The sequence below is a fragment of the Papaver somniferum genome, chromosome 6, assembly GCF_003573695.1.
Source record: "Papaver somniferum cultivar HN1 chromosome 6, ASM357369v1, whole genome shotgun sequence".
NCBI lineage: Eukaryota > Viridiplantae > Streptophyta > Magnoliopsida > Ranunculales > Papaveraceae > Papaver > Papaver somniferum.
In genome coordinates, this window is record NC_039363.1 from 133982515 (window position 1) to 134054603 (window position 72089).

Sequence of the window (72089 nt, forward strand, 5' to 3'; positions counted from 1 at the left end):
GGATATGCAAGTATTCAAGTCCATTAACACACTAGAGATGCCAAAAATGCCTGGAATTTATGCTGCATTGTGATTCTAAATATGAAGGCAGTAGCAGTCTAGAGGAATTCGGAATACATGAGGGTACAAAACAAAACATTTCCATCACAAGAGGAAATTAACGAATAAAAAAACTAGTGCGAGCCGTTTTTTTGTGAGAATATGTTGTGAGAGCTAGTTGGCGAGTAAATGCAATTGCCATCACTTGCTCATGACCGGCTTTGTTCATTCTTTCCCTTATAGGTAGCTAGATTCCTTTTAATCGATAAAATTGGCAATTTATTTTTAAGAAAATAATATCTTAACACTGCCTTATATTCATTAGTCTTGTGACAACCATACTTGAGAGTGCCTATCCTTTGTATCCCAACTCAATAGGAGATGGTGCATTAGCTTCAGTTGAGGCTGATAAATATGCCATTTCGGTTTTTACATTTCAAAATTCAAAAGATCGTGTAGGAGAGAGAGTAAGTGAATCTCAAACGTTCAAAAATCCCACACGTGTCAGTTTGGGTTTTTTGAATTCGGAGTCGAGCGCCTTTTGTATCCCCAATCCCATTCAATTCATTTCATTAATGCCTCCTCCTCTTCTTCTATTTCATCCTCATTTCTATTAGGGCTTTCTTTATTTCTCCCGTTACCACCGCCACCATCACGACGACATCAAACACCCCTCCTCTAGGACCAGAAAAACTTAACAAAAAAACCCTAAATTCGCTGTACAACTCATTTACCTCCATCATTCGACTCTTCGTCTAATCTCTTTCCCTCTCTCTCTCTCTAGGTAATCTCAGATCTGTAGTTTAATTTAATCCTTTTTTGTTTCTTTTTTCTTTGAATTTTTCTTTTTAAAATTTGAAAATAAGATTTTAGGTTTTCGGTATGAAATCATAGTAGCTGATTTCACCGTTAAATCTGTATTTTCCTCATGATTTGTTGTGTTTAAGGTTCAGATCTTTGTTCTGTTTATACTCAATCGTCTATTTTGTTCTTATTTTGTGTTCTTATAGAGATTTTGACATTTTGTCTGTTTGAATCTGATGTTAGGGTTTATGAGTATTTGACAAATGGAGAGTGCAGAATGCGTAAGAGTTGCTGTCAATGTTAGGCCTTTGATTAATACAGAGGTCTTATTAGGTTGTACGGATTGTGTTACTTTTATTCCTGGAGAACCTCAGGTACAATTTCTGTTGAATTTTCTAGGCTTTGTGTTGAGAAAACATTTATTTTATGAAATTTCTTAATAACAATATTATGTGTTGTTTAATTATAGGTTCAAATTGGAACACATTCTTTTACGTTCGATTATGTTTATGGAAACAAGGCTTCGACCTCGAGTTCGATTTTTGGTGATTGTGTGGCTCCACTTGTTGATGCCCTCTTTCATGGCTATAATGCAACAGTTTTGGCCTATGGACAAGTATGATTTCCTTTTTCTATATAATCCTGGTCTTAAATTTCTAGTGGTGTTCTTTATCTGATCACTAATGCATGATTTTGTGATTGTGTATTGATATAGACTGGATCTGGGAAGACGTATACCATGGGAACCAATTACACCGGAGATGGAAGTACCGGTGGTATTATCCCACAGGTGATGAATTCCATTTTTTCTAAGATTGAGGAAAAGAAAGAAGCCACAGAATTTCTAATAAGAGTTTCTTTTATCGAGGTTAGCTTTTTAATTTACATAAGTGATTGGAATGTTTATCGTTTGAATATGACCGTATGTGAATATGTTTTAATTGAGTTGTTTTTATTATTACACAGATATTTAAAGAAGAAGTTTTCGATCTGTTAGACCCAAATTCATCAATTTCTTCTAAAGCTGAAGCGGCTGCTGCAAAGTTAGCTGCACCTGCAAGAAATCCCATACAAATTCGAGAAACAGCAAATGGAGGGATCACTCTTGCTGGTGTTACAGAGCCAGAAGTCAGGACGAAACAGGAGATGGCATCATTTTTATCCCGAGGTTCATTAGCACGTGCTACTGGAAGTACAAATATGAACAGTCAATCCAGGTATTGATTTATATATGTTCATGGAGTATAAGCTTTGATGTTTTCATTGGTGTAGCTAACAGTTGTACATTTACGGTTACTCTTGAATCTTGTCTCTGAAAGGTTCACTAAGCTTTTACTGCATTTCTATGTGTGTAATTTTTAGCCGCTCACATGCCATCTTTACAATCTCAATGGAACAAAAGAGAAGCACGCGTATCCCAGGTGACGATGTTGGTGATGATATCTTGAGTGCGAAGCTACATTTGGTGGACCTTGCAGGTTCTGAACGTGCGAAAAGAACTGGAGCAGATGGGTCGCGCCTGAAAGAGGGTAGTTAAAGTTTTTTAATTTATACCTCAAATACTCAAGGCAGCAGTATCTAGTTTTCTTAGATGTCTGCTCACTAAGTCTATGTTGTTATAGGCATTCACATCAATAGAGGACTACTGGCTCTTGGAAATGTGATTAGTGCTTTAGGCGATGAGAAGAAGAGGAAGGAAGGAGGCCACGTTCCTTACCGTGACAGCAAGTTAACACGGTTATTGCAGGCAGGAGGATTAATTTCTTGGTCTTTTTTTTACACCATATTTTAGCTTTTCTTTTTTATGTGGTTGTTAAAATGAAGTTTATCCCTTTAACTTGGCGCCTGGTTTGTAGGACTCTCTTGGTGGAAATAGCAAGACAGTGATGATTGGTAAGTTCTGGTCTTGAGTTATGCTTGTTTGGGTCATGAGTGATTCAACGCTTTTGATTCTTATTATTATGTATTTTGATTACAGCTTGCGTGAGTCCGGCTGATTCAAATGCGGAAGAAACACTGAATACTTTGAAATATGCGAATCGTGCTCGAAACATTCAAAATAAGGCAATTGTAAGGACTATAAACCTAAGCACAATATTTTGGTTTCTTTTAATATATTTTTATTGCTTTTAAAAATGCTCTTCTTGATGCAGATAAACCGCGACCCAATGACAGCTCAGATGCAAATGATGCGAAGCCAACTTGAGCAGATGCAGGCTGAGTTGCTTTTTTTTCGTGGTGAAGGCGGTACTACTTACGATGAGCTTCAGGTATTTAACTTACGACGTTTTAATCATTGCTGTTAGACATTCAAACAAATATAACTCAGTTCAAATACTCGTTCCCGTCAGATTCTTAGGCAGAAAATTTCAGTTCTCGAAGCAAGTAATGCTGAACTACATCGCGAGCTTCATGAGCGTCAAGTAGCATGGAAACACTTGGAACAACGTGCTGTTGATGCTCAGGTTTATGTTATCATTTTGGATGAAACTTTTATTTGTTTAAACTTGTTTGGATTATACTAATACAGGCTGCTATCTCAGGTTGAAAAAGATAAATTGATTATTCAAATTGAATTATCAAAAAAGGGAAAGTCATGGGCGGAGATTGAGGGTAGTTCTGATGTTAAAAAGGTGTGTTCAAGTCACATGTGCTTCTAATTTTAGTCTGTTGGTAATGATGGAAGAAACTGATTACTAATTAAGTTTAACAATATTCTTTCCAGGATAATGATTTATTGAGTACTTACGTATCCAAAAATATATCCCTGGAAGCAGAGTTAATGAGGTTGCAGAGTTTAAATGATTCTCGTGGTGATTTAGACGTTTGCCTTGATTCGGAGGATGATGCAAGTCGTTCAAGGAATCTTTTTCTTCCAACAGTCCGCGTCTTTCCATCTGATAGTGATGATAAAGAAGTTGCTTCTGGTAAGCCATTGAAGCTTCTGAAATTACAGCACTGAGACAAAAGTATGCTTTCTTCTTATTTCATTATTCTCTTAATGATCAAAATTGTCGGTTAATTTCGTAGTTGAAGCTGAACAAGTGGAAAAAGAAATGGAACATTCTTCTCTGCAAGACCAATTGGACAAGGAACTCCAGGAACTGGACAAGCGACTGGAGGAGAAGGAGGTTGATTTCTTGATATGATATATTTCTTTGCAATCTCTCCTTTTCGTTTATTTTAAAAGGTTCAGATGATTTTAAGCTGCACTTGTAAGTAGCTAATACCTCCAAGTTCCTAGTGAATGCGACCACTCAAAATTCTCATTCCAGATTGCCATGAAATCACCAAAATCATGTACTCTGTTTTCTTGTCTTTTAAAGAATCACATGTAAGCAGTTCTTGCATGCATTGCTGGCATATACTTCTATTTTGAAACCACCAAATAGAACATCAATCCGCTCCGCGCTAAGAGTGCTTTTAATTCTTTTATTATGCTTTCAAGGAAAGGTGCATGCTCGTAAGTGCTTGTCAATCTTTTGTGTATCTTCCTTACTGCAGGCTGAAATGAAACAATTTGGAGGAGTTCATACATCAGTGCTCAAACAACATTATGAAAAAAAAATTCAGGACTTAGAGCATGAGAAGAAATCTCTAGAGGTGAAATATATATATGTATCTTTGTATTTAATTTGTCATCAGTAGGTTTTTGCTCATAAAAAATTCTAATCTTATTAAGTTTAACAGAAGGAGATCGAGGATATAAAAAACAAACATGCAAATATATCTGAATCAAAAATGAAAGAAGAATATCATCAGAAACTGAGTCTTCTTGAGTCACAGGTACAGATCATCATTTATTATCTCAACTTTGTACTTGTAAATTCTGGAGTATGTTTTATGATCTTTCTATTCTTCGCAGGTGGCCGTGTTAAAGAAGAAGCAAGATGCACAATATCAACTGTTGAAGCAAAAACAGAAAAGTGATGAAGCAGCCAAACGACTGCAGGATGAAATTCATAGAATCAAGACACAAAAGGTGTTTATTTCTGCTACCAATGATGTGACAATGGATGAGGCTTCTTCCAGATTCTCACATTCACTTTTATTTTACATAATTCAGGTCCAACTACAACAAAAGATAAAACAAGAATCTGAGCAGTTTAGGTTATGGAAAGCTTCCCGGGAGAAGGAGGTGTTGCAGGTAAAATCACAGAGCCTCACACTTTTGCATATGCTAGTGGCGATATCCTTTAGAACTACCTTCCAGAAAAAAAAAAAAAAAAAAAAATCATCACTTGCAATATATTGAATTTGCATCACAACTTAGCTGTTCAATATAATTAACTTATGAGTTCTATTTTTAACTGACATTTCTTTTTTCCTGCTGAAGCTCAAGAAGGAAGGAAGGAGGAATGAGTATGAGATGCACAAGTTATTGGCTCTGAACCAGCGTCAAAAGATGGTAAACTCGTCTTCTATTATTTGTTAGACACCCCAGCTGTAATTTTTTTTAAAAAAAAACCGTAAGTAATTATCTTTGTTCATGTTAGGTGTTGCAAAGAAAGACGGAAGAAGCTACGATGGCTACCAAACGACTAAAGGAGCTACTGGAAGCTAGGAAGAATTCATCACGTGAGAATCAAATAAGAAAACTTTTGCACTTAGTTTATCAGTTCTTTATTCTTTCTATAGCATGATTTAACAGTTGATGTTCACGGTTTCACACAGGTGCTGGAAATGTAAATGGAAATGGTTCTGTTAAGGTCTGAAAATTGGAGCTATAAAACCATTTGTTTTTTATTTTTGCTTTTGCTCTCGTGGATGGAGATCACACTTGATTATACTTACTAATATTTTTATCTTCTTCAACTGTTAGGCATTAATGAATGCACTTGAACATGAACTTGAAGTTATGGTACGGGTGCACGAAGTCCGTTCAGAATATGACAGACAAAAGGAAGCGTATGTTCTCACTTCTTTCTGCACTGAGATTCATTTAGTGTATTGACAGAGTTTTAGCAATTGAACTTTTATAACGTTTAGGAGGGTTGCCATGGCAAATGAGCTTGCAAAGCTAAAAGAAGAATCTGAAATTCTAAGGCAGAAAAAGATTAGGTAAATTGAATTATTAACCTTGTCTTTGAATATGACTCAGTTGTGTTACTTTTTTACTACTCCCATGCTTTGTTCCTATCAGTGGTAAAAATGCTTATCTAATCTAATTCAATGGCAACTTATCCAGTGACAGTCCCCAGATAATGTCTCCTGGTGCGAGAAACTCGAGGATATTTGCACTTGAAAATATGTTAGCTACCACATCTGGCAGCCTCGTAGCTATGGCATCCCAATTATCAGAAGCAGAGGAGCGTGAACGTGTTTACGCTGGCAAGGGACGTTGGGCTCAAGTTAGAACCATTGCTGATGCAAAAGAAGTGATGACTCATCTTTTCAGTTTAGCATCCTCTTCAAGGTACTTGGAAAACTGAATGCGGTTTTGATTGTAGTCACAGATAACGTCTATTCTTAATAACTGAAATTACGTTGGACTTTCAATTTGTCGCTGCGCTTCTAACATCTAATGTTTAACAGGTGTGATTTAAGAGACAAAGAAGATGAGTGTAAAGAGAAGGATTCGGTATCAAAGGATCTGAAGGAAAAGGTTGTGAAACTCAATAATTTGGTTCGCCAATTGGAAATGAAAAACGAAGAACTTATTCAACGAGAGAAATTGCAGGTTACCTCTGTCTATAAATTTATTTTATTTTCTGTAATTACATTCACAATTGGACATGGAGCATAAATTGACAGCAAGTAATTGTTCTGATTTTTGAGTGCTAAGCTGAACCTAAATCTTATTTCTGCCGTGTATTAATTCCGTAAACAGAGACTAGCTAATCCAAGAGGCTCCACAGATATAGACGTGGATATTGGTTTAGGACGCATATACGACCTTCGTAAGGTACTAAAGGTTACATTTTTGGGTGACACCGATGTGAGAAAATGATTGAGGTGTTCTAAATTGTTTTACATATACGCAGGGTCCTAGGATTTCCACTATTTTCAACCAAGGTGGATACAGCAACACTGGGCTCTTTGATGATATGGACACTTCTGATTCCAAATCTGATTGTGATTCTGAGACTCTTGATGTTGATTGGGGGCAATCGGGGAAGGTTACGAAAAAGAAAAAGGGATCAAGAAACGGATCTTCTCTTGGAGGGGTGTCAAATCCCATTGATCTCACAACTTCAGTAGGTCTGTTCCCGAATTCCACAGTTGAGGATAGCGAGGCGCGAAGTGTCTGCTGCTCTTGTAGTAAGAGCAGCAGATGTAAAACTAACAAATGCCAGTGCCGAGATGCTGGAGGTGCATGTGGGGCTTCATGTGGATGTGTGCCCTCTAAGTGTGAAAACAGAGAGGCTAGCAAAATGAGGGTGGATCTGCACGATTCAGCTAATTCAGATGAGATTGAAGAGGGTGGAAGTTGTAGTGTCAATGTTGATGGTGAACAGAATAGATCTCTTGCCATTCATGGTGCAATGCTATTACAAAGTGCATTAGCTGACAAACCTCCTATTGATGCAAAGAATGTCAAACGCGAGAATGGAAGGAAGCCGTTATCAGACATTGGGAATACTGTGGTAAGCCTCTCTCTCTCTCTCTGAACACATACTTTCAACCCTTCTACAAATAGTACTTTTGATATTGATGAAGGCTGATGATAGTCCCTTGGTATCAGTATCTCTTCTCACCTGATCAGTGAGACTGCTACTGATATGACTACTAACTGAAAATATTTAAAACAAACCAAAACAAAAGAGATGTGATTTAGTGAGTTGTTAGTAGTATACGTTTGACGCAATTATTGATCGTCTCATACTAGTCGTACATTGAGCAGTCAGCCACACATTTTAGCTAGGAAGGAGTATTGAAATTAATGGGATATGCATCAGTACTGCGCCGTTTCATTTTCATTTTTGACTTGGTGCTTAAAGCTTAACTTTGTAAACCATTAGAAAGTACTACTGTGTCCCTATCTCCGTCTTATCATTTTCGTTTATGACATGGTGTAAAGCTTAATTTTGTAAACCATTCTACCGTGTCCTGCTTTCTTCATTACTGCAACTATATATTGTGCATATTGTGTAACTTTAATGCTGAAACAGAAGAAGATTTTGCTCTCTATATGATAGGACTTATATTCAATGCAACTTAAAATAAGGGTGCCAATTTTTGATGATGGGAAGTAGTGTAGTTCATGCTTGAATATCTTTCCAACTGCTAATTCTCCTTAGCGCTTGTGTCTTCATTGCTTGACTCTTTTGATCTAAACGTGCAGGGGAAAGCAAATGCTTCAAGGCAGATGCAGAGAAAAAAATGGAAAAAGAAACTTGTTCAGCTTGTTCCCACAACACCATCTTCTGCTCAGCAGGATAGCATTGAAGACACTGCGAAGCCAGAGAACACGGTTGAGCAAGAAATTCCTTCAAAACTACCACGTGCAATGCGGTCTACCACAGGAAACACCGATCCATTTAAAGAGAGGAATTCCGAACAGGCGGAAGAATTGTTTGAGAATAGGGAGGTTGGTTTATCTACTCCTAGAAATCCTGCTTGGCAAACTAGGGATTCAGAAGAGAAAGAGAATCATGGCATCTAGGTTTATCATAAGTCAAGGTTTCTGCGGATGTTAACTGATCAACTAGATGAAAATATGTTTCTGTTTTGTAAGCATTTTAAAGATGCAGCCTTGTTGGCAGTTTCTTCTTTTTCTCGCTGCTAGCAAGATAAGTAAACAACACTATCAGATCCTTGTGTAATTTAATGTTCGAGGACATTATTGATGTCCTCAAAAGAGTTAGTTGCTTGATTGGACACACTTGTACTTACTGAATATCGTGTCTTAGGATGTCATGCTTTGTTTACTTTTATTAGTTCGAACTCACAAAGTTCAGAATTATGCAACTATGATGCTAGATAAGAAGAGACAATGAATGGGAGTACGTAATAGAAAAGGAAAAAGTTGGTAAGTTGGTGTTAGATTGTCTTGGTCATATATAAAATACATCCTGTGGAAAAAAGAAAGAAAGGGTGTTTAAGGACATCTTAATTCTGCTATAATTGGCGAAACTAAAATAGCACTTGTAATTCGTAGATCATATAGATTGTTATTTATGTTGATAATGAGCAAGTATTTACAAAGAAGAAAAACTGTTCCTCCCTTACTGTTGAAAACACCACCTCAACCTAATCAATAATAAGCACGAAAGACTGAGCAAAAAAAGTCCCGAACAGGCAAACACCAGCTTGAGCAACCGAAGTGTACGTTCCAGCTGCTTGATTTTTATAAGTTAATGCCTCATGGGCTATCCATAAGTAGCAATGCCTCGAGTTCCTCTCTACGACGCTCCATTTCCTGCATTCACACATTCGAGAAGTGCTCAGTATCTATACACGCAACCAAACATTCCCCCCTAAGCTTCACTTAACACTCTCAAGAAATGTAATGTTCTAACCAATCTTAAAAACTCAGCTATTGACTTTGTACGACGAGAAATCGAGGGACATAAACTATGCTTCAGTAGAAGGATGTCTCATTTTAACATCCAATTTGGGAAGGCCTTAAAAGTACTGAACTATTGCAAAGTGATGCCGAATACTGGCTAGTTGAAAAAGGGACCTCAATTAACTAGAATTCTAGAATCTGAACATTCATCTCAAACTTCTATTCGTATGATAAATTACCTCCAAATCCTTAATTGCTTGTTCTCTTGTAGTTTCTTTTCGTTGGCGTTCACGTTTCAAAGACCCAATGCAGAGTAAACCCTGCACATTCAACCAAGTCAGAAAATCAGTAGGATCAAACTACATCCTTGAACCCCATCATCACCAATGGAATATCAAGTTCATACATGGCCGGAAAAATCATAAGTGTATATCATAGATGTATAAAATGTCAAGACCATGAAGCAGGTTCTGCGAGTACACCCCTCTTAAAAATAAAAAGAATTCAAGGCAACCCAATGAAACAAACGATTTTCCCTTTGCAATCTTACCGAGATAACATAGGTTGCACCGCAAGCAAGAAGTAGATAACTTGATATATCATGAAGAAGTACTAATTCTTTCCTCTTCCCAGTGACATCAGGAAAGGCTCTTGTCATCACAGCAACACTAATATCAAAAACAAAAATAATTTCAACTCAAAAATCCCAAAGAACAATTACTCCTTCAATCTCAAAATCAAATAACCAACCAGAAATGTAAAATACCAACAGTAATTAACACCTACAATATTTGTAGCATTCCTCTACCAGCCCAAAACTCCAATACCTGAAACATCCAAATTAGAAGCAATTGGTAAAATAAAAATAATCAGAATTGCAAGACTTGCAATGGTTAAACTACAATTTGCAAATTGTGCAATCTAAGAAAAAAAAACTTACTCTCCAGTACTTGAAAAACCAACCCCATTCAGTCTCAGCAAGTACAACAAAAACAGTAATCCCAACAGCATAACAACGAAATATCCCATCAAATATCTGTAAACCATAACCCAAATTTCAAAATTCCAAACAAAATTTCAAGAAATTAAACATAGACTCAAGAGTATGTTATGTTGATTATTACTTACAGATCCATCCTTGAAAGATGTGATAGCAGAAAGAACATTGACCAAGATACAAAGAATAGCAGTTAAAGCTGTAATAAAACTGAAACAATTACAAACAATCAAAACAGGATCTGCACTTGATCTAAGTTTCTTTAATGTTGAATCACTCGGACGTTGAGACTGTATTATATTCATCTCCTCTTCATCTCTAATTTCGCTCGCCATTTCTAATGTTGTTAGTATTTTTTCAGGGTTCAATAACGTTGTATTTAAAACCCTAGAGTTACAGCAAATTGAGCTTTCCTAAGGTTCCACCACCTGTTCTGCGTATTCATTGTTTTTTACTACTTTTTATCATTAAGCTTTCAGTTAAGGAATCCAAAATGAGGAAATATTTTCTATTGTTGATGACTCGAAGTTGTGTAGGGGAAGAAGAGGATATCCCTTAAAACAACGGCCTCCCTCAACCTACTCTTCAAACAACGAATCATTTTCCAACTAACAAACAAAAGTGAGATATGTTTAGCAAGGGTATTTTGTTTACTCTTAAATTAAAGTGGGTGAACATACCAGTAATACCGACATGTACCTCTAAGCATGTGAAAGGCAACGTCGGATTACTAAGCGAATTTATGAGATAGGGACGTGTGGCGCCTATGCATACACCCTACATCTCGTTTTTGAGCCAATCTTGATTTTGTGCACAATTTCTCGTGAAGAATTCATTGGATGAGGAGAAATGGTGCTTTCGACTAAGGATGCACAGGAACCGAGCCGGACCGACGGACCGTCCCGGAACCGGTGGAACCGTATCTAGTTTTGTACCGAACCGAGGAACGGGATACAGATACCGGTCCTAAAAATAGGAACCGAGGCTAGGGAGGTATAGGTACACGACCCTGGCCTAGTCCCGTGCCGAACCGTACCGTCTGTACCGATTAGTTGTAGCCGTCAGATTTAGGGGATGATAGATCAATAATAACCGTTGGATTAAGTGGTGGTATATAAGCAAACATCATAGGGCTAGGGTTTCTATTTTCAATTTTATTTCTTTTTTTCTTTCCGTCTCTCCTCTGTCTCTGAGAAGGAGAATAAGTGAAGAACTCTGTTGGAACTTGGATTACTCCTCTGTCTCGTTGATTGATATGAGTTTATGTCTCAGTTCTTACTAAGAGGTAATCAGATGTTGCGGATTTTGATTTTTTTTTTTCAATTTAGGTTAACGTTTCTTCTAATCTGCATCTTCTTATCTGTGTACCTCTCTTTCATTATAATCATGTTTTCGTTGATGATTCGTGAAAAATCAAGACAAAGCTTCGATGTGTAATCATTACTTTTGTGAAGTTTTGAATCTTTTGATCTTGAAAGCTATGTCTGATTATATTAGGGTTTCACTTTCACAGGGTAAGACAAAGGGAAAAGAAAGGAACTGAACTGGATTAAGTATCAATCAGATTATCTAAGGGAGTGGAGAAAGAGAAGGAAAAGATTAGCGATTTGTTGTTGTTTTGGATTATGTTGTTCCTAATTCACTGTCTAGTGTCTAGTGCTAATCTTTGAATGGTAATGGTGCTGTTTTAGTAATTTGAGTACTTCTTTTTCTTTTTGTTAATGAAATTAGGGTGTTAGTAATTGTTCTGATTTCTAATTTACATGATTGCTAGAAGTAGGTAGATAATTAGTTAGTTACTCAATCTTTTTGGTGTTGTCAAAGTGCATTTACTTGCAGTGATGCTCCAATTCTGTGGTTTTGTAACTTTTGTTTATAAAGTTAATATGGGTTAGGTGTTCCTACTAGTTACAATTAGCAATCTGGGATTACGATTTGGTTCATTATACTGCTGTTAGACTTTGTTGATGATGCTATATAAGTACCAAGTAGTTAACTGCAATTACATGTTAGAGCAGGTTAAGAATGACAAGTAGTTAGTTCTTATGTTTCATGAATCTTCTTATGTTTCATCACCTCCATGTTTGTCTAAATAAAATGGATTTTATTGAAATGAAGAATCAATAGGTACTGAGAAGTTATCTGACTTGATCAAGTGTATGATTAGGTGCTGAAGTGCAGATTTAAGTTCTTGGAGTGGAGTGGGTTTTCTGAATTGGGTTTATTAAATGTTGTTGAAATCTAATTTATTTGTTTTTCTTGTGCTTTTGATTAGGTGTTGAAGTGCAGATTTAAGTTCTTGGAGTTCACTAATTCAGTAATTCTAGAGGGTTGATGATACTGCACATTCAAGGTTTGTCATTTGGTATTTGTGCATTCAAGGGATATGTAAATGTGAATGTATGGTGGCTGAATTACAAGATTCAAGTTGCTAATTAGGTTCCCTTCGTGGATAGGAATTTATCTATGAGATTAGGATAGAGATGGTAACACTTGTTGATATTCTAAAAATGGTCTATGTTGTCCATATGTAATTTATCTATGAGATTAGGATAGAGTCTTAAGTCCTTGTAGAAGCTCTTTATCTACAAGGACAGTTGAGCATTGCTTTGCACACAAAGATGGCTAAGGAAGCCAATACAACTTGATCTTCTATCTGATTACATACCAGATGATGATGTTGAAGTTGAAGAAGGTAACATATTACATTATTACTTGTGTTTGGAAGTAATAGATATAGTCTAATAGTTACTAACTGCTATTTGTTTTTGCAGCGTTACTTGGTCCTATCAACAGTGATGACACCACAAGTGCTGCTGACATGGATTAGAAGATCAAGATTCAAGATTACAGAAGCACTAGCTGCACTGCTAGTTGAGTAGTTGTTCTTTTTTCAGATTTTCTCATTTTCAAGACTTAGTGTGTGTGTCTGTGGCTACTGCTACTTTTTTTTCCATATTTTCAAGACATTGTTTGTTTGGTTTGTTAGTAATATTGCTACTTATTAGTTGTTGCTTTGAATGAGAATTTGTTCTATAGAAAAAACAGGTAAAAAACAGGTAAAAGAAAAGGCAGTCATTTTTGTGCTGAAAAGGTACTGACTGGTACCGGAACCGTGCCGGAACCGCACCGGAACCGAATGGTACCGGAACCGAGGTACACGGTACCGGTCCAAAATCTTCGTCCCGATCCTAGGGAGGTACAGGTACTCGGCCTCGGCAAGAACCGAGCCGAACCGTACCGTGTGCACCCTTACTTTCGACTGGTCGTGAGCTTTAAAATTGACATGTCAGAGGTTTTTAATAGGATCGAAGGAGATTTCATAATGCAAGTTAGGTGAAAACCGATATTTTCCACTAAATGGTGGAGCTTAATATGCAGTGTATATCTACAACAAACGTAGCCACTTTTCTAAACGGTTTTCCTTGTACTTTCTTCTCTGCAATCGGAGGATTGAGATAAAGAAATTCACTGTCTCCATATCTCTTATCATATACATGGAAATGTTCTTTGGGATCCTAATAAATATTGAGGTTAAAATACTCATTCATGTTTGTTTGTTTATTTGTTTTTTACTAAAAGAACTCTTTTAGTGAGCCATTTGTTGTTTTCGGATGATTCCCTTGCATTCTGTAAAACAACTGAGAGAGAAACACATAACACGTATCACTCTGCTTAGTATGATCTCCGGTCAAATGATAGGTAATTGGGAACCCCGTTGTTCCCTAACAAGTCTAAGTTCATTTGTTTTCATCCTTTATTTCAGAAACTAAAGAACAAATACAATGAGTGGAAAGGCAAAAACCTCAATATTGATACTGTAGTGCCAATTTCATACTCGTTTCAGTTAGATTTATTGCAATTTATGTTGAATTACTTTAGTTTTCTATTTTATTTGTTCTTTGGGAGAATCACCGGATATCAACGGAAATTGTGTTGAAAAGAGCAAAAAAGAAGTAAAAAGTTCATTCTGGTATATGATGAAGAAGTTAGAGGGGAGAAATGAGCTTTAAAGACTTCGTATCTAGTGTGTAACAAAGTCTACAGAGAGATGTACAGACAGGAAGAGTTCCAAATTTCTAGCTGAACCTAAAAGTGAGTTTTAAACAAGAGATACAAGAGTTTACATTCGAATATTCGTCTAAGAATAGTTCTGAGAACCTAGCCAAACGTCAGAGCGAAATTTTTATCGAAAAATGCAAAATATACAGTGTAAACCTCGGCTGATTCGTGGTATAAGAAACCTAGCCTAACATGACAATACCAGGTGAAAACAATTTGTGAAATTGTTATAAATAGTGAAGTTTGTCATTATTACAAACTTATCCAGGAACATACTGAACTAATCGTTTGTGTGTGAAGCCCATTAGCAATATTCTCGTAATACTCATTGGAGAGGAGAGTGTTCTAATTAGGTGAAATCCCTTACTTACGCTTTGTTTAACGATTATGAAAAGAAGAGGGTACCCAAATACACCAAAATCTTTTATTTTATCAACCTATAAGTCCTCTATTGAATGTGATCGTCTATGGACAGAGTCGAGATAATAAGACAATTCAGTTCATATTTCGTGTTATCGTCCATGGATACGAGATCGAGAAAATACAACAACAAGATCACTCGTGCGATTGACTATGGATATAAGATCGAGACGATATCACAACAAAGTATGTACTTGATAATAAGTTTGGTAATAACCGAAACTCTATAAGATCAATATCAAGTATCACGGAGTTAACGTACTTGTGTATTTTACTTAATTATAAACAATTATAATGCGGAAAAAAAATTAAAAGACACAGTAAGATTTTGTTAACGAGGAAACCGCAAATGCAAAAAAAACCCCGGCACCTAGTCCAGTTTTGAGTACTCTCAGAATTAAGCCGCTATACAAAATTTAATACCAACTTCGTATGGTTGAGACCAAGCAGACTACCCCTAGATACTTAGTTCCCTCAGTATCATGCATATGGATAGCAAGTCTATTAGAGAATTGCTCGGTCAACCTCGCATGCGTTGCTATCTCAAGCATGTTTGTCAATGTTAGTGATCAAAACTATAAGTTTTGATTTCTAGTCTATTATAGCTAAGTCTCGGACTAGGATAGAAAGTGTAGTTGAGCTCAAGGACTTCATGGCGATTCATCATACAAGAAGATAACTACTCAAGGAACCGGTGGAACTTCTCGACATAAAGGTATGTGAAGACTTGAACTTATATATCACTCAAAAGTCTATCTACTCTATCTCCTACTATTTGAGACAGAAGTCGTATGATATATATATAGACTTGGATTATACAAATTTGGTATTTCGAGCCGAGTATACCTCGCCTATCTATATCTCGAAATAAATGTTGGTAAGCTTTTCGCTTCGATCAAGTTTATCTTTACCTAGTGACGAAAGTCATGATATGTTTGAATCACTTTGAAAATCGCTTTGACGAGAAATGGTGTAACAACTATATAACGTCCTCTAAGAATGTTTCAATGATTGAAATGAGAGTTTGGATTACATAACCAATGATGGGCATAAGCACTGTTGTGGAAACACATTTATGTATAAGTCCCATTCCTTGAACCAAAGTTTGCGAACTTTGTTGATCAAGAGAAACCGGAAGAATGGCTTGTTGCCAAGTCCGCGAACTGCCGAACTTCTCATCCCGAGAAATTCTGCTGGAGTTGAAAAACTAGTTGAGCGAACCCCGTACGCGAACCGGCGGAAGGTCTTTTGCCGAGATTTTCTGCTGGAGTTTGTAAACTCTGCCCGGTTGCTTAAGTCCGCGAACCTAGTCTGCGAACTTAAGAAGGTTATATATATGAAGATGATTTCTGAACTTAAAAAAACTAAGGAATGCAGTTTTCAAACCGTGGCTATAAAATTTCATGGACCGATTCAAGTGAATCAAATCATCTTTGCTTCAATTGTGTCTTGTGTGGTACATAAGATTTCCTTACAATTGAACAACTCTCTAACTAGTTCATTCGAAGTCATTTGAACTAGTTATGGTGAAGAAGAACATGGTTTATATGAGATGCTCATATGGCTAACCTTTTGGTTAACTATTGTTGAACCAACAAGTGCATACGTTTGGGTACGGTTAACAAACCTAGAAGTGTGCATTGTCAAGTGTGTGTAACAAGCTAAGTTTTTGATCTAACGGTTGAGAAATATTAGCTTGAATCTAAATCAAGTTTTCATCTAACGGTGAATATTGAATGCTTTGTTACTAAGCTAACATTGATTGCAAACTCTGATTTGAAAGACTATATAAAGGAGACATCTAATATTGTGCAAAACTAATCCCCACACCTTACGTGTGATACTAGTTTGCATACTAGATTCGATTCTCCTTTAACCTCTGGTTTTCTTTTCTCAAACCGGGTTAACGACTTAAAGACTTCATTGGGATTGTGAAGCCAGACCGATACTACTTTTATCATAGTTGTGTGATCTGATCTTGCATCTTCTATCGCACGAGTACAATCAGATTGATTGGCTTGGGATTGATATCTCTGATAGGCAAGATATAAAAAGTAAACACAAACATCTTCGTCTCATCGTTTGTAATTCCGCAACATCTTTTTCGCTACCATACGTTTAAGATTATTGTCAGGTGATTGATAACTCTAGGTTGTTCTTCGGGAATATAAGACCGGATCATCAACTGGTTCCCCTTCACCTTGATTATTATCAAAAGACGGAACAAAACCTTTATGGTTTATCTGTGGGAGACAGATTGATCCTTTTATAGACTTATCTGTGTGAGACAGATTTGTTTATTGTCAAATCCTGCGATTTTGGATCGTAGCAACTCTTAGTTGTGGGTGAGATCATCTAAGGGAATCAAGTGCGCAGTATCCTGCTGGGATCAGAGGCGTAGGAGCATAACTGTACCTTGGATCAATGGGAGATTGATTTGGGTTCAACTACAGTCTAGTCCGAAGTTAGTTTTGAGTAGGCTAGTGTCTGTAGCGGCTTAATACAGTGTGTGTTCAATCTGGACTAGGTCCCGGGGTTTTTCTGCATTTGCGGTTTTCTCGTTAACAAAATTTCTGGTGTCTGTGTTATTTCAATTTCCGCATTTTGTTGTTTTATCTTTATAATTGAAACAATACAGGTTGTGCGTTAGATCATCAATTAGAGTAATCCAACCTTTGGTTGTTGATTATCATTGATTGATCCTTGGATATTGGTCTTTGGTACCATCCAAGTTATTCCTTGTATTTGATTAGAACTCGCAGTTCTTGCTTGAGTAAATCAAATCAAGAGAGAAATATAAACTCGTTGATATACTTTTAATTGATTGAGTCTGGTTGATTCTCTTAAAAGTATATTCGAGTTTGTCCATACAGATTGCTAAGCGAAATATTTGGAGGTGTTGTTAGACCCCCGCTTTTGCAATTGGTATCAGAGCAGGAAAACACATTAAGACCTTACAAGTCTGTGTTTGTAGAAATATGACTCTATGGACAAAAGTACTATCTCTGATAAATGTTTTACCAGAAATAAAATTTCAATCTCGTCTAACTCTATTAAAGAGAAGGATTCTACAATCTCGAATATAAATGAACCTTCTGTACTGACGAGACAGACTAACACTGACATGTGTACGTGCGATTACCCTTCAAATGTGAGCCTCTCCATTAATGAACGAGATTAAGATGAAGAGAGTGAATTGACTCTAAATCTTGTTAGAATCCAAGCTGATAGATTCAATCGGTTAAAACACCATATCAATGTTCTACTTGGTGTAATGAGAGATTGCAAACCCAAAGGTAATACTGAAGTTCATTCTTCGTGTACGTCTCTTGAAGCTAGCCTCAGAAGATATGCCTTGGAAATTGAACATCGCTTAAGTAAGCTCTCTATTCAAGGATGATCAAAGCAATATGATATGCCAAGTACTTCTAACACAACTAAAGATGGTTCATGCTCAGAAGTAAAAACGGAAGCCCCTTCTAGTAAAATGGATGTTCCTGAAGTTACCATCACTCAAGGATGTTGCACATCAAATGGAGGGAAGAAATATTCTAACGATGATATTAAGACTGTACTATCTAATCATTTTGATGATCAGAAAGTATGTCTTGTCTGTGAGACAAAGAGTTCTGTTAAACGAAAGAGAACCTCTAGGTTGAAGAAAAACTCCTTGGTTCAACTTCAACACACCTTAGATTTAATTAAAGGTGTAACTGACATTCGTATGACTAAACCAACTGGTTTTCGTACCTACCCTGTGTATGTTACCAGGAAAGTCAGTTCAATGAGTTCCTCGAACACTCAAGAACAAAACAGATGTTGGATAATGTAAATCAACAACCAAAGGTTGGATATTCTAATTGATTGATCTTAACACACAACCTATGATATTTCAATTATACAACAAAATATAATGCGAAAAAGAAATAACACAGACATCATAATTTTGTTAATGAGGAAACCGCAAATGCAGAAAAACCCCGGGACCTAGTCCAGATTGAACACACACTGTATTAAGCTGCTACAAACACTAGCCTACTACAAACTAACTTCGTTCTGGACTGTAGTTGAATACCAATCAATCTCACACTGATCCGAGGTACAGTTGCGCTCGTTACGTCTATGATCCCAGCAGGATACTACGCACTTGATTCCCTTAGATGATCTCACCTACAACTAAGAGTTGCTATGACCCAAAGTCGAAGACTTTAATAAACAAATATGTATCACACAGAAAAGTCCACGATAATAGATAAATTTGTCTCCCACAGAAATACTTACAATTTTTTTTCCGTCTTTTGATAAATCAAGGTGAACATGAACCAATTGATAACCCGGACTTATATTTCCGAAGAACAGCCTAGTATTATCAATCACCTCACAATAATCTTAATCGACGCAGCGAAAGAAGATATTGTGGAATCACAAACTATGAGACAAATATGTTTGTGACTACTTTTATAACTTGCCTATCGGAGATAACAATCTCAAGCCAATCGTTACGACTGTACTCAACATGATAGAATCAACAATATCAGATCACACAACTACAAGAAAGTAGTATCGGTCTGGATCCACAATCCCAATGAAGTCTTCAAGTCGTTAACCTACAGGCTCTCGAGAAGAAACCTAAGGTTAAAGTATAATCGACTCTAGCTTATACAACTAGTATCACACAGGAGGTGTGGTGTGACGGACCGGAAAATTACGCCTTTGGCGCGTTGCCCCGCAGAATGTAATCTCCCCGATGCGCCATGATGAAGCTACAATCCGGGCCTTAAAGCTAGGAAAATGCACGTTAATTTTCACTTGCAAGCATGCTTGACTAGAATGATGTAGCTAACTTAGCTTACACACCATTCCAAACTTACCCTGTCCGTAAAAGGGTGTAAGGCCATAAGTCCAAGGCCAATGCATTTTGTATGCATCACTGGATTTGGCTCTACGTAGGAATTTCATTACTGAATTTCCTATCGAGCTGAGCAACTGTTAAACTACCGAGTCTTGTCCAGGCATAGGGCATATGCCTTGGACTTACGCATAGGCCATTGCTGGCCTCATAACGTACTTCCTTAGGCTTATGCAAGCTCCGCTAACTTGCATATCGATGTAGCTCACTTTCGAGGCCATGCCCAATGCGCCATTGGTACACGCCTAAGCCGAACTCCTTGATAGGAAGTATGAGCATTCAAGGAATGGAATACAACTTGCCTCATCAAGTTTGTCCACAATCATCTTTTGCATCGCAATACCGATCCAGATGATATGAGAGGCCAGAATGTCGCAATCATCTCATAATTTAGATGATATGAGCGACAAAGTGCTGGACCGGCAATGTTGCAACTCATTGCGGATGGATACGTACCCTTCCCTACTCTAAAGGTATCAAGCACATATCGTACTTCATCACTGAAAATAAGCTTAAGCCAACTCGTTTGCATGGCCGTGACCAAGAAATAATGGTAATGGCCTAGTCCGTATAGGACGTTCCGTCAAAATGCATCCAAGTGTTGAATACTTGGTCTGTGGCATGGCATAGTGATGCTCATGCTTAACACGCTCCATTAGTAAGGCTACGCATCTATAAATGAGGCCCAAGCATCATTTATACTCTTTCGACTAAGCTACGAAGCTTATTTGGTACATGGTCCGCATATGTACCTTCAACAAACTACCCCTCCCTATATATGTTAACTTGACATTTTTACAAGAAGAATTTGGGGAGGAAACATCATTCATCAACTTCCCAGGCCGTGATGGCTGCACCTTACCACCCTAGCCAACTGCGATGTATGACCGTCATGGCTGCACATTCAATTCTGGATCACAGGCCAGTTCTAATGTCTGGCCATGACGACTGAATATTTCCTGAACCAGGTCCTGTGAACGACCATGATGGCTGTACTTCCGGATTTGGCCCATAGGCCACTCCAATGTCCAGCCGTGATGGTTGTACATCTCTAAGGCTATCTCACTTGGTGCATGGTCCATATATGCACCTTCAATCAAGTACCCCTCCCTATATATGTCTTAATGGAATTTCTACAAGTATAGAAAGGGGATCTTGCTTCACTATTCATGGCCGTTGCCATGAATTTCTGAATTACCAGCCAAGATGGCTGTTCACTGCCAATGCCATCTCCGATGTCCAGCCATGTTGGCTGTCCACTGCCAACTCGATGTCCAGCCATGTTGGTTGTCAGTTGTCAGCTCGGTGTCCAACCATGTTGGCTGTACATTACCAGGGCCATCTACCCAACTGACCTAATGCACCATTTGATGCGGGATTGGCTCTTGCCAATGAAACTTCTAACTATTACCATATTGGCCTTATCCAATATGCCTACGCGATGTGCCTTACTTGGCACCAAATATGCCCCATGTCCAAATGCATCTTACGATGCAAAGGAATCTTTGGATGAAGCTTCATCTCGGTCCATGACGCATCCTTTAGCATGTGCCATGCTAAAAACACAGGGTGTTACAATATTCACCCCTTTAAAGAATTTCGTCCCCGAAATTCAAAAAAAGAACTATTGTGGACAAGTGCTTCGGTTTGGATTTCTTGAGCAAAAGCTCCATACCAAATGCTCAGAAATCACGGGTTTCTTCAAGTTTCCATGAACAATAATTTAGAACTTCTGAGTAACCGTTGCATACCGCCTTCCCAGGAATCCGAAAGTGCCCACAACAATACCAAGAATCGCAATTGGCCAGTTCCAAGAGGATATCTCGACCAGGTATCCTAAATGTGCATCCCATACTACACACTTAGGGGTACCTAAAGTTCACAAAATTGGTGCCAACAATTTGTGGTACTGTGTGGAACAGCTTCCAGTTGCCCACCATCCCTGACGGTCATCCAGGTTGCCACTCATAAGTGGGATGCTAGCCGGGCCTGACAATGCACACCCTTGGCCAGTTTCCAACATGTGGGGATGATCAGTCTCATTGTATACCCACCATCCCTGACGGTCTTCCGGATATCCACTCGTAAGTGGAGTGACACTTAGGCCAGGCAAACTCACAGTACTTAAACAAGCTCAACTCGATTCGCATAGTAAATGGGATAGCAGTTACAAACTCCTTTCCGCGAAAAAGTTTTCATACTCTCCAAATTTAAGTTTCCATTAAGGAAAATACACACTTGAGGGGTCCATTACTCATAGTCCCTAGAGTTTTCTCAGAACTTGCTCTGATACCGACTATGGCGGATCGGAAAATTACGCCTTTGGCGCGTTGCCCCGCAAGCCGTAATCTCCCCGATGCGTCATGATGAAGCTACTATCCGGGCCTTAAATCTAGGAAAATGCACGTTCATTTTCCCCTGCAAGCATGCTCGACTATCATGATGCAACTAACTTATCTTCCGCACCATTCCAAACTTACCCTTGTCCGTAAAAGGGTATAAGGCCATAAGGCCAAGGCCAATGCATTTTGTATGCATCACTGGATTTGACTCTACGTAGGAATTTCATTACTGAATTTCCTATCTAGCTGAGCGACTATTAAACTACCGAATCTTGTCCAGGCATAAGGAGTATACCTTGGACTTACGTATAAGCCATTGTTGGCCTCATAACGTACTTTCCTTAGGATTATGCAAGCTCCGCTAACTTGCATATCTATGTAGCTCACTTTTGAGGCCATGCCCAATGCACCATTGGTACATGCCTAAGCCGAACACCTTGATAGGAAGTATGAGCATTCAAGGAATGGAATGCAACTTGCCTTATCAAGTTTGGCCACAATCATCTCTTGCATCACATAAGTTTGACCACAATCATCTCTTGCATCACATAAGTTTGGCCAGAATGTCACAATCATCTCATAATTTAGATGATATGAGCGACAAAGTGCTGGAGCGACAATGCTGAAACTCATTACGGTTGCCTACGTACCCTTACCTACTCTAAAGGGATCAAGCACTGACCGTATTTCATCAACGAAGGGACAGAAGCTTAAGCCAACTCATGTGCATGGCCGTGGCCAAGCAATCATGGTAATGGCCTAGTACGTATAGGCCGTTCCGTCAAAATGCATCCAAGTGTTGAATACTTGGTCCAGGGCATGGAATAGTGATGCTCATGCTTAACACGCTCCATTGGTAAGGCTACACATCTATAAATGAGGCCTAAGCATCATTTATACTCTTTAGACTAATCCATGAAGCTTATTTGGTACATGGTCCGCATATGTACCTTCAACAAACTACCCCTCCCTATATATATTAACTTGACATTTTTACAAGAAGAATTGGGGGAGAAAAAATCATTCATCAACTCCCCAGGACGTGATGGCTGCACCTTACCACCCCAACCAACTGCGATATACGGCCGTGATGTCTGCGCATTCAATTCTGGATCACAAGCCAGTTCTAATGTCCGGCCATGACGGCTGGACATTTTCTGAGCCAGGTCCTGTGAACGACCGTGATGGATGTACTTACGGATTTGGCCCACAGACCACTCCAATGTACAGCCGTGATGGCTGTACATCTCTAAGGCTATCTCACTTGGTGCATGGTCCGTATATGCACCTTCAATCAAGTACTCCTCCCTATATATGTCTTAATGGAAGTTCTACAAGTATAGAAAGGGGAGCTTGCTTCACTATTTATGGCCGTTGCCATGAATTTCTGAATGACCGACCAAGATGGCTACTCACTTCCAATGCCATCTCTGATGTCCAGCCATGTTGGCAGTCCACTGCCAACTCGATGTCCATCCATGTTGGTTGTCCGTTGTCAGCTCGGTGTCCAACCATGTTAGCTGTACATTACCAGGGCCATCTACCCAATTGACCTAATGCACCATTTGATGCGGGATTGGCTCTTGGCCAATGTAACTTCCAACTATTGCCATATTGGACTTATCCAATATGCCTATGCGATGTGCCTTACTTGGTACCAAATATGCCCCCTGTCCAAATACATCTTACTATGCAAATGAAGCTTTGGATGAAGCTTCATCTCGGTCCATGGAGCATCCTTTAGCATGTGCCATGTTAAAAACACAGGGTGTTACAATATTCACCCCTTTAAAGAATTTCGTCCCGGAAATTCAAAACAAGAACTATTATGGACAAGTGCTTCGGTTTGGATTTCCTGAGCAAAATCCCCATACCAAATTCTCAGAAATCAAGGGTTTCTTCAAGTTGTCATGAACAACAATTTAGACCTTCTGAGCAACTGTTGCATACCGCCTTCCCAGGAATCCAAAAGTGCCCATAACAATACCAAGAATCGCAATTGGCCAGTTGATGAGTGCTAAAAAGTGCATATTTCTATATCTTTTTGTTGGCATTTAACTCATCTTTTGTGCTCTAATTCTCCATTTTATCCCATATTCTGTATTTTCATTGTTTTCAAGAATAAATACTTTTCTTAATTAATTTTGTATTTTTAGGTTCTAAATAAAGTTTGGATGGAATTACGGAGCGAAAAGAGCAGAAAAGTGGTGGAAGCCGATAGGAATCACGCAAGGAAGCCGCGAGGAATGTTGTGCACAAGACCAAAAGGCTAGAAATGGGCTTAACAAGGAAGAATTGTTCTTAAAGAAGATATGGGCTTGGCATACCCAAGGCCCAAAACCCTTACCCAAACCCATTTCCAATATCCATAGCCCACTTCTCCTGTAGCCGTCAGATTGGATCATCTCAGCATCCTACGGTCGCCTCATCGTCGTGCATCAAAATCTGAAGATCCTGCTTCACACTACAGCACCTAACTCTAATCTGCGCCGTTAATTTTGATGTATTATACATCCAACGGTCGCTACAAGCTCCCTTCTATCTCGCCGCCAGATTGATCTATCAATTCCACATCCAACGGCTCAGCTTCGCGAATCATCGAGACTTGATGCAACCACCCAAACACCTAACACCTATACCCGCAGAACCAAACACACCCATATCCCTAATTCCGTCGACTCCACCTCCATCTTCTCCACTTCGTCTGCAACATCCTCACCTTCACCACCAACTCCGCCAACTCCACTGCCTCAACCACTCCACAACCAAACCAACTACAACCCATCTCCTTTACCATCATTTCCCTACCTCTCTACCTATCTATTTCATCAATCTCCCTTCTTTTCTTTCTCTGAAACCCTAGGAGAGAAATTGATGAATTAGGTCGAGTTAGAAAAGCAATTGGAAGGCATGGAGAGGAGCAAGAGAGTCATAAGAAGAATGGGTCGACGCATGGAGTAGTTATCATTCCATCAAATTAGGTAAATCAGTAACCCTAATTTCTCTGATTTGGGGGAAAATTATTGTAACCCTAATTGAGTGCTTGTAACTATAAATAGATGTTGTAGGTGTGTGTAAAAGATATGCATGGGCTAGCCAGTGCTTCACCCAAGAGGACTAGAATAGCCAGTGCCTCAAGGGTTAGTTCTTAATTTAAAATTATTTTGTAAATTTCAATTGTATTTGTTCACCATGTCTAGTATGTTCTAATTTACTTGCTAGGGCTTAGATGAAACTCTTGATTGCATGCTAGGATAGTTAGTATACATGTTATTGTTCTTGTGATGTTTAAACTGAAGTAAGACTGATAATTAGCCATTTGAGCTAATTCACCTGTGATCAGCTGTGCTGTAAGAAGACAGCTGATGCTAGGGGTGAAGTTAGTGATAATGGTTAAGAATTCAGTCCATTTGAAGGGCTGTGCTTAATTGCCTTAGAATTGATAGTTAACTGGTTGAGAAAACAAGCCTGTGATCAGTTGTGCTGTAAGAAGACAGTTGATGCTAGGGGTAAGTCAGTGAGATTAGTTAGTAAATCACTCATTGTAGTCTTCCATGAAAGAACAAGACATAGCTTGCATAAGAACTTCCTTAGTTTAGGATCAAGATGTGGATTCAAAACCTAGTGTTTCCTTGTTTCACATTGTATCTGTAGCTGTAATCTTTGCTCATTGCCCTTGGCTCACTTCCTTGGTTTGTTTGTCTTTGTTTCACTGTTTCTTTGTTTCTTTTGCCACTGTTACTCACTGCTTCACTTTGTTCACTGCTACCTTCACATTGCCATTGTTTTAGTCCATTTTCACTATTTTGCATTTAGATAACTAGCTTAAAAACTTCAACTATACACCCTAGTCCCTGTGGAGATGACCTGTTCTTACACATACACACTACAATGACAACTGTGCACTTGCAGTTTAACATGTAGGCCTTTTTGTCTCCCCTTATCCTTTGCTTTTGTTTCTTATACAATCCCTGACCTACCAAGTTTTTGGCGCCGTTGCCGGGGACTGGTGCTGTGTAGTTGAGGGAAAAAAAAAATTGTGCTCTTGCTTTTCTGTTTTCAAACTTAGCTGTAACCTTAGCTGTAACCTTAACTTAGTATAACTGTTTTAGCTCTTTTAGTGTTTTTAGCTTTTTAGCTGCAACTTTAACTTGGCCTTAGTGTCTCTAACTTAGCCTTAGTGTCTCTAACTTAACCTTAGTGTCTTTAGCTGCATCTTTAACTTAGCTGTAAGCATATTGCATCATTGCATCACTGCATCTGCATTCCATTCACTGCATCTGCATCATTCATTGCATCTGCATCCCCATCTGCATCTGTAGCTGCATATTATCTGTCAAGCATCTTGGCCTTGCCAACTACAGCTGCAAACTGCACTGCTTTATGCAGTTTTCCTTTTTTTCCATGCCTTTTCTGTGTACTGATCACACACAATGAGTGTCAGGTAGTTGGTGCTGCTGCGGTTTGTCTTATGTTGCTGTGGAGTTGCTGCTGCTGGTGCTCTTGCTGTTGTTGCTGCAGCTGTGCTGCTACTCTTTCTTCTTCTTCCTGTTGCTGCTGCACTGAACTACTTGCTGCTGGTGCTACTTGCTGTTGTGTTGTGGCTGAACTGATGCTGCTGCTGCTGTCAACTCCTGCTTTTGCTACAGCCAGCCTCTGGTGCTGCTGCTGTTTTCTGTGTTGCTGCTGCTTCTGTCTTGCTGCCTCCTACTACTGCTGCTTCTTCTTCTTCTTGCTGTTGCTGATGAGCCTCTGGTGCTCTTGCTGAAGTTGCTGTTGCTGTGAACCAAGCCCAACTGGGCTGTGCAACTGCAATTACTGAGCATCTGCGCTGTGCTAACTAGTAAGCCTAAACCCATCAGTAAACCCAATTTTTGGGCTTGTAATTTTAAGACTGAATGCTGGGATTGTAGTTTAACTAAACTGTGGGCCTGTATTTAAGCTGAACCGTGGGCTTATTTTGTTTCTGAACTGTGGGTTTCAACCCTGAAATTTGAATTTCTGAACTCTGGGCTTGACCCAAATTAAAATTGGATAAACAATTTTTAAGCCCAACTGGGCCTCGAATTTTGGCTATTCTGTTAGCCCAAAACCAAACTGAAACTGAACTTCTGGGCTCCTGAACCCAAACAGTTGGACCTCTTCTTTTTCAAAACCTTTTGCTGGGCTCAATTCAAACTAATTCGTTGGGCTTCACTTCACACAAGTTGTGGGATGTTTTCAAATTTTTAGTGGGCTGTGCATTCTTTCACCAATGTGGGCTTGCTCCCGATTTTAAAACCAAAATTTTCTTTTCAAAACCCATTAAAAACCAAAATTTTTCTTTTTCCCATAAAAACCAAATGTTTTTCATTCCCGATAAAACCAAATGTTTCCCATCAAAACCAAATGTACGGTAGAATTTTCTTGTATATATCCAGTAGATAAAATTATTAAATCCTATGCTTCTTTTGTACATATTTTGCTAATCCAATATAATCTCGGCTGAAATATGTTGGATTTTTGCCTTGAATAACGAGTTCTAATCTTGCTTTCGCCGTCAAATTGGGTAATCTCTTTCCTTTTTCTCTACTCAGCATGATCCTCTTCGTATGTTGTATTACAATTTTGTTCATCTTTTGAAACATTGAGGAAAATGTTTAGTTTAGGTTTGGGGGTAAAGAGTATATACCACGATAGCATGCAATAATTGAAAACATAACTCTTTCTTTTTGAAAAAAAAAATCATAAAAATGGAGCTCATTTACCTTGAAATGTTGACTCTTGTGCATGTATGTAAATATAAGGATTCTTAGTCTAGATATTTAGGCACCCTGATTCTAGCACAATTCACATGTGATAAGAAACTTGCACACGCACAATCTACCAATACATGTATAGCCTCGATCTTCAAGGTGTTTGATAGGAAGTTAGATTGCCAATCACTTTAGAATATTGAATGAGACTTGACTAGCTTGTTCTTTGGTTGGATGGGATAGAAGTTGGAGGATACGTTAAGAAAAGCAACCATAGAATTTGACCGGATGCATTCGATAAGGGCCACCTCTTGCTAAGAGTCATGTAATTATGTTTTTCTTTTTGTTCATGTATCAAAAGTGTCACTATGTTGTAAAGATCAAAGTTATTTCTTCAAAAAAAAAATAAAAAAAAATCAGAAAAATTCAGAAAAATCAAAAAAATATTAAAAAAAAAAATCAAGTATTTATTTATTCCATGTTTTGTCATGTTAAAGACAATAGTTCTCTCTTGTTCCAAAAATAAAAGAGAGTAATCAATGTAAATAAGAGTCATGTAAAGAGTCATCTTTTTGTTATAAATAGTCTTGTAATAAGCAAGGAGGGTGCAGCCATCGATGTATAACGCGGGTAAACTGAAATATCGCCAACTCATTGGGTGAACATTCACAATTCTCGTAAAGCCGGACAATTAGCTTGGCTTAGAATTCGGTTCTTAGCCTAAAAACTATCTCTTGGTGATTAGTAGTCATAACTTCAGGTCATTCTAGAAACATGCGTAGATACACTTTACACTCTTATCACGTGTCTTTAGTTGTTATCAGTGCTAGGATTGTGCCTTTGATAGCTAGATTGACATCTCCATTTTGCTGTGAGCTTCTACTGTCTTGCACATGTCATATTTCATGGAATCTGAGCTTATATTTTGTCCTAGAATTTTGTAGGTACGTTCTAAGTAAACCTTCACGAGACTTCAACTAGTCCACTAGGGACACTTAGTGGTTTAAAAGGCTTAGTGCATACGCTAAATGCATTCGAGAGACCAGCGACAGTGGTATAGGTAGGATTTCCTTAGTTTTGTTTTACTTGAGGACAAGTAAAATTCAGGTTTGGGGGTATTTGATGAGTGCTAAAAAGTGCATATTTCTTTATCTTTTTGTTGGCAATTAACTCATCTTTTGTGCTCTAATTCTCCATTTTATCCTATATTCTGTATTTTCATTGTTTTCAAGAATAAATACTTTTCTTAATTAATTTTGTATTTTTAGGTTCTAAATAAAGTTTGGATGGAATTACGGAGCGAAAAGAGCAGAAAAGTGGTGGAAGCCGATAGGAATCACGCAAGGAAGCCGCGAGGAATGTTGTGCACAAGACCAAAAGGGTAGAAATGGGCTTAACAAGGAAGAATTGTTCTTAAAGAAGATATGGGCTTGGCATACCCAAGGCCCAAAACCCTTACCCAAACCCATTTTCAATATCCATAGCCCACTTCTCCTGTAGCCGTCAGATTGGATCATCTCAGCATCCTACGGTCGCCTCATCGTCGTGCATCAAAATCTGAAGATCCTGCTTCACACTACAGCACCTAACTCTAATCTGCGCTGTTAATTTTGATGTATTATACATCCAACGGTCGCTACAAGCTCCCTTCTATCTCGCCGTCAGATTGATCTATCAATTCCACATCCAACGGCTCAGCTTCGCGAATCATCGAGACTTGATGCAACCACCCAAACACCTAACACCTATACCCGCAGAACCAAACACACCCCTATCCCTAATTCCATCGACTCCACCTCCATCTTCTCCACTCCGTCTGCAACAGCCTCACCTTCACCACCAACTCCGCCAACTCCACTGCCTCAACCACTCCACAACCAAACCAACTACAACCCATCTCCTTTCCCGTTATTTCCCTACCTCTCTACCTATCTATTTCATCAATCTCTCTTCTTTTCTTTCTCTGAAACCCTAGGAGAGAAATTGATGAATTAGGTCGAGTTAGAAAAGCAATTGGAAGGCATGGAGAGGAGAAGGAGAGTCAGAAGAAGAATGGGTCGACGCATGGAGTAGTTATCATTCCATCAAATTAGGTAAATCAGTAACCCTAATTTCTCTGATTTGGGGGAAAATTATTGTAACCCTAATTGAGTGCTTGTAACTATAAATAGATGTTGTAGGTGTGTGTAAAAGATATGCCTGGGCTAGCCAGTGCTTCACCCAAGAGGACTGGAATAGCCAGTGCCTCAAGGGTTAGTTCTTAACTTAAATTATTTTGTAAATTTCAATTGTATTTGTTCACCATGTCTAGTATGTTCTAATTTACTTGCTAGGGCTTAGATGAAACTCTTGATTGCATGCTAGGATAGTTAGTATACATGTTATTGTTCTTGTGATGTTTAAACTGAAGTAGGACTGATAATTAGCCGTTTGAGCTAATTCACCTGTGATCAGCTGTGCTGTAAGAAGACAGATGATGCTAGGGGTGAAGTTAGTGATAGTGGTTAAGAATTCAGTCCATTTGAAGGGCTTTGCTTAATTGCCTTAGAATTGATAGTTAACTGGTTGAGCAAACAAGCATGTGATCAGCTGTGCTGTAAGAAGACAGTTGATGCTAGGGGTAAGTCAGTGAGATTAGTTAGTAAATCACTCATTGTAGTCTTCCATGAAATAACAAGACATAGGTTGCATAAGAACTTCCTTAGTTTAGGATCAAGATGTGGATTCAAAACCTAGTGTTTCCTTGTTTCACATTGTATCTGTAGCTGTAATCTTTGCTCATTTCCCTTGGCTCACTGCCTTGGTTTGTTTGTCTTTGTTTCACTGTTTCTTTGTTTCTTTTGCCACTGTTACTCACTGCTTCACTTTGTTCACTGCCACCTTCACATTGCCATTGTTTTAGTCCATTTTCACTATTTTGCATTTAGATAACTAGCTTAAAAACTTCAACTATACACCCTAGTCCCTGTGGAGATGACCTGTTCTTGCACATACACACTACAATGACAACTGTGCACTTGCAGTTTAACATGTAGGCCTTTCTGTCACCCCTTATCCTTTGCTCTTGTTTGTTATACAATCCCTGGCCTACCACCAGTGTCAAGAGGATATCTCGACCAGGCATCCTAAATGTGCATCCCATACTACACACTCAAGAGTCCCTAAAGTTCACAAAGTTGGTGCCAACAATTTTTGGTACTGTGTGGAACAACTTCCAGATGTCCACCATCCCTGACGGTCATCCAGGTTGCCACTCATAAGTGGGATGCTAGCTGGGCCTGACAATGCACACCCTTGGCCAGTTGCCTACGTGTGGGGATGATAAATCCCATTGTCTACCCACCGTCCCTGACGGTCTTCCGGATATCCACTCTTAAGTGAAGTGACACTTAGGCCAGACAAACTCACAGTACTTAAACAAGCTCAACTCGATTCGCATAGTAACTGGGATAGCAGTTACAAACTCCTTTTCGCGAAAAAGTTGTCCTACTCTCCAACTTTAAGTTTCCATTAAGGAAAATATACACTTGAGGAGTCCATTACTCACAGTCCCTAGAGTTTTCTCGGAACTTGCTCTGATACTGACTGTGACGGATCGAAAAATTACGCCTTTGGTGCATTGGATCGCAAGACGTAATCTCCCCGATGCGCCATGATGAAGTTACGAACCGGGCCTTAAATCTAGGCAAATGCACGTTCATTTGCCCCTGCAAGTATGCTCGACTAGCATGATGCAGCTAACTTAGCTTTCACACCATTCCAAACTTACCCTTGTCCGTAAAGGGGTATAAGGCCATAAGGCCAAGGACAATGCATTTTGTATGCATCACTGGCTTTGGCTATACGTAGGAATTTCATTACTGAATTTCTGATCTATCTGAGCAACTGTTAAACTGCCGACTCTTGTCCAGGCATAGGGCATATACCTTGGACTTACGCATAGGCCATTGTTGGCCTCATAACGTACTTTCCTTAGGCTTATGCAAGATCCGCTAACTTGCATATCGATGTAGCTCACTTTCGAGGCCATGCCCAATGCCCCATTGGTACATGCCTAAGCCGAACACCTTGATAGGAAGTATGAGCATTCAAGGAATGGAATGCAACTTTCCTCATCAAGTTTGGACACAATCATCTCTTGCATCACATAAGTTTGGACAGAATGTCGCAATCATCTCATAATTTAGATGATATGAGCGAAAAAGTGCTGGACCGACAATGCTGCAACTCATTGCGGTTGCTTACGTACCCTTTAAAGGGATCAAGCACAAACCGTAGTTCATCAACGAAGGGACAGAAGCTTAAGCCAACTCATTTGCATGGCCGTGGCCAAGCAATAATGGTAATGGCCTAGTCCGTATAGGCCGTTCCGTCAAAATGCATCCAAGTGTTGAATACTTGGTCTTCGACATGGCATAGTGATGCTCATGCTTAACACAGTCCATTGGTAAGGCTACGCATCTATAAATGATTCTTAAGCATCATTTATACTCTTTCGACTAAGCTATGAAGCTTAGTTGGTACATGGTCCGCATATGTACCTTCAACAAACTACCCCTCCATATATATGTTAACTTGACATTTTTACAAGAAGAATTGGGGGAGAAAAAATCATTCATCAACTCCCCAAGCCGTGATGGCTGCACCTTACCACCCCAGCCAACTGCGATGTACGGCCGTGATGGATGCACATTCAATTCTGCCTCACAGGCCAGTTCTAATGTCCGGCCATGACGGCTGAACATTTCCTGAGCCAGGTCCTGTGAACGACCGTGATGGATGTACTTCCGGATTTGTCCCATCTGCCACTCTAATGTCCAGCCGTGATGGATTTACATCTCTAATGCTATCTCACTTGGTGCATGGTCCGTATATGCACTTCAATCAACTCCCTATATATATGTCTTAATGGAATTTATACAAGTATAGAAAGGGGAGCCTGCTTCACTATTCATGGCCGTTGCCATGAATTTCTGAATGACCGACCAAGATGGATGCTCACTGCGAATGCCATCTCCGATGTCCAGCCATGTTGGCAGTCCACTGCCAACTCGATGTCCAACCATGTTGGTTGTCCGTTTTCAGCTCGGTGTCTAGCCATATTGGCTGTACATTACCAGGGCCTTGAATATGAGATGAAGTATTGACTAAGGGGGGAGTGATACATATCACCATATTATTGTTGTCAAAGTTGTGATATAATTGGATTTGATGCTGTGTAATAATACTATGACACTGTATAACAATGATTGAGAGCAACTGTTTTCTCATTGTTATTGCTATGGATCTTCAACAACTATGATGATGAGTTGAACACGTTCAGAATCACTGGAGTACTTGCGAGTAATGTTGAAGAACCAAGGAGATCAAGCATTTGGATGAGAAGGTACAAAGTTTATTTATTTTGTAATCCATATGTATTGATAGTTTTGTCACTAAAATTGACAAAGAGGGAGATTGTTAGAGCACTGCTCGTTCAAACTCGCAAGCGTTGCTACCTCAAGCTTGTTTGTCAATGTTAGTGATCAAAACTATAAGTCTTGATTTCTACTCTACTTATAGAGATTTCTCGGACTAGGATAGATTATGTAGTTGAGCATTAGACTTCACGGTATTAATCATCTGAAGACGAAGAACTACTAAGTAGATCTTCTGGAACTTCGTCAACAAAAGGTATGTGGAGACTAAAAATCATCTATCACTTAGAAAGTCTATTTCTACTTTATCTCCTCTAATGAGACAAAAGTCGTGTTGCTATATAGTATTTGATTATGCACATTTGAGATTTCGAGCCGAGTTTAACTCGCTTACATATTTATCGAAATATGTGTTGGTAAGCTTTCTCTTCAACCAAGTTCATCTTATATTCTTGACGAAAGTCAAAATACAATCCTGTGAAAATCGTTGAGTAACATCTTACATGGTTTGTGTGATACAATCATTTGGTGTAGACTTGTAATGTTTCGTAATGATTATTTCAATAACTTGAAAATTGATTGATGCTAATAGTTCGTGAAAACAGCTATTGCCATCCTCTAAGAATATTTCAATGATTGAAATAGAGTTTAGAACACTTAACCATCATTGGATTATGAACATAGTATGTGTTCTCGCATATATGTGATCCATGTCCGGAACTATAGTATGCATACCCATATGCGTACCTGTTAGTTGTGGAATTCCGAGAGCTTAAGTACACATACCCGTACGCGTACTGGCGTAAGGTTTGGGTCCGGGAATTTCTTTTCTATTTGGAAGCATGCGTACCCGTTCGCATACTGGCGAACCCAAACTCAGTCCGACTATTTAAGTATGGGTACTCGTTTGCATACTTGAGTGGTTAAAATTCTAAAATTGGTTTTTTCATGAACTAATACATTTATATAATAAGGAATGCATTCTATGCAAACCGTGGCTATAATGTTCGTGAATTGATCCGAGTGAATCAAACCGATTTTGGTTTAATTGTGTTCTTGTATACTTCTATGAGAATATAACAATTGAACAACTATATAACTAGTTTCATTTGAGCCATTTGAACTAGTTGTGGTTAAGATTAATAAGGTTGATATGAGAGTATTCATATAGATAACTTCGGTTAACTACTGTTGAGCCAACCTAGTTGTTAGAGCACTGCTCGGTCAAACTCGCATGCGTTGCTATCTCAAGCATGTTTGTCAATGTTAGTGATCAAAACTATAAGTCTTGATTTCTAGTCTATTATAGCTAAGTCTCGGACTAGGATAATAAGTATAGTTGAGCTCAAGGACTTCATGGCGATTCAGCATACAAGTGGAAGAACTACTCAAGGAACCGGTGGAACTTCTCGAAAAAAGGTATGTGAAGACTTGAACTTATTTGTCACTCAAAGGTCTATCTATTCTATCTCCTACTTATTGAGACAAAAGTCGTATGATATATATATAGACTTAGATTATAAACATTTGGTATTTCGAGCCGAGTATACATCTCCTATATATATCTCGAAATATGTGTTGGTAAGCGTTTCACTTCGATTATGTTTTTCTTTACCTAGTGATGCAAGTCATGTATGTTTCGATCATCTTGAAAATTTCTTTGACGAGAAATAGTGTAGCAACTATATAACGTCCTCTAAGAATGTTTCTATCATTGGAATGAGAGAGTTTAGATTACATAACCATAGTGGACCTAAGTATGTTGTGGAAACACATATGTGCATAAGTCCCATGCTGGAAATTGGCTAGTAGCCAAGTCCGCGAACTCAGTCCACGAACTGTCGAGTTTCTCAAACCCGAGAATTTATGCTGAGTTATCAAACTATTTTACGTGAACCAAGTCCGCGAACCCAGTCCGTGAACCAGCGAAGCTCTCGAACCCGAGAATTTCTGCTGGAGTTTGAAAACTCTTTCCAGTACTTCAAGTCCGCGAACCTAGTATGCGAACTTGTATAGGTTATATATCTAAAGATGATTTATGAACTTAACTCATAAAGACTAAGGAATGCTTTTGCAAACCGTGGCTATAAAGTTCATGAACCGATTCATGTGAATCGAATCATCTTTGCTACAATTGTGTCTTGTGTAGTACATGAGATTTCCTTGCAATTGAAAAACTCTCTAACTAGTTCATGTGAGTCATTTTAACTAGTTATGGTGAAGAAGAAAGTGGTTGGTAAGAAATGCTCAAATGGCTAACCTTTTGGTTGACCATTATTGAACCAACAATGCACACGTCTGGGTACGGTTTACAAACCTAGAAGCGTGCAGTTCATTTGTGTATGACAATCTAAGATTTCGATCTAACGGTTGAGATATATTAGCTCGAATCTAAATCAGGTTTTTATCTAACGGTGGATATCGTTTGCTTTGTGAGCAAGGCGAAACCCTGATTTGAAAGACTATATAAGGGGACATCTATCAACTCCACAAACTAATCCCCACACGTCCGTGTGATACTAGTTTATAAGCTAGAGTCGATTCTCCTCTAACCTTTGGTTTTCTTCTTCTAAAACCAGGTTAACGACTTAAAGACTTCATTGGGATTGTGAAGCCAGACCGATACTACTTTTATCGTAGTTGTGTGATTTGATCTTGCATCTTCTATCGTACGAGTACAATCAGATTGATTGGTTTGAGATCGTGAGAGTTCTCCAATAGGAAAGATATAAAAGTAATCACAAACATCTTCGTCTCATTGTTTGTGATTCCACGACGTCTTGTTTCGCTACCATATGATTAAGATTGTTGTGAGGTGATTGATTAATCTAGGCTGTTCTTCGGGAATATAAGACCGGATTATCAATTGGTTTTTGTTCACCTTGATTATATATCAAAAGACGAAACAAAAACTTTAGGGTTTTTATGTGGGAGACAAATTTATCCTTTGATAGACTTTTCTGTGTGAGACAGATTTGTTTATTGTTAAAGCCTGCGATTTTGGGTCGTAGCAACTCTTAGTTGTGGGTGAGATCAGCTAAGGGAATCAAGTGCGTAGTATCCTGCTGGGATCAGAGGAGTAGGGGTGAAACTGTACCTTGGATCAGTGGGAGACTGATTGGGGTTCAACTACAGTCCAGTCCGAAGTTAGCTTGGAGTAGGCTAGTGTCTGTAGCGGCTTAATACAATGTGTATTCAATCTGGACTAGGTCCCGGGGTTTTTCTGAATTTGCGATTTCCTCGTTAACAAAACTTCTGGTGTCTGTGTTATTTCATTTCCGCATTATATTTTTTTATATAATATAAATAATACAGGTTGTGCGTTTGATCTAATCAATTGGAAATCCGACCTTTGGCTGTTGATTGATATTGATTGATCCGTGGACATTGGTCTTTGGTACCGTCCAAATTATTCCTTGTATTTGATTAGTACTCACAGTTTCTGTTTGAAGAAATCAAATAAGGATAAAGATATAAACTCGTCAATATACTTTTAATTTATTGAGTCTTGTTGATTCTCTTAAAGTGTATTCGAGTTTGTCCATACAGGTTGCTAAGCAAAATATTGGGTGGTGTTGTTAGACCTCCTCTTTTTCACTAGTGTACACATTTAGGTACGGTTACTCAAAACTAAATGAAGGTGCATTTCATTTGTGTATAACAAGTTAAGTTTGATCTAATGGTTGAAATATATTAGCTTGAATCTAATAAGGTTTTCATCTAAAGGTGAATATTGAATGCTTTGTTACCAACGTAACTTAGATTGCAAAACCTGATTTGAAAGCTATATAAGGGAGAACTCTAACAACAAGGAAACCTAATCCCCACATCTTCTGTGTGATACTAGTTGCGACTAGAGTCGATTCTCCTTTAACCTTGGGTTTTTCACGAAACCCTGTAGGTTAACAACTTAAAAACTTCATTGGGATTGTGAAGTCAGACCCAACTATTTTCTCTGTAGTTGCGTGTTCTGATCTTACTTCTACTATCGTGCTTGAGTATTATCTTTACTAAGATTTGCTTGAGGTTTATCTCTGATAGGTAAGATTAAAAGTAGTCAGAAATATCTTCGTCTCATCGTTTGTGATTCCGTAATATCTTGTTTCGCTTCCATACGATTAAGATTATTGTGAGGTGATTGATAATAATAGGTTGTTCTTAGGGAATATAAGTCCAGTTTATCAATTGGTTCCTGTGCACCTTGATTTATCAAAAGACAGAACAAAACTCATAGGTATTTCTATGGGAGACAAGTTTATATATTCCAATAGACTTTTCTGTTTGAGACAGATTTGTTTATCAAGTTTTCGACTTTGGGTCGTAGCAAGTCTTGGTTGTGGGTGAGATCATCTAAGCGAATCAAGTGCGTAGAATCCTGCTGGGTTCAGGGACGTAAGGAGCGCCACTTTACCTTGATCAGTGTGAGATTGGTTAGGGCTCAACTACATTCCAGTATGAAGTTCATTTGTAGTAGGCTAGTGTATGTAGTGGCTTAATACAGTGTGGTTTTCAAAGCTGGACTAGGTCCCGGGGTTTTTCTGCATTTGCGGTTTCCTCGTTAACAAAATTTCTGGTGTCTGTGTTATTTTTTTCCGCATTATATTTTGTTATATAATAGAAATATCACAGGTTGTGCGTTAAGTTCAATCAGTTCTTGAATCTGACCTTTGGGTTGTTGATTGAATTGATTGGCACTTGGATATTGGTTTGTGATACCTTCCAAGTTATTTATCGTATTCAATCGGGATCGCAATTTCCTATTTGTTTGATTGCAGATTGAATTGAGATATAACTCTTTGATATACTTTTCTACAGATTGAGTCTGAATATCTAGTTGATTATCTTGAAAGTATACTGGAGTTTGTCTATTTAGATTGCCGAATGAAATATCGGGTGTGGTTGTTAGACCCTCCGCTTTTTCAGATTCTCTCACACAAATCATGTAAGTTGTTTCAAGGAAATTTACACATGATCATCTTTTGTCTTATTATTTAGTTTCCAACAAATAATTGTTTCCAACTAAACTCGTCAACAATAATAATGAACGTAGCTAAAGCAAAAAGCTTTCAACACATATTTCGAGAAATATATAGGCGAGTTAAATTCAACTTGAAATATCAAATGTGTATAATATAAAAGTCTATATAACTATACGACTTAGTTTCATTAGGAGATAGAATATAATAGACTTCTGAGTGATAGATAAGTTTTAGTCTACACATACCTTTTGTTGATGAAGTTACTCCAAGCTCCCCTCAGTAGATCTTCGTCTTCAACCAATGTACGACGTGAAATCTAAAGCTCAACTACACATTCTATCCTAATCCGAGACATATCTATAAGTATACTAGAAATAAAGACTATAGTTTTGATCAACTAAACTTGACAAACGAGCTTGAGATAGCAACGGTTGCGAGTTCGACCGAGTAATGCTCTAACAACTTGCATCTGCTATTTTTAACTCTGTTTTTTCTATACCTTAATGAGAATAACTGTACGATTCTTATAACCTGTTTGCTAACTATATTTTCCCCTGCTCTTCCTTACCTGCGAATATTATATACTACGTATTATATTCCTTACAATTACCTCAGTTTTCGTTGCAGCATTTTACACAGCTGCTAAACCTGATCTCACTTATCTCAGCACCTTCTTACCAAAATCACACCCAAACCTAGTCTATATTAATCATAACACAAGAACTGCTATCTTCTTAGGTCATTCATCTTAATCTCCATTTTTATCTCCACAAAACATTTTCCTCGGGTTCATCTTCGCGCACTTTCAATTCTACCTCAAATTATCAAACCGAGCTTCGACTTGTTTGACCCCACAGTCACATTTTATAACCAACAAAACCTATTCAAATTTTACCAACATCACCACCAATACATTACCCCACCCTCTTAGTCCCTCCTCTCTTCCATTTTCATATATTCATTTATTGATAATGACTATCCTTGCTCGGAATTGCCGAGAAATAAATCACCCAATATCTGTACAACACCTAAGTGGACTAGTTTCCCTTCCCTTCACAAGCCAAGCATTGTATTTCTTTACAAAACTTTCGCAGATCATCATCATATACAGAGCCTAGAACATTCACTACAATTTCATAATCACTTTTCTGTCCCTAAAATTGGAAGAAGAGGGGGCCTTTGTCTAATGTGGGAGGATAACCTAAATATTTAAATATTACTTCATTCACAAAACTACATTCACTCATTGGTTACGCCACCTCTCCCTGAAAAACCTTGGATATCCACATGTATACATGGTCCACCACACCCTGACATACGGAGAAACTTTTGGCAAAACTTTCCGTCAATCTTCAACAACATCAACCCAGTTATACCATGAATTTTTCTAGGAGATTTCAGTGACGTTCTTGATCAATCAGAAAAAAAAGGAGGAAGACAAGTAATGTATGCTCAATCTCAACCTCTAATCACAATAATGGATCAGATGGGATTTATGGATCTAGGATTCCGAGGCGACCCATACACATAGACAAACAAACAAATAGGGCAAAAAAACATTCTAGAGAGATTAGATATAGAAATGGCAACCATCATTGGCGTACTGCAAATTCACATTTTGCAGTTACTCATCTTCCAACAATAGCATCCGACCATGCCCCAATCCTATATTACAAGGAAAAGCAATTGATTGGCAAGGAACAAAAAGTTACAAATTTGAACAATTATTGTTGTTAGTACCTGGAAATTACTTCCAGGTAAAACAAATGCACCGCCGTGGTACTTTCTGTTTAGGTTCGAAAATCAAAATTGAATAGGACAAGCCTAAACCACGATAGCCGCCGTTCCGTCCTGCTTCGATCAAGATGGAGAGGAAGATGGGTTGATGTTAGGGGAGGGAAGCAGAAAAGTTTGATAAATTGGCAATGATATTGAATTGTGTGTGTTAGGTATTGAAAACTATGAAGAATACAGATCTTTTTTGATGATAAAGCTTGCTTTGTTTTTTTGAATGGGCTAAGCGGCTTATTTATATTAGTTTAGAATACACAATGCCAATATTGTTATATTTCAATCAAATAAGCGAATTACATATTTTAGTAAACCTCTATCGGGAAAGAATTTGAATCTCTTTATCTATGATAAAGAGATGCTTGCTATTGTTTCTGCAGTTCAAAAATGATAACCATACTTACTGGGAAGACATTTCAAGATATATACGGATCATCGTAGCCTCAAGTATTTTTTGGATCAAAAATTATCATCCATGGAACAAAATAAATGGTTATCTAAACTATTACGATATGATTATGGGATTATTTTCTGTCAAGGTAAAAAACACATCGCAACTGATGCCTGTCACGTAATACAGGCTCTTTTTCATCTTTCTGTACCAATTTTCTCTGGTATTAATGGCATTATCCAAGAATGTCATAATGACACAGAATTGAGTGGTCTTATTCAACAATTAAGTGAAAATGTTAACTGTAAGCTACATTTTTCATATGCGGATGGTGTGTTACCTTATAAAGGTCGTATAGTGGTGCCACCAACTTCTACCTGGTGCACTAAACTACTTGAAGAGTTCCATTCAAATCCTATAGGAGGTAATTCTGGTTTCTTGCATACCTACAAGCATTTGTAGAAAAACTTCTATTGGAAAGGTATGAAAACTTCAGTCAAAGATTTTATTTCTCACCGTGACATCTGCCAACGTAATAAATCTGAGGCAATAGCTCCACCAGGACTGTTGAATCCTCTACCTATACCAGCTGATATATGGTTGGACATCTCAGTGGATTTTATTGATGGATTTCCACTTCTAACCAAAAATATTCCATTCCAGTGGTAGTTGATCGATTATCTTAATATGCCCATTTTATAGCTCTCACACATCTCTATTCTGCTGGTTCTGTTGCTGAGACACTTGTGCATGAAATTTTACGCCTTCATGGCATGCCAAGGAGTATTGTCAGTGATCGTGACCCTATATTTATGAGCAATTTTTGGGATGTATATTTTTCTTTGCAGAGTACCAAGTTATGTCGCATATCGCCCTCAATCTGATGGGCAAACATAGGTTACCAATAGAACTTTGGAATGTAACTTAAGATGTTTTGCTAGAACGAAACCTAGTGATTACTCCATACCAAGCAGTTTACAGGCGACCACCACCAGCTATCTCATCTTATTTATCGGGTGCTACATCTGTAAATGTTGTTGATTCTAATCTACGGGAAAATGAAGATACTTTAAGGATTCTTAAATCACATTTACAAGCTGCTCAAGTAAGAATGAAGAATTATGCTGATGCTAATCAAACTGAACGAAACTTTGAAGTAAATGACTTGGTTTTTCTTCGCTTACAACCATACAAACAAAGCACAGTTTCCACTCAAACTTACTCTAAACTTTATCCTAAGTTCTATGGACCTTTTCGTATTTTGGAGAATATTGGAGCAGTCGCTTATAGGTTGGAATTACCTACTACAAGCCGTATTGTTGACACAAATTTTCCAACTACCATTGACTATGACAAATGGGAACTGGATACAATCTTAGAGCGTAAAATGTTCAAAAGGGGGAATCATGCATGCACTAAGTGGTTGATCAAGTGGAAAGATCATTCAGCAGATGAAACTATTTGGGAAGATGCTGATGAGCTACTTCTACATTTTCCAGGTTTTGATGTTTGAGGACAAGCAATTTTTCGGGTGGGATGTTGCGGTGCCAACTCCTTAACGGAATGGCTTTCCTTATTTAGTTATGCTTTGTTTAGCTTACTTGGTTTCCTTATTTAGATGGTCTCTTGAATTCAATATTGCTTGTTAAACATGCTCAGTTAGCTATTAATACTTAGAGCTTCTCCAATGGTCATTGTGTGTGCTTCCTATGTGGCAACACAAATAAGACACCCCAATCTGTTTTTCCTTAAAATTAAGGAGAAAAAAGAATCCATCTCCAACGGTATTGCATGTAACCTCTTTATTTAATTAGTATAATTTTTATCTTCCAAAATAAATATTTTGCTAAAGTTAAAGATGGTTAGTTAATATATTAAAGTCAATCCACTTAATTAAAAGCTGACTAGGATGGCAGACAATGTCAAGAGGAATGTCTAAAACTTGACATTCCTCTTGACATTGTCTACCCAAAATCATCTATACATTGGTTTAAAGCATCATAGTTGGAGAATGATTTTAGAGAAAATGGATGTGTATCCTAGGTGGATTTTGACATTTATCTCCATACACATGCCATTGGAGAAACTCTTAAATCATGAGTTTGTAAAAGCTCATTTTTCAATTAATACAAAAACTCAGTTCTCATATTTTTTCTTCATAGCAGAGGTGGCTAATCTCCAATCAAAAGGATTCTATTTTAGGGTTCAATCTAGTTTTTGTGTTCTTTTACAGTTGTTTTGGTTCTGAACACTAACAGTTCTATAGTAGGATACTTACAGGGTTAATGAAAGGATTTACTCAGGTAAAGTAATTTTCTTGCTCAAATTGATGTTGAGAGGGTTTGAAAAGTGCACTTCTGTGTTTATTGATACAGATTCCAGTTGTGGTTGTGTTTTTAAGTTTTCAGACCATCAGTGGTGGAACAGGTGGAAGAAAATGAGATCGTTTTGTTTGGATTTGATTAAAGGTCTGAAATATATTTTATAATATGCATATGAACCACCTACCAAGTACAGAAGTAGTGAAAAAGCAAACCCAACTTCATTTCGGAAAATATTTGTTCTTTATATTGTATCACCACAAAAAGAGAGCATGAATTATGCCTTTCCGAATGCAAACAGAATGACTTACCAATCACCACAGATTACGAGCTTCCTGAATCTTGATCTGATTGAGTCAACAAATTTTCAAGGATGCCTTCATGGTTCCACAAAATAAACCGTTTTAAATTTCATTAATTGCAACAAGGTTATTCATTTTCGTCCCCCTCTTATGAGTCTTCCCATCCAGCCAAGATGGTACTTGATGTCAATTAGCTGCAGTAGATAAGAGGAAATACTCAACTTTCATCACCAGTAATCTCCACAGGAGCATTGCCCGTTCTGAAATGATGGAAGCGATTGGAATCCCTCACAATGATTTCCCTCTCAGTAATTTTCGATATCAGTTTAGTAGCATTGTGACAATCCCCACAAACCCGCAAGTTTTGAAAGATCCGAATAGGAGTCTTTGGACGGGTGTTGATAATTCCATATGCAATGGCCAACCTTTTACTGTGACTTGTTAATATATGTTCCTTTTTATCGTCCTCAACATCCTGCAACACAAAACTGCAATTTGGCACATAAACCTTTTTGTTCACTTCAATTGAACTCCACCCAGGAGTCTTTCTCAATCCTCTATCTATTGCCAATGATCTTACTATGTCTACTCCATCCCGTTTTCCACTGCTTGCATACATATTTGACACCAACACATAATAGCCAACATTCTCCGGATCAATTTCAAACAACTGTTCTGAATCTACTTTACCCAATTTTTCATTTTTATGAATCTTACAAGCACCTAGAAGAGCACCCCAAACAGAAGCATCGGCTCGGATAGGCATATTCTTGGTAAACTCATAGGCAATATCCACATGCCCGGCTCGACCTAGCAAGTCAACCATGCATCCATAATGCTTCAAACTGAGCGCAATATCATATTTCTGCCGCATCAGTTGAAAACAACTCTTCCATTGTTCTACCAAACCGACATTTCTCCAAATATTTTCAGAGCAACTTCACCGTATCCGTGGATACCATGACCAAATATTATGGCATTCCAGGGAACAGAACTTCTCCTGGGCACTTGTTTGAATACCAACATTGCATCATCCAACCTCCCACACTTAATGAACAAATCTGCAAAGTTTTATTGAATTTCCGTGAACTCTCATTCCATGTTGCAAGGATCCTAAATGAGAGAAAGCTGGTAAAATGCTAACCAAGGTCCCTTGATCCGGCACAATTCCTTTCACCCTTCCATTTCACGTAAAACTTTGATTGCATCGCTAGCTAGACCCTTCTGAGTGTATCCAGTGATCAGAGTATTCCAAGATATTACATCTTTATAAGCGATCCTCTCAAAAACCTTACGTACTGAATCTATACATCACAACTTAGCATATATGTCCATAATAGCATTTTCAATGAAGCTGTCATCACACATCCAACTTCGCCTCATAATGAAACCATGAACCGACCGACTTTTATGGTCATACCCATACTGAGCCACAACAGAAGCCAAGCTTCCCAAGGTAAACACATCAGGCTGAAACTTGTTTTCCGTCATCTCCGAAAAAAGCTCGAGAGCAGAAATGGGGTCATTGTTCTGCTCATATGCAGATATTAACGAGTTCTATGACACTAAATCTCTTGCGATCATTTTCCCAAATACCTTCCTTGAGGTAACCAACTCACCTAACTTGGCATACATATTAATTAAAGCATTAGAAACAAATACATCGAATTCAATACCATGTTTAATAGCATACACATGAATCAAAATCCCCTTCAATCCTTCACCAAGTGGAGCACAAACAAGGAGTATACTCGAGACAGTTATGCTGTCCAACCGAACTCCTTCCATTCTCATCTCCTCAAATACACCCAAAGCTTCCACTGCATTCCCATTTTGACAAACCCCGATATCGTTGCATGCCAAGTAACTTTATCCCGTACCCACATTACGTCGAACACTTTACGAGCATCAGTCACAAACCCAAACTTCGATTACATATGAATCAAAGAAGCATCTATAAATAAATCTAAGCAAAACCCAAGTTTCAGAACCCGACAATGTACTTTCTTTCCATCAACTAAATCTCCACGAGCTTTTAAAACAATATTCAGGGCGAACTCTAGCCGATGATGTTATATAGCAATTAATAGCTTCACGAGAGCAGCCATTGTGTACAAAACCAGAAATCATTAAATTCCAAGCAAACACATTTTTGGTACGAATTTGCTCAAATTAAGGCGACAGTAAGAGATATCACCGAGGTATGCGTAGAGGTTTCCGAGTTCCGTGGAGAAATATATGTTTTTAGCCTCACCGGATACGAGAAGAAGCGCATGGAGACGCTTTGGCAACATGACTACTTTTGTTGCAGGAAATGAATAGTTGATTGAAATCAAATTCATAGTTAGTATTAGTTCCATTGTTTGTACCATGAGTAAAACTACCACATATTGGGCCAGAATATTGTTTTGGGCCACTATTCAGCTGCTACCAGCCTACCCATTGAAGTGGCTACCAGCAAGTCCAGTGCTCATGAAGTCAACGCCCGGTCAATAGACAAAGTCAACGCCATGTCAATGGTCAAGGTCAATGCCCGGTCAATGGTCAAAGTCAACGGCCAGTCAATGGTCAAGGTTAACACCCGGCCAATGGGCAAAGTCAACTGTCGAAGCCGAGTTGCCAGTCGCGCTTCTTGCCAGTTTTCAGCTAAGTACTCTGTCGCACTGCCAGCCAGTCTCTATCCATGTTGATAGTTGTGCTGCCAGCCATCCTCTATTGAGTCTCCATCCATGTCTGCCAGCAGGTCACACCATTTAAAGCCTGACAGTCACAGTCAACAGCAGAAAGGAGGCATGCAAGACAGATTAATGTCAGGAGGCACGCAGGGGAGATTAATGCCAGGAGGCATGCAGGGCAAGTTAATGCCATTTAAGTTTATCTCCAAATTAGGATTGAACCCAGGTATTCAACTGTATAAATATGGGCGCCCTGATAGAGAAATTGGGGAGGGAAAAAATAAAGCAGAAAACCCTAAAAGAAATCAAAAATCCATTTGTAATCACATCAATGAAAAATCTGTCCCTACGGGGATTCGCCCGTGGATGTAGGCAAAATTTGCCGAACCACGTAAAATTCGTGTCTCGCATCTTTATGCTTGTTTCATGTTTTTATCCCTGTTTTCCTCATCATCACCAAAATCATCGTGTTTAGTGCCTGGAAATATTTCTGGGTACAAACATTGGCGCTGATTAAGGGGATCTACGAGAAAAGGAATCGTGTTTTCTCGTTAAGAAAAGTAGTACAGAAAGCTCCAAAACCCTGTTCGTGAGAAAGAAGTTTGGAAGCCGTCAAAAATATCTGCAGTCTAGTTGATCATAACTGCTGCAGTCCAGTTTTGATCGCGATTACTATAGCCGTTACAGAAAATTGTTGCAGAGAAGTTCTAAAGAAACGACAACATTCCACAGAAAACCGTTGCTGAAAATTCCATGATAAAGTTGTTGCAAAAGGGCAGATAGAAAGACAACAGTTCGTAGGGACTGTTACAAAAGGTTCAGAAGCAAAGATCACAGTTCCTGAAAAGCGTTGCAAAAAGTTTCAAATGTAAAAAAAAAAGAAAAAAAAAAGAGAGCCGACGACCATGTCCAGCGGTCGTGCCAGGCGGCGTTACCCGACGGCAAGTCCCATTCACCCAAGTCAGCGGTGTTCATCACCATGTTATCTTTGTGTCATCCACCTCAAGTTTTGTCACCAACCTCAGGTTTCTGTAACACTTGATAGCTGTTCTTTTCACCCACATTAGAATAATGTCACCCACATTACATTCTTGTTCACTCACTTCAAGCACATCAGTTGCCACATCATCATATAGGCAGTGTCACGTCACAAAAATGTCCAGTCAGCAGTCAGCATGCCATGTTAGTATACTATATCAGCAGATAGATGCCACGTCATCATACCACATCAGCAATATGTCCAGTCAGCATGACACGTCAACTTGCCGCATCAACAACGAATGCCACGTCGGCAAAGTGGCCAACCAGTGGCTGACATGTCGTCACTGGTTGTCAACTCCATCACCTGTCATCTTCTCCGGCGACAGCATCAGCAGTCCGACATCAACTCCGGCGGCAAAACCCGGTGGCCAACTCCGGCGGCCTACTCCGGTGGTCCACTCGGTGGCTCCAACCGACGGCCAAACCCGACGGTCGACCCGACAGTCTCTGTCAGTCAGCAAAGATTTGTGTTTCACGACGTATATTAATCTCATGGTCCTCGGATATTTCATCTCCACTAGTTTATATGTTCGAATTTTTGCGCCCTAGCTGAGCCAAGCCGAGCTAACTCAGCCGAGTCAACTCGCCAGTTAAGCCTAACCGACCATGAAGGATAATTCATTCCTATTTGTTTGGGATTAAGGATATTTACGCCCCACTTTGTGGGCTCATCCAAGTACACCTATTTTTTGGGCTTAGTGGTCGATCTCATTTCTTTGATATCTTCTTCTTATGAGGTCCAAATTAGATGATTTTTGACTCGTTGCGAGCGTATTTCAATATCCTACATCATGAAGATAACATTTTTACATTTGAAGAAGAATATTTTTTGAGCAATTACATCATCAACATTTTTGGAGCAAGGTGCTCACCGAGCAAAGCTATTACACCAAGCCGACACCGACAACCACACCATTCTTTCAATCAGGCTGCATGCACTTTAGACGAACATCCATGTCAGAGACGTCTGCATTGAGAAGTAAGCTCACGGATGTTTCCACCAAACTACAAAGTTTCTGCAGAATTTCGGCCCAAGCCAAAGTGTAAGCTAGGCCGAAATAGACTGGACATTTCCGATCCATTCAATTTTATCTCCAGATAATTTCACTCTATCAGACCAATTGGATATGGTTCAAAGAACGATTCAGAATTCGTACCACACCAATCCAAGTAGTTCAGTTGGCATACTGTCCACATAAATCAACAGAAAATCGTCTGGCGCATCAGCACCATCTCCAGAGTCGTAATACCACATCTCATAAGGTACGAATACAATTAAATATTTTTGCATTATTTCATATAATCATGCATACTTTTGTTCACTGGGACACCTACAATGTAGCGAGCGTTTTCACATGCCAAGGAATGAGGAGATGCACACATCTCAAATCTGCGCTAATCTGGAATAGTGGGATTGGCCCCCTGCGCGAATTCCAGATAGCAGAAAAACTTTCAACCTCATTCCATGCACAAGCAAGATGCAGCAAGGAAGTGCACCCTTGTGCGAGCATTGAGCAGCATGATAATCACTATCTTCTGGGGCGAGTTGCATATCACTTCAACGTGGATGACCATCACTTGGGGGCGAGATATGTAACACCTCATAGTCAAAAGTAACTCTTTTGGGGCGAGCTGTGTAACACTCCATACGCTTGGGGGTGAGTTACGTAGCACCTAAACGTGACGCGAAATCCAGCTTCTGGAAATCGAAACAAAGGTAACCCAAACTTCTTAATCCTCTAACGAGTTACAAGATTAATAGGGGGTGAGCATACACCCTAATATTTTGATAAAAATTATCGCAAACAGAAAGATAAATAATTGTTGCAGTCTAGTTGATCGAACTGTTGTAGTCCAGTTCCTAAGCAACTGCTGCACTCAATTGGACGCAACTGATGCAGTCTAGTTTTGCTCATCAATTCTGTACTCAGTTGGACGCAACTGATATAGTCTGGTTTTATTTGTAACTATTACAATCAGGGTTATCGAACTGTTGTATTCCAGTTCCGCAGCTGCTGCTGTAGTCCAGCTGATCGAAGCTGCTGCAGTCTAGCTCTGTTTGTAGCTCCTACAGTTCAGCTGATCGCAGCTGTTGCAATGCATTTTTGATCGTAGCTGCTGCAATATATTTTTTGTTCATTGCTGCTGCAGTCCAGCTGATCGCAGCTACTACAGTGCAGTTTTTCTTGTTGTTTTTGCAGTCCAGCTGATCGCAGCTGTTGTAATCCAGCTTTTCTCTAGCTCCTGCAGTCCAGCTGATCGTAGCTGCTGTAGTGAAGTTTTGATCGTTTCTGTTGCAGTCCAACTGATCGAAGCTGCTGCAAATCAGCTTAGTTCGCAGCTCCTGCAGTCCAGCTGATCGCAGCTGTTGCAGTGCAGTTTTGCTCGTTGCTGTTGCATTCCAGCTGATCGTAGCTGCTGTAATCCAGCTTTTCTCTAGCTCCCGCAGTCCAGCTGATCGCAGCTGCTGCAATGAAGTTTTGATTGTTATTGTTGCAGTCCAGCTAATCGAAGATGCTACAAATCTGTTTAGTTCACAGCTCCTGCAGTGCAGCTGATCGCAGCTGCTGTAGTGCAGCTGACCGAAGCTGCTGCAATCCAGCAGAGTTCGTCGCTCTTGTAGTTCAGCTGATCGAAGCTTCACTCGAATTTTCTGCAGTTCATCTGATCGCAACTACTACAGTTCAGCTTTTCCCGAAGCTTTTTCAATCCAGTTTTGCTCATTATTATTGCAAAGCAGTTTTATATGGCTGTCGCAGTCCAGTTTACTGCGGTCATTACGTTCCAGTCCCGCTGCAACTGTGCATTTCAGTTTAAGTCATTGTTGTTATCCCGAAGACATATAATTGTCGATGTCAGATCCAGTTGCACATCCCAAACGGTTGGAGGTCCAGCAGCACCAAAAGTCTGTTATCATCTCAACTATTGAAGGATCTCACCAATGAATGTTGCCTTTTCATTCACAATTGCCGCGTCTCAGCCTGTAGTTGACAACAGTTTAGTATATTGGAAATTAACGTCCGTCTGGGAATTCAAGTTTCGCTTGCAAAAACAGCCGACACAGATTCCATCTCAAGCATGTTTTTAAATATTAGTGATCCAAACTATATGTCTTGATTTCTAGTTTACTTATGACTAAGCTTCGGTCTAGGATAATCATGTGTAGTTGAGCTCCAGACACCATGGCGATCATCTTATGAAAAAGAAGAACTACTCGAGGAACAAGTGGAACTTCATCCGACTAAAAGGTATGTGGAGACTTGAAATTATCTATCACTCAAAAGTCTATTCTATCTCCTACTCTTGAGACAAAGTCGTATAAGTATGATAGTTTTCATACATATACATTTGTTATTTCAAGCCGAGTTTACTCGTATCTTTTTATCGAAATATGTGTTGGTAAGCTTTCGCTTTAACTATTTTCATCTTTACCCGTGACGAAAGTCATGATGACGTTTCAATCTTGAAAGTAGCTTTGATGATGATAGTCGTGAATAACGATTGTTATAACATTATAGAAGAATGTTTCAATGATTGAAATGTAGAGTTGAGATTACCATCTACGGATATACGCATATATAGTGTGTTCGCACATTAGTGTATAAATCCATGTACCGGAGACCAAATGCGTACATATGTGTGCATGCGGTATTGGTGAAGGAGACAGGTTGGGTACGCGTACTGGCGGAAGTTTTCCAACCGAAAATTTCTACTGAGTTTGTAATTTGCAAACTAGTAAACCAGTAACCTTAGGTACGCGTACCCATGGAAGTTTTCGAACCGAAAATTTCTGTTGAGTTTGTAAACTCAAATCCGGTAGATTAGGTACGCATATCCGTACGCATACTCAAGCTGGTGATATCTCAAATCGGTAGTTCGTGAATTGATTCAAGTGGATCAAACTGATTGTTTTTCAAATGTGTCTATGAATAAAGACCTAAGCAATTGAAAAACTCTTCTACTAGTTCTTATGAGTCATTTGAACTAGTTATGAGAAAGATGAATATGAAAGTGCTTATATGGCTAACCATTGATTAACTATTTGTGAACCAACTAAGTGTACACGTTTAGGTACGGTTACTCAAACCTAAATAAATAAATTTCATTTGTGTGTGACAAGCTAAGTTTCGATCTAACGGTTGAAATATATTAGCTTGGTTGAATCAGGTTTTTCCTCTAACGATGAATATTGAATGCTTTGTTACCAAGGTAACTTAGATTGCAAACCCTGATTTGAAAACTATATAAAGGAGACATCTAGAATGTGGAAAAACTAATCCCCACACCTCCTGTGTGATACTAGTTGTTTTGTTAGAGTCGATTCTCCTTTAACCTTAGGTTTCTTCTCGAGACCCTGTAGGTTAACGACCGAAAGACTTCATTGGGATTGTGATGCCCGACAAAACTACTTTTCTTGTAGTTGAGCGATCTGATCTTGCCATTTTCTATCGCACGAGTTCAATTTAATAATTGACTTGAGATTATATCTCTGATAGGGAAAGATAAAAATAAATCACAAACATATTCGTCTCATCGTTTGTGATTCCACAATATCTTCTTTCGCCGCGTCGATTAAGATTATTGCGAGGTGATTGATAATACTAGGCTTTTCTTCGGAAATATAAGTCCGGTTTATCAATTAGTTCATGTTCACCTTGATTATCAAAAGACAAAACAAAAACTCTTGGGTAATTATGTGGGAGAGATTTATTCAACTCAATAGACTTTTCTGTGTGAGACATATTTGTCTATCAAGTCTTCAACTTTGGGTCGTAGAAACTCTTAGTTGTGGGTGAGATCATCTAAGGGAATCAAGTGCGTAGTATCCTGCTGGGATCAGAGACGTAAGGAGCGCAACTGTACCTTGAATCAGTGTGATATTGATTAGGGTTCAACTGCAGTCCAGACCGAAGTTAGTTTGTAGTAGGCTAGTGTCTGTAGCGGCTTAATACAGTATGGTGTTCAATCTGGACTAGGTCCCGGGGTTTTTCTGCATTTGCGGTTTCCTCGTTAACAAAATTTTTGGTGTCTGTGTTATTTCTATTCCGCATTATATTTTGTTATATAATTGAAATATCACAGGTTGTGCGTTGTATCGATCAATTGTGAAATCCAACCTTTGGTTGTTGATTGGAAATTGAATGATCCTTGGATATTGGTCTTTGGTACCATCTAAGTATATTATCCTTGTATTTGATAAAGACTCGCAGATTTCTATTTGCTTGAGTAAAGATCAAATCAAGTGAGAGAGATATTGACTCCTCGATATACTTTTCTCTAGATTGAGTCTGTATGTCTAGTTATTCTCTAGAAAGTATATTGGAGTTAGTCCATACAGATTGGTCATCGAAATATTGGGTGAGGTTATTATACCCCCGCATTTTCAATGTTTGTACCATGACTAAAAATACCATATATTTGGCCAGAATATTGTTTTGGGCCACTATTCAGCTGCCACTAGCCTACCCACTGAAATAGCTACCAGCAAGTCTAGTGCTCCATGAAGTCAACGTCGGTCAATGGTCAAGATCAACACCCAGTCATTGGTCAAAGTCAATACTCGGTCAATGGTCAAGGTCAACTACCGGTCAATGGTCAACTTCAGTCAATGGTCAAATTCAGCCGTCAGTCAACTGTCGAAGCCGAGTTTCCAGTCGCTTCGTACCAGTTTCCAGCTAAGTACTCTGTCACACTGCCAACCAGTCTCTATCCAAGCTGACTCTTGTGCTGCCAGCCAGCCTGCATTCAGTCTCCAGCCATGTCTGCCAGCAGGTCACACCATTCAAATCCTGACAGTCACAGTCAACAACAGAAAGGAGGCATGCAAGACAGATTAATGCCAGGAGGCATGCAAGGGAGATTAATGCCAGGAGGCATCCATGGAAGATTAATGCCAGGAGGCATGGAAGGCAAGTTAATGCCATTTAAGTTTATCTCCAGATTAGGGTTGAACCCAGGTATTCAACTGTATAAATAGGGACATCTTGATAGAGAAATTGAGGAGGGAAAAAATAGAGCAGAAAACCCCAAAAGGGATCAAAAATCCATTTGTAATCACATCAATGAAAAATCTCTCCCTACGGGGATTCGCCTGTGGATGTAAGAAAAACTCGCCGAACCACGTAAAATTCGTGTCTCTCATCTTTATGCTTGTTTCATGTTTTTATTCCTGTTTTTCTCATCATCACCAAAATCATCGTGTTTAGTGCCTGGAAATATTTCTGGGTACAAACATCCATCAACAACACTACTTGATGAAGTATATGAAAATGAGTTAAAAAATCGGATTAAAGGAATTAGCTTTGGAATTAGAACAATGTTTGATACTACCCCGAAACTTTGTTTACGCAGAAACATTAATAGAATCACAAGTTTTTCAAGGAAGAAGAAGGGGTTTAAGCAAAAACATACATAGAAGAGCAACAAGATTTGGCAGTGGACGAAAGAGATTCTTTATACTTCTTCTGAATATGGGCGAATGTTGTTTCTGGAGTGAATTTTAGAAAATGAAGCCTATATTGTTACTATATCTTTACTATTATTAAGCAAACACCTCATCTGGGACCCTTTTACTTAAGCTGCCCCATAAAAAAAAGTCAAAGGATAAATAATATGAGGTTATTTTTGCCAAATACTATACCTAAGAAAACAAAGAAAACAAAGGAAAAAAACATCAATTCAACTCGCATATTCCCAAAGCAATTCAAATTTCAAATTGCAAGTTATTTTCCCTCTCTATATCTAAGGAACTCTTTCTCTCTTATGCTCTTTCTCTCTCTCTTACCTCTCTTCCTCTTTTACATAGATTCATAACCAGGTAACATTTCAGATTCTCTTTAGTCTTTGGTTATCTCATGTATTTTGAATTGATTTTATTTTGTTGTCTCTGGGATTAGAAAATTATCATATATGTCTTTAAATTGGGATTCTATGTGTACTTAGGGATTTAATTAGGTTATCTCTATTTTGCTCCTTATTCAGGTAATCAAGGGAAAATGCCAAGGAATACCCGCTTAATTGATATTAGAAGACAAGCAAGAGAAAGAGATACATCCCCATCTTTACTATTATTAAACAAACACCTCATTTGAGACCCTTTTACTTAAACTGCCCCACAAAACAAATCAAAGGATAAATAATGTGAGGTTATTTTTGTCAAATGATATACCTAAGAAAACAAAGGAAAAAACATCAATTCAACTCGCATATTCACAGAGCAATTCAAATTTCAAATTGCAAGTTATTTTCCCTCTCTACATCTCAGGAACTTTTTCTCTCTTACCTTTCTTCCTCTTTTACATAGATTCATAGCCTAATTAAAGCCCTAAGTACACATAGAATCCCAATATTAAAGACATATATGATAAATTCTAGTGTAGCACAGATAAGGGTAACATGGATAGGTTTAAGTTTCGTCAGAAACTTAATTAAATCTGATTCAAGGATCTAGATTTAAGAGATAAAAGTTGATAAACAAATTTATAATAATAATATTGATAATAAGATGTGTCTTCTAAACAAGAAGCCATAGCCTTTAAATAGGTTTTTCAAGAACCGACTAAAAGAAAAGAAAAAGGAATTTTACCTAAACTAGGAAAGTAAAGGACTTGAAAAGCAAGTAAACTAAAGCAGACCCAAGGGATCAAAAATCATTGTTGATACAGACGAAAAGGGATCAACTATAATAGTTGATACGACAAAGGAAGATGTCCTACATCAGTCCCCCCTTCTTGAAAGAAACTCTCCCTCGAGTTAGCTGATAAGAAGAACTTCATTCTCTCCATATATTGCTCTAGACTTCAAGATGTCATCAAAGAATATGATTTCTTTTCCTCCATGAAAAATGTAGATATCACGTTTACCGGCTTACCACGATCAAACACAAAATTCGTAGCTCTAGAGATCATAAACCGAAACATCCAAGAAATGTGTCTCAAAGCATGATAACAATTGTGTTTAAGTCTCCCACGATCAAAGACAAAAGTCACGTCACTAGTATTGGTAAAAACCATGCCAGCAACGACTTCCACGAGTATAATATGCATGTATTCCAACTTCTGAGCTACATCTTTGAAAGTGTATTCGATTAACTCAGTCCTTCTCTGGTCCAAAAATATCTACTTGACTTCAATATCAACATTTCTGTTAGGAAATAGAATCCACCAACCAAATATTCTATCCTCTACATAACGTCTGGCGTCAATTGTATAATCCAATAGTGCTCCAATCGACAATGATGTAACAGGCGGAGAAATGAATGTGATAATCGTTTCAACCACGTTAGTAGTAATTAATGGCAACTGCAAGATGAAACTTAGCTTATATAAAGACAACTCTCTTTATTGATGTTTAGAAAATCACTCAAAACTAAACACAAGCTCTAATCTTGCTCATATGATCAACCACAACTTTGGTGATCATATATATATATAGAACTATGAATTCCTTTTCCTAGTCCTATTACCTTATTACATGTCTTTCCTTTTCTTAGAACTAGATGACTTCTAATTCCCTTAGGATTACATCAATTTCCTAATCTTGTCCTAACCAGCTTGTTAGTGACTTCTATGTTGAAGTTTAACCAACAGTAATTACTGATTTTCTTTCTCCTCCTATGCGGTTTACCCCAAACTTTTCCTTGTCTAGAAGACTGTCCAGCTTATCATTTGTTCGTGCTGATTTGCCACGATCAAAGACAACAACCACAGTTTTAATTCTCAGTAGTTTAATAGTGGACCATACGAGGGAATGTTGCTTTGAAGTAGTATTAATACTTGGAGCACGAATCATGCAGGTGTGTTGCTTCCAGGAGACACGTCCTGTCCAAGTAAGCTCCCATTCGTGAAGAATGACCATAGTCTGTTCAATATTTTCATGTAGAAATACAAAATCCTTCACGTGCTTCATGTCCAACTCGCGCAAGCTTATTATGTATGAAGACTCGATACGAGCACACTCTATACCTCCAAAACCACTCAAGTCATCAACGACACCTAAATCAGACAACAGTTTTCCTCTCTCGTAGTAGTTTTCAAAGTTAATCTGGAAATGTGAAATTGAGTAGAGCTGCTTGATTGCTTGCAAACTTAGAAAACAGAAAACCACTTAACTGTGACTTCTCCTTACGGTCTTCAAGACTGACCACCATGAGCCTTTCTTGAACTTTCAATAGTAAAATTAACAGATTACTTGAAGAAAATTGAACGGAAGAATATGGAGCATTCACATACCTTTGTCCGTAATCTGTGTTATCACCTGTCCCATGTATAGCATAGAGTTCCGAAACAGAGGAAGTTGAGGGAGTTATAAATGTTCTCCGTTCATTGAGTTCCATAAGAGCTTTATGAACTGCAGATGTGCTAGAGAAATCTTTTAAGTTGTGAGCATCATATTTCAATATAGCATCAGTTTCCATAACACTGACCAGCGTTAACTTGGAGTCCTTCTCGTCCAACGACTTGACAAATTTTCTGTCTTCTGGGATTACATCTAGGTGTAAACTTGACAACAATTCATGTTGCTTATCGTCATCCTGAATGCTAGGCGGAGCGTTGATCCCAGTGTGACTAAAATGTAAGCAAATAGTATAAAAGCTTAATAAACCAGGCATTAGAGAATAGTGCACTAAATGGAGCTGATCAGTTTTTCTAAACTGACGAAAGTTGTGATAGACACATGAACTATGCCGTGCAAATTCTCTTCCGTCCACAGTTTGCTCTGCATAATTATCTCTAAAACTCCATTCATGAACATCCGTAGTATGAGGAAAAAATGTAGACTTAATGAAGTAGCCATTGTTTCTAAGCCTTTCTCCACCAGTTGTAAGATTAGCACTGTCGTCAAAACCACTATCGAGTACAATAAATAAAAAATTTCCTCCAGGCTCCCAAGTAACGTGCGTAACATTGATATTTGCTGGCAATCCAAGTATCGTTTGTCTAGTGGAAGTTGAGCCTTTGAATGCTACCTCGTAGATGTCCCGTGTCTCGAGCTTTCGAATTTCATCAAACCCTTCAATCCAAGCAAGAAAAACTCTATAAATATTTTTGCTATATCCTGTCCAAAGTGTAGAATAGATTACAGAATGCATGTCCACCAGGTTTCCACGACCATTGTTGGTTTCCACCCGCAAATTCGTGTAACTTGTCTTCCAAGTTTGGTATGTACACAGCAACTCCAGGAAAGTATACCAAATTTTGGTCACGAAGAAGAGTAGAATTGTTGTAGCGCCCACTAGGATTGACGAAGAGAACTCGAAGAACGCGAAAAATATTGGAAAGTATTCCTTCAAGAAATCACCAGTTCGAATAGTCACAAACCCTTGATCAACACAATAATTATTACTTGCTTCTACGGCTTCTACACCAGATAATGTCATATTTCCAAGAGGAAAATGATAATTTCCAACACGAGACATGGTGTTCTCGCAGTGGTGGTAGGTAACTAAGATCACCAACTTCAGTAGCAACAAAGTGATAATCGTCATGACTTCTGTAAGACATAAATCATATGCTTCACTAGAGTACATGGAAAGAAAAGTTACTGCAAGACGACACCTTAATGTTTAGAAGTGGTAACCAAATATCATGTTTCTGCCTTCTCTTGTAGCCTGTGATATTTGCAGGATAATTCCCAAGGGTGTAATCACGAAAGTGGTTTATGTCACGAACCTCAAGAGTTAATACATTTATGCCATCACCTTCAAATATTTCTTCTATCTTCACATAAAACCACGTTTCTGTTGATTCTGAATCAAATTTCTTAATGTCGATAACCAAAAATTTGGTCTCAACAAGCGACTGCTCAAACACAAACCGCAGAAGTTTATCCATCTATCCGGCGAATCCAGGAAACTCAGCAACATCTATCCCGTGATTGAAAATAGAATTTACTGTCATTAGAAAATATAATGGTTCAAAGCACAGATGCAAACGTCTCACATGCAGATCCATTAAAATCTTAAGCAACATAATTCTCTCGCAGTTACAGTTCACCAAAACCAACTTGGTGTCAGTACTGTATCCATCAGTTTGTGTCAATAATCCAGGCTCGAACAAAGATGAATGAGAGTCATATGAAACTTTAGAAAGTAGATTTACAGCTGCGCCTTCTCGTACCTCTTGTAGTTGGAATAACACGAGAACGTTCATGCAAACATTAACGTCTTCATAATCTTTTTCCAACGTTACTCTCGTTGTGTTTAAGAAATTCCTACCACGAATTCTTCCGGAGTAAATCTCTGTCGTCGGATATACCACAAAAAAAATTCACTGGAGTTAACTCAACATGAAATCCGATTGGAAAATCTTTAGGCAAACCAGTAAGAAACAACGAACTTCTGAATCCCAGGTCTTCAACTACAGGTGAAAGATATGTATTTCTCCACCCAATTCTTGTTGGTGTAGACCATCACACAAACGTTTCTTCAAAGGGAATATCAACACTTGGATATGCATCAAGTTTTGAAGAATTATGTAAAACTTCCTTCAATTGATTCTCTTCATCTTTTGCGAAGTTTCTTTTGTATTCTCCTTACCAACTCATGTGTCCGGAAAAGTTAGAGAACCATTAGAAAACGATAACTCCTCTTGAGTTGATAACGTATTATTAAATTCCTATGAATCATGCGAAACCTTGAGCTGATTTTCTTTAGGAAGAAAAAGATTCTCTTGGTCTTCTTCGCTCCTTTCAGAAGTAGCCTTTATAATAAGAACTGGTTCAAACGGAACCTCATTGAACCGTCTAAAACATTCCACAAAATCTTCAAATTGTGCTCTTGTAATTGGTTTATCAATAATAACTTGAGAAACAAGCGAATTTTTTTCTATCTGATTTTCTTCTTCTTCGTCAGGAATAGATGTAGACGAAACATCTTTAACATTATGTGATTCCTTCTCTTCGTCGACCAGATTTTCTTGACCAACTAATGAAGTCGAAATATCTCCAGCATCCATGTGTCAACAAACTAATGAGTCAACAAACTCCCGTGATTCATGTGAAACCGTGAGTTGATTTTCGTCATCTTTTGGAGAAACAACGTTCTCAGCAACCGATTGAGAAGGAGTTTTAACCTCTTCCACTGGAACAACAACTTTCATATCTTCTTTGATAACTGACGTAGCCGAAACAGCTACAGTATCATTAGAAGACGATGATTTCTTTGGAACTTCTTTTCTGGAAAGTTTGGCTAACGTAAATTCAGATTCACGCTTAGCTTCAGCCAAAGCAATCCTATGTTTTTCACGTTTAGCTGCAGCAAAAAGAAATTCGTCCAGCTTCGTCAATATTTGTGTTTTCTCTTCTCTGGCACGAAAAAGTCTGTCCAGTTTCCATGCGTTTTCTTCGTCAGGATAAAACGTATAACGAAGCTTAGACAGTTGCTCGTTATAGTTTCTAATACTTGTTAATAATTCGAGTCTAAACTGCCGAAGATCTTCAAAAGCTACTTTTCGTTCCATTGCATAGAACTTTCTCAAGATCAAAAACGAGAGTAAGAAAACTAGGTGCTGGAGAAGAATAAGGTGAAGATTGATACGGACATATACTGTTTCCATACAAGTGTTTACCGTTAACAAAACTTTCTCTCTTTTACAGATCATATCTTCTCTATATCAGGAAGGTTATCATCTATATGTAATAGATACACATATAAGGTTACCATCCCCATTGTACTGTTACAGATTCTTAATAAGAAAGAATCATCTCTTCTCTCTTGTGGATGTAGGCTTAAAGAGCCGAACCACGTTAATCCTTTGTGTCATTCACTCTTCACTTGTGCCAACTGAATCTTCACTAGGTTGTTTTTTCTTTTTCCTGATTTTTTTTTTTGTTTTAGGGTATGAGTTGCGGAAGCGGTAAGGATCTGTTTCTAGATAAGAATCTAAAAACTCTGTATCTATACCAACTAGTGTAGCACAGATAAGGGTAACAGGGATATGTTTAAGTTTCGTCAGAAACTTAATTAAATCTGATTCAAGGATCTAGATTTAAGAGGTAAAAGTTGATAAACAAATTGATAATAATAATATTGATGATTAGATGTGTCTTCTAAACAAGAAGGCATAGCCTTCAAATAGGTTCTCAAGAACGACTAAAAGAAACGAAAAATAAATTTTACCTAAACTAGGAAAGTAAAGGACTTGCAAAGCAAGTAAATTAAAACAGACCCAATGAATCAACAATCATTTTTGATACAGACGAAAAGGGATCAACTATAATAGTTTGATAAGGGAGATGTCCTACATCAAATTCCTAATCCCGGAGAGAGACAGCAAAATAAAATCAATTCAAAATACATGAGATAACCAAAGACTAAAGAGAATCTAATATCAGCCAATCAAGAAGGTAATTTCAAAATTCTAAGGTATTTTTTAGAAGAGGTAATCACTCTGGGATTTTTTTCTTAGAAGAGGTAATCACACCAGTTGTTCTTAATAGGTCATCATGGGAGAAATAACTCAGCCGCAATTGTTCATCGCGTAAGATTGAGTGATGTTAGAAGGCACGCTAGACAAATCTCGCGCGTAACCAATATAAATCCAGCTGTTCATGTTGAAAGTAAGACTCTAGATTTGCATACTGCATGTACCTATATGAATTGATAACTAATGTTTTTATTGGGAATTTTGGTAAAAAGTCTTTTATTCTCATGTATGTAGGTCTACAACAGCATTCAACCATTACCACTACTCGAATTGTTAACCGTAGACCGATAAGAAGATACCATAATTGTGCTAGAAATTATGTCGATAGAAGGAGGATGACAGTAAACAAGCTGCCACAACCCACAGTATGTGACAAATGTGGTGCAAAGTTGTTCTCATCAGAAACCAAAGAAATGTGCTGTAAGAATGGAAAAATTTCATTGCCGCAACTTGAAACACCTGTACAATTAAGGATGCTATACAATGATCAGCATTTCCGTCAAAATATTCGGATATACAATCATATGTTTGCTTTCACATCAATGGGAGTTCACTATGATGCAAGGCTCGCCAATGGTTGTGATGGAATTTATACTTTCAGAGCTCAGGGAGGGATCTACCATAGGATAGGTAGTCTCCTACCTACTGGACCTATGCCAAGACCTAGACCAAGGTATTTGCAATTGTACATATATGACAGTGATAGGGAAATTGAATTTAGGATGTTGGAGAATGCTGAGATGCAGACTAACATGGTTGAAAGGCTAAAGTTAATTTTAGATCAGCATAATCCTTTTGTACATCAATTTAGGAGGCTGGCAATGAGAAGGGATCTACCAAAGTTATTGCTTAAGGAGCAGCCATTAGGAGGCCATCAGTTCAATCTTCCTACCGCAGAACAGGTTGCAGCAATAATAGTGGGAGGGGAAGATCTAACAAACGTCAACCCACGAGAGACTATAGTCGAAACAAGTGAAGGAAATTTGCAACTGATTCCGGACACAGTCGGCTATTATGACCGGCCCTCTCCAGTATCCACTGTTATTTCCTTATGGGAACCACGGATGGGATGTCAACACCCGTAGTTTAAATGGGCAGCAAGTTTCCTGCCGGGCATTTTATTCATACATGCTTCAGGTAGTAAATTAGCTATACATTTTTTTTTTTGCAGGGATCAATTTAAAGTGTTTCTACGGGTATTAAATATTGGTTGTTATGACTGCAGATTAGAGCTAATGATACTTCTGTTCTACTTCGGGCGGGCAGATTACTACAACAATATATCGTTGACACTTACGTCAAGATAGAGATGCAAAGGTTGCGATTTCTACGGAACAATCAGGGCTGAGATGTACCAGGGATTACAAGATTTGTTTAATTCCGGAGTACGGAATGCAGGTAAGTATAGTGTATGTATATAAAGGTTGTTGGCTTTTAGCTTTAACTGGATGGAGTAGGCTGAATAGGACTGTTAACAAGATCTAATATTATCTTTGACATTTTAAAACTTTAAAACCATACCAGCACTCACACACTTATAAAACCTCGTTTAATTGGGGGCCCTAAAAACAATTAGGGGCACTGACCGATTTATACCCATACCAAAATTTTTAGGGGATTCTGGTAGGCCTCAAAGATATTATATTTAAATACAAAATGGTCCCCGGCAACGGCGCCAAAAACTTGGTGGGCCCGGGAAAGCGTATAAAATTGAAGCGAAATGAAAACGGGCCTACAGTAATACCGCAAGTGCACGGTCGTCGGTTGTAGCTCGTGCAAGTACGGGTCGATCCACAGAGACTGGGTGTGTTTTGGAGTTTTCTAGCTATTTTGGGCTCTAGTTGGCTATTGGGCTTTGGTAACTTCTAGGCACAGTGGGTTTGGCTTTGGTTTTGAAGTGCACTGGGCTCTTGATTGAGTTTGTGCTTTGGCCTTATTCTATAAGAATGAACTGGGCTTTGGGCCTTTGGACTACAGATGGACTGAACTGAGCCTTGGGCACCCTAACAGTGATATGGGCTTTTGCTTCACCCTAGCAATGAGCTGGAGAAACAGCAGACAGCAGGAGTGGAAGCAGACAGTTGCAGTAGCAAAGCTGGTTGAGGTAGCAGCAGCAGCAGCAGTGGAAGGGAAGCAATGCAGCTGTCAGACCAAGATAAGGCTCTAGGCCATGATACTGGCCAAGGCAGACTAGCACAAAGGCTAAGTCAAGATAGCTAGCTCTAGGACCAAGCTGAGACAGGGCAAAACAGGGTCAAGGTAGTGCAACAATGCAGTGAGTTAACATGGGAGAATAAGGCACCAAGCCAAGACAATGACATAAAGAAACCATGAAGCATAGGGCAAGGCTGCAGTGCTTATGTACAAAGTGAGGTTACAGTGACAGTGGCAATGGTGTTGCACATTTACAATGTGGTAATGGCAATGACAGTAGAGAAGTGACAATGCAGCTGGAGTATTTACAAAGGCCAAAAACAATTATGAAACTAAGGTGGCATTTACAATGAATGGTGACATAGTGCTAATGTGATAGTGCAAGCCAAGTAATAACAAAACAGAGATAGTTGCAAACCAAGGCTACAAGCCAAGGGCAGTGGGAGAACAAGGCACAAAGGCAGCTAGCCTAAGGCAAAGAGTGAAGAAAGAACAAGATACAAAAAATGAAAGGCAAAGTTGGGAGCCTAGGCATACTACTAGAGTGGGAAGAGAACCAGCTTGCTCACAGTCACTAGTGAGCACTAGTTTCTCCCCACTGCTCAATCAATCCAATGCCTCAAAGCTAAACTTCTACCACTAACAGTGAACAAAACATGAATTTAAACACAATAACATAACATGGGAAGCACATAACAGTGAAGGTGAAATGGTGAAGGTGAGCCTAGGCATACTACTAGAGTGGGAAGAGAACTAGTTTGCTCACAGTCACTAGTGAGCACTAGTTTCTCCCCACTGTTCAATCAATACAGTGCCTAACATTCACACAAAACAGTAAACAACAATGGAGATAAACAGTGAAGCAAAGACAATAAAATGACAGTGTAATAAACCAAGGCCTAAGCCAAGGGCAATGGCAGTGAGCAAATAAGAATAACAGAACAGAGAAACAACACAACTGGGTTATGAATCCACCCTGTGACCTAGCCAGATAGTATAGTTCTAGGTTGAATCCTTAATGGAACTAAGTGACAGTTAAGGCCAACTTAAGATCCTAAGCATACAAAAAGGGAATAGCAAGATAAACAGCTTGCTCAACTGATGTGCTCCTAGTATTGACTGTCTTTTGACAGTACAATCAATCACAAGCACTAGTGAGCACTGAATTCTCCCATTGCTCAATCAAATCAGTGCACTAAGGCTTCTAACCTAACATTCCACTACCTAACAGTCCACTAAAGCTTCATCTGAGCCTCAGCTAATGAGAACATGAGAGAACAGATGGAACAACACATGATTAACAGGAACAACACAAAAACATCACATTAACAACAACAACAACAGGATATTAAAACAGGGAACATTACACAAAAACAGGGAACATCACATTAACAACAGGGAACATTACACAAAACAGAACATGAATATATGCAGAACATCAAAGTTCTTGACACTGGCTATTCCAGCATAACTTTTACATCACACCACAGTCCCTATTTATACATACAATGGAAATCCCAAAAAATCAATGAAGTTATGGTTTCACCAAAAAGTGAAATTGACTCACCTAACCTACTGATAACAGCCCTGATACGTCGACCCATGCCTCTAATTATACATTCAATCACTTTCCCCCCAAAATCCCCAATTTATGAAATTAGGGTTTGATAAAAAAATGAAATCAATTCATACCTAATCTCTGAAAACTGCTACTGACTTCGACCCATGCTTCCTTACGGTCTTCTGATGCTTCCCACGCCTCCAATTGCAACTCTATTTCACCTAATTTGTCAATTTCACCTCTAGGGTTCCTGACATGGGAGAGGCGTGAAATTGAGTGATTAGGAGGACATAGAGTTGGTGAAAGGGGAAGTAATGATGTGGGATAGGGTTGTTGAGTGATTTGAGAGCTCGTATTGAGCTGGTGGTGGTGGTGGTGCGGCAGGTGAAGAAGGTGGTGAAGTTGCAGAGAGGGATGGGGGAGGTGAAGTCGATGGTTTTGGGAGAAGGTCTGTTTGGTTGGGTAGTATAGGGTTTGGTGTTAGAGTGTTGATCGGGGATATCAAGTTCGATGATCTTCGAAGCTAAGCCATGGAATGTGGAGATGGTAGGTGGATCGGACGGCTAAGGAAGAAGCAGCTTGTAGCGACCGTAGGATGTAAAATACAACGAAGTTAACGGCTCTAGATGGGGTTAGGTGTTGTAGTGTTAAGCGGAAGTATCGAGGTTTGATGCGCAGGCAAAGAAGCGATCATTGGATTCAACTACAATCTAATCTGAAGGCTTGGAATTTAGGCACTATGGTGTTTTGCAGGGACTTCAGATTTTGATGCACGATGAAGAAGCGACCATTGGATGATGAGATGGATCCAATCTAACGGCTGAGAATGGAGGCGGGTATGGATATAGAAAATGGGTTTGGGTAAGGGTTTTGGGCTTTGGGTATGCCAAGCCCATATCTTCTTTAAGAACAATTCTTCCTTCTTGAGCCCATTTCCATCTTTTTGGACGTGCGCTCCATTCTTTGCGGCTTCCTTGCGTAATTCCTCCCGGCTTTTCACTACTCTTCAGCTCTTTTCCGCTCCGCAAGTCATCCAGACTTTATTTATTACCTAAAAATGCAAAATTAAGTAAGAAAAATATTTATTCTTGAAAACAATGAAAATACAGAATATGGGATAAAATGTAGAATTAATGCGCAAAGGATGAGTTAAATGCCAACAAAAAGGGATAAATATATACAATATTTGGCACTCATCAGATTCCAAAAGGTGGTGAAAATACTATTTTATCCTTACTACTTAAAAACCTATTAACCCTAAAACCAAAATCAGTTTACTCTCCTCCCCTCCCTTCCTCTTCCACCTGAGTTCTCCCCCTCTGCTCCATTAACGACACAACAACAACACAAAAAAAAAAAAAAAAATCTTCGTCGATTCATCGTCATAATCGTCGATATGAAAAACTTTAAGACCGCAGTAACAAGCCGGGAAGAATTAGAAGAAGAAATTGCGCCGATTAGAAAGTAAGTGAACTAAGACCCTCCTTTGTTTTGATTTTTTCTTGAGTTTTGATTGTGAAATTGAGGTCTGGAACATATTTTTTTCAGTTACAGTGAGTGAGTCGTTACTCTGTATTTTCTTAAACCCTAACGATTCTTCATATGCATGTTAACTCTATGAAAAATTGTTAAGCTATATGATGTTTAAGTTAACGACCCTAATTCTGCTACTACAATTTTTTTCCCTAGATTTGGATCGTTACCTCTGTAATCGAATTTATTGACGACCCTAATTCTGCTAAGAACAATCTCTCTGTCTTAAAAACTGGAAGTGTCGTCAATATATATATTCGAGTCGTCATTGAACTCTTATGGTTTGGATTAGAGACGTTACTCTTAGTTGACGACCCTAGTTGCAAAACAGAAATACTCACTGTCCAAAATATTAATAGGGTCGTCACATTATTTGTTAGGGTCGTCATGTTTTCTATTAGAGTCGTTTCTGTTTTAAAGAATAAGGTGACGACCCTTGTTTTGATAGCATGAAATAGTCAACTGATTTGTTCCTTTTTTGTATGTTTTACCATTGTAGTAAAAAGAAAGAAAAGAACCACATGCCCACTCCTCCTTCCAAACCTCATTGACACACCAGATACTTGAATGCCGGTCCATTCCGAGGAAAAAAGCCGAATGAGGTACCCTTGTCCATCGACGAACCAAGAGACCCCGATAATGATTCGTCGGATTCGTCATTGGGGAAGGCGTATATGCGATATGAGGTGCTTCGTGGGAAAAAGTTTGAGTTCGACCATTACTACTTTATCTTGAAAGGCACTATGTATAATTACGCCATTTATGGTTAAATGTATAAGTGCACCGTTGTTATCTATTGTATTTCATTTCCTTCAATGCAACGCTATGTAAGATGTATGTCTTTTACGATTCAATAAAATGATTCTATGAAATCAACAATTATGAAAATTCAGTGGAAGAGTCGTTACACCATATTACTACGGCACCTAACGACCCTTCATAACATTTGCGATGGCTAGCTAGGATCGTCATTTCGTATGACTACAAATATGACGACCCTAAGTGTTACATTTTACAGGGAGTTTGGTTTTAGAGTCGTTCCTGTGTTAACCAAAAAACATAACTACTCTGGGTGACCTAGATAAAAAGGGTCGTAAATCTGTATCACACTACCCTAACGATTTTTCATAACCTGGAAAAGTTGCAGGTTTGAGTCGTTATTAATAGTGTCAATATATTGACGACCTCACAGAGTCGTTTGGGTATACACCTCCCGGCTCTGACGACCCTTACACTGAGTTGTTCCATAGTGGGGATGATTTGACCACTTGGAGCAACAAACATACAAATCGAAGGGTATAAGATGTTTACCTGATTATTTTGAGCTTGGGGTTCCTCATTTTGAGGGTTGGTTCCTTCATTTTGAGCAATGAGATCTTAATTTGCACCAATATTCATGGCTTCCTCTATTAACATCTCTTCATCAAACATCCAATCCATTGGATTAGTTGAGACAATCTCACCTTCAACACAATCATGTTTGTTATTAGAAGCTTCACCAACATCATTTCCTCCACTACAATCACTCATTTTTAAAAACTCTAACTTTTCCCACAAAAATTTCTCTTCTTCTTCTCAACACACAAAAACACTACCCCCCTCCCCAAATTTTAACTCTTAAATCTGATTTTAACTTAAACAAACTAATTAACTTAACTTAACTAATCATTTAGGGGTAATTTAGCCATTTCAAAAAAAATGGGATAAGGGATAACTCATATTTGCTATTTCATAACCCTTTTGGTCCTGTAGTGCAGGGCCCCTAATTGTTTTTAGGACCCCCAATTAAACGAGGTTATCAAAATTGTCAGTATAATCTTGATTGACTTTTCATTGCGTTAACAAGACCCCTTATTATTTTTTTATTACCCACAAGGATTCAAAAAATCCTCAAATTTAATTAAGTAGGAGTAATGAACCATCACATCTTATTAACGCTTTTATCCATTTTATGGTTAGCATTGACAAAAGAAACATAACAGTTAACTTTTTAGTTAGGCTTCTCTTAAACATAGTCCACACATTTATTAACCATAACTCATCTAAAATGAGTGCTTAAGCTAACCAAACAAACCTTTATAATCATTATATATAGCCCACAAAATTATATACAATCTATCCCAAAATAATAAGAAAATCATTAAATCCCCAAATCTACATCAATCAACATCAATAACAAAAAGAAGCTAATCATCTAATTCAATTTATGTAAGATTTTCACATTATTAATATTTTCGAAGAATAATCCATCCACCCAACCAATTTTAGTGTGTAATCATAATTGAGAAGAAAAAACATCAACTTAGATATTTTTTTTAAAGATTATGTTTAAGGTGTTCTAGGAGAATGGTAATAGGAAAAGAACAAGACTTTAGTCAATTCCATTTAGATTCACGTTGTTGTGAACATTTTTAAAGAAAACAGTTAAAAAACCTCGATCAATTTTAATATAATCTTGATTGAGAAAAATTATTTTAGAGAAAATAAGAATTAGGGTTTATATATAATTATTAAGAATTAGGGTTTATGTATAATCATTCAACTTGTGAGAATACTAAAAGAACAATAATAATTAATTTTAAATATGACTAAGAAAAAAAGTTAGGGTTTATATTGATTTTAAATAAGAAGAATATTTAATTTAATTGTTATTAAAAATTTAAAACTTGTTTGGTTTTTCGTTTGAACTTTTAGTTTTTTATTTTAACTTAAATTCTTTGAATTATGGTTAGTAAATGTGTGTGCTACATTTAAGAAAATCCTTTAGTTATCAAGTGTTGGTGGTTCGGTTCCCATATTAAAATTTAGAAATTGTGTTTACATCAAATAAGAAACATAACAGTTAACTTTTTAGTTATCAAGTGTAGGTGGTTCCCATTTGTGTTTACATCAAATGGGAAACTAAAAAGAAAAATCTCTTTTTTCAGGTTCAACAGGAAGAACAATTATCCTTCCATCATCGCATCTTGGTAGTCCACGAGACATGTATAATCGATATCAAGATGCAATGGCTTTGATTCAAAGATATGGAATACCGGATCTATTTATCATAATGACATGTAATCCGTCATGGGATGAAATTACAAATGAATTGGGTGCAGGAGAAGATCCCCAAGACAGGCCTGACTGAACAACTAGAATCTTCAAAGCTAAACTTGAAGAACTGAAAAAAGATATATATAATCGGGGAGTCTTAGGTGATGTTGCAGCTCATCTCCATGTGGTGGAGTTTCAGAAGCGTGGACTGCCCCATGCTCAGATGTTGGTCATTCTTAGCGATCAGGACAAGCTGAATAATCCGGATGAATATGATCAGATTGTGCGTGCAGAGATTCCAGACCCAAGTATTGAACCAGAGTTGTATGACACGGTGAAAAAGTATATGATACACTACTGACCATGCGGAAGACTGAAACCAAATTCTCATTGCATGAGAAAAAATACCTGCAAGAAAACATACCCACGTCAGTTTTCAGAACATACAGTCCAAGGAAATGATTCATATCCAGTATATAGAAGACATGATAATGGAATCACTGTTGAGAAAAGCGGACTCTTCTTGGATAATCGATGGGTGGTGCCGTACGATCCCTGGCTCTTGAAAAAGTATAATTGTCATATCAATGTTGAGATATGCTCCAGTATCAAGGCTGTGAAGTATTTGTACAAGTACGTGTTTAAAGGACCTGACATGATCTCTTTTCAGGTTAGCAGTCCATCTTACAAGAATGATGAGATATCACAATTTCTAGATGCAAGATGGGTTTGTACGCAAGAAGCATTGTGGAGGATTTTTAAGTTTCCGGTTCATAATATTCATCCAAATGTGATAGCTTTCCATATCCACCTTCCTAATATGCAGCAATTATTGGTGGGTGTCTGGAGAGAAAAAATGGCAAAAGAGACTATCTACACAAAAAACTATTGGAAGAATTTACACTGTACCGCCAAGTGAAACAGAACGGTATTGCTTGCGTATGTTGCTTAATCATGTCAGAAGACCGGTTCATTTGAAGATCTACTTACAGTAGATGGGGTAACTTGCTCCACTTTTAAGGAATCCGCTGAAAGGAGAGGATTATTGGAAGATGATGGATACGCAAGGAAATGTTTATCTGAAGCGGAAAATACACATATGCCTTCAGCACTTCGGAGATTGTTTGCTGCACTTTTAGTGTACTGTAAGGCTACTAATATCTAGGAGTTGTGGATTGAGTTCAACCCATATATGATGGAAGATTACTCCTAACAAGTACTTCAAATGTAAATTTAAGCATGAATTGTTTGCTGCGTGATCTAGACAACTTACTCAAACAGAACGACTAATGCTGATTTTGGTTTACCTAAACCCACATTTGACTCTTCTACAAGTGGATACGGACAAAAAAATGATTGAAGATGAGAGATTCATAATTGTTACAGATGAGGATTTAAGATGTATAAGCTTATTGAATTCAGGTCAGACGCATGCTTTTGATTTGATCATTGCAGCTGTCAATTTGAAAAAGGAGTCGGTTTTCTTCGTCGATGGTCCAGGTGGTACAGGTAAGACATTTTTGTATAGAGCTATACTAGCACATCTTAGGAAAGAAGGTCATATTGCATTAGCAACAACATCGTCCGGTATTGTAGCTAATATTTTACCAGGGGGAAGAACTGCTCATTCTAAGTTCAAAATACCTATAAAATTAATCATGTGTGTAGAAAATATGATATCAAAGACTTAATAAAAGAACACAAAACTAAACTCAAACAAACAAATTTCTCTTAATTTATGTATATCGACTCATGGCTCAACAGCCTATTTATATGACTAACAAACTTGACTCTCAAGTAAAAAGACTTTCCTAACTTAATCAAACTCTAACAAAGAAACTTCTAAACAATTATCACGTAAACAAACTCTTAAAACCAGTAATACTTGCAACCCAAGTAAACTTCTAAATACTGTACCACTATATCAACAATACTTCTGGATCCATTCACATCGTGTCAACTCTCTTAGTTGATCCAACCTCATTTTGAGAACTCTCTTAGTTGATCCATACTACTTGTATCAACAACACTTATCGATCCCTTCTGTCTTCTGCATAGTATCTTGGTTTATTCTTCAACATCCTCCCTTAAACCAAGATACTCTTTGCTAATTATTCCTATCTTTCCAAGCAAGTAAATGAAAGTGTTAGACTTCAAAGACTATGTGAAAATATCATCCACTTGTTCTTCACTTTCAACAAACTCCACAACTATCTCCTTGTTACAGACAAGCTCTCTGATGTAATGATACTTAATATCAATGTGTTTACTTCTCCCATGAAGCACATGATTCTTAGTTAGTGAAATTGTGGACTTATTATCACAAACTATTGTTGTTAGTGTTGTTTGTTCTTGAAACAATGACTTCAGCATCATTCTTAACCATACAGCCTGTGTAACACAATTGCTAGAAGCTATATACTCATCTTCTGTTGTAGATAATGCAACAACTTGTTGCTTCTTCGATGACCAAGAGAAAAAACCAGTTCCCAACTGAAATCCATAACCTGATGTACTTATTCTTCCTTCTGTATCTCCATCCCAATCACTATCAGTAAAACCAACCAACTTTGGATCTTCTGAAACAGTATAGAAGATCCCATCCTTGTTGTTCCTTTTACATACTTCATAATACGTTTTGCAGCTTGTAAATGTGATTGTCTAGGAGATTCCATGAACCTACTCACCAACCCAAATGCATACATGATATCAGGTCTTGTAGCAGTCAAATATCTCAAACATCCAACAAGACCTTTGAATTCTGTTGAATTCACAAGCTCTCCTGATCCATCTTTTGTTAACTTCAGTCTCTCTTCTACTGGTGTTAAAATTGGATTACAATTATCCATCTTGAAACGCTTTAAAATTCCTTTAGCATACCTTTGTTGATTAATAAAAATTCCTCTTTCAGTTTGTTGTACTTCAATACCAAGTGATGTATTCTCAAAGTTGTTGTAGTAATATGATTCGTTCAAGACTTGTGAAAGCGGATTTTTAGATTTTTTAATAAATAAAAATAGCGACGTAAATAAAAAAGATGTTATGAAAATTATGGAGAGAATGAGACTAGGATTCCACCATTGGATGATATTAGTGATTTAATAAAACAATAATTATGCAACTCAACATTCAAATTGATTCTAATAGTATTGCCTAGACATGTAGATTTCCAAAAGAATAGATGTTAATCCAAGCATAGAATATCAAAACCCTAAAGCAAGCATATTCTATCAAGAGAAAATACACCTAACTAATCAAAATCATATAAACAATTTTTAGCTCAATGCAAAAATCATAATAGAGTTGTTGTAATTAATTAATAAAAATATATCACTTTTACCGAAACAACGACTTCCTCCATTGCCCCAAGGATTGGGTTTAGCTCCGCATATTGGAAACACACTCAGAATAATTTTTCATTGCTCAAAAGTGTTTACAAGTGATGAAATGGGAGAAAATAATGATTAAACCGGGTTTGCTCTAAACGATCCCCAAACTCTCCATCCCCTCACTGATACCCAAGACACTCTTATTTATACTGTGAAGCCAATCTTAGGTCGATAATCATCTCAATTACTCCAAAAGATCTTTGCAGTTAATGAAAGTATTTCACGGGAATAGTTCCTCTCCATTTTCACACGTCTTCTGAGTTGTATTGTATATCCAAATCTTCTCATTTAATTGAGCCAAATAATGAAGAGAAT

The 72089-nt window shown here is 38.3% G+C and overlaps 3 protein-coding genes and 1 pseudogene across 4 annotated transcripts; 1 reads left to right on the top strand and 3 right to left on the bottom strand.

The window, feature by feature from the left end:
* The first annotated feature begins 612 nt into the window (after positions 1-612).
* Positions 613-8683, top strand: LOC113289393 (kinesin-like protein KIN-4C). 2 transcript variants are annotated; one of them, XM_026538642.1, is made up of 28 exons: positions 613-823; positions 1087-1217; positions 1313-1459; positions 1559-1711; positions 1810-2060; positions 2206-2372; positions 2466-2590; positions 2700-2736; positions 2822-2913; positions 2997-3113; positions 3195-3308; positions 3387-3476; positions 3569-3770; positions 3874-3974; positions 4348-4446; positions 4534-4629; positions 4709-4825; positions 4910-4990; positions 5180-5251; positions 5340-5421; positions 5518-5552; positions 5666-5751; positions 5833-5904; positions 6032-6259; positions 6379-6523; positions 6674-6748; positions 6828-7430; positions 8129-8683. In XM_026538642.1, the coding sequence occupies exons 2-28, from the start codon at positions 1107-1109 to the stop codon at positions 8447-8449; spliced, it is 3819 nt and encodes a 1272-aa protein (XP_026394427.1). In that variant the 5' UTR covers positions 613-823; positions 1087-1106; the 3' UTR covers positions 8450-8683. The 2 variants fall into 2 exon arrangements, with proteins under 2 accessions (XP_026394427.1, XP_026394428.1); XM_026538643.1 differs by lacking the exon at positions 613-823 and adding an exon at positions 967-986.
* Positions 8684-8812: 129 nt separating this feature from the next.
* Positions 8813-10863, bottom strand: LOC113289394. The gene is made up of 6 exons (XM_026538644.1): positions 10424-10863; positions 10236-10331; positions 10082-10122; positions 9846-9963; positions 9535-9615; positions 8813-9205 (listed from the first exon to the last, which is right to left on the bottom strand). The coding sequence occupies exons 1-6, from the start codon at positions 10625-10627 to the stop codon at positions 9149-9151; spliced, it is 597 nt and encodes a 198-aa protein (XP_026394429.1). The 5' UTR covers positions 10628-10863; the 3' UTR covers positions 8813-9148.
* Positions 10864-42861: 31998 nt separating this feature from the next.
* On the bottom strand, positions 42862-47171 carry LOC113291518 (annotated as a pseudogene).
* An 8049-nt stretch (positions 47172-55220) lies between these two features.
* Positions 55221-58464, bottom strand: LOC113286215. The gene is made up of 2 exons (XM_026534895.1): positions 55908-58464; positions 55221-55719 (listed from the first exon to the last, which is right to left on the bottom strand). Exons 1-2 carry the CDS (start codon positions 57203-57205, stop codon positions 55671-55673), a joined length of 1347 nt encoding a protein of 448 aa, XP_026390680.1. The 5' UTR covers positions 57206-58464; the 3' UTR covers positions 55221-55670.
* Between the last annotated feature and the right edge of the window lie 13625 nt (positions 58465-72089).

Excerpts from the sequence above, each read along its gene's own strand:
- LOC113289394 (XM_026538644.1), bottom strand. The coding sequence starts at position 10,627 with ATGGCGAGCGAAATTAGAGATGAAGAGGAGATGAATATAATACAGTCT. Across the intron at positions 9,964-10,081 it reads AGAGGAATGCTACAAATATT|TGTTGCTGTGATGACAAGAG; the intron begins GTAGGTGTTAAT and ends TTTTGATATTAG. Across the intron at positions 9,616-9,845 it reads GTGCAACCTATGTTATCTCG|GGTTTACTCTGCATTGGGTC; the intron begins GTAAGATTGCAA and ends TTGAATGTGCAG.
- LOC113286215 (XM_026534895.1), bottom strand. The coding sequence starts at position 57,205 with ATGTACTCTAGTGAAGCATATGATTTATGTCTTACAGAAGTCATGACG. Across the intron at positions 55,720-55,907 it reads AACACAGATTACGGACAAAG|ATTAACTTTGAAAACTACTA; the intron begins GTATGTGAATGC and ends TCACATTTCCAG.
- LOC113289393 (XM_026538642.1), top strand. The coding sequence starts at position 1,107 with ATGGAGAGTGCAGAATGCGTAAGAGTTGCTGTCAATGTTAGGCCTTTG. Across the intron at positions 2,373-2,465 it reads TGGGTCGCGCCTGAAAGAGG|GCATTCACATCAATAGAGGA; the intron begins GTAGTTAAAGTT and ends ATGTTGTTATAG. Across the intron at positions 5,553-5,665 it reads ATGGAAATGGTTCTGTTAAG|GCATTAATGAATGCACTTGA; the intron begins GTCTGAAAATTG and ends TTCAACTGTTAG.